This window comes from Miscanthus floridulus, chromosome 5 (genome assembly GCF_019320115.1).
Source record: "Miscanthus floridulus cultivar M001 chromosome 5, ASM1932011v1, whole genome shotgun sequence".
In the NCBI taxonomy this organism is placed as follows: Eukaryota; Viridiplantae; Streptophyta; class Magnoliopsida; order Poales; family Poaceae; genus Miscanthus; species Miscanthus floridulus.
This window is the reverse complement of record NC_089584.1, coordinates 91,325,397-91,396,709: the sequence shown is the minus strand read 5'-3', so window position 1 is coordinate 91,396,709 and position 71,313 is coordinate 91,325,397. Positions and strand designations below refer to the sequence as shown.

Here is a 71,313-nt window from a genome sequence, read left to right as displayed (position 1 = left end):
TGCAACATACCATGACCGGAAGAAATATGCTAGCATCGAGGTCTGATTGCATCGATGCCACGAGGTAAATTTTGTTTTGGTATGTCTCCTCTCTGTAGCACTCACATACTATGCCTTGAAGGATTTTAAAAAAAAACTCGATTCGCGATGGCTAGACAGCCCCTGGGTAATCTTCTCATGTAGATCGAGAAAATCTCTGAACTTCTGCCCCACTTATACACAGCGGCGCTGCATCTCTGTGAGATGAGCTGACCACAGACCTGTGCTTTGGATGTGAGACAGACGAGGGAGCTTTTTTACCTCGTTCAGGGAAAATCTCCGAAAACAACACGCTGGTGCGCCACACCTAGAGCTTGAACCCGCACTGCGAGGGTGCTACTGAGAGCGCTAAACCAGACGGCCTGGCTAGCGTCCGTTCGCGCCTTGAAGGATTTCTTTTTTTTACCTTTTTTTATTCTTATATCTTATATTCTTATGGCGCACTTTGTCGATCGATGCCTGGATTGCCTAAGCTGCAGCCTGCATGGCTTAAAATCCAACGTGACTGGTGACCTGTGAGGTTCGTTTCTCTTCTAACCCAGTGCCTTTGCCTGTGCTGCGGCTGCTCTTAGAACATCTTCAAAAAAACTTCTTAAATTTACGTTTAAAACCTCATTTAAAGAGCCATTTAAATAGAAGTAGTTATTTATATCTTTCCACACTTCAACAATTTCTTTATATATTATGTGTATTTTGGAGACACCTTTTCACTCTTTATTTTTTGCCAATGAGAATTCAATAATCGAGGATAGCAATATCTAGAGATATGATTGAAGAAGCGGGCCTTACTAAGGTACATCCCTTACCTCATACTCCCTCTATCCCCCTATGTGTGCCGTTCTAGGAGTAGTACTAGATGTCCAGATTCACACAATATTCAATGCACCTGTACATCTGTGTCTAGGTTTAGATACTTTTTTTTGCTACACAAGTCTAGAGCCAAAACGACTAACATATTGGGACAGAGGGAGTAGAAAGTAAGATCTCAAATAAATCTTAGCCCTTGATTTTTGAGTTGCATACATCAATTAATTAATTATAATGTTTAGAAAAAGGAAAAAATAAAAGGCAGCAAACTAAACAATTGTAAATAAGATATCTACTATCCGAGAATAGTTTGTTCGTTGCCATATAAACCGATGGAGTGCACCAACATGCAACAGCTACATGGAGGTGGAGCGCCCAAGGCAAAGGCCTAGCACGAGCTGTAGAGGTACATCATAAACACGAACATGTCTTGTGAATAACTGAATATATTGATGGTTTGAGCCTAATCAACTTCAAAAGCTGCACTTTGATTACTGAATACTAATGTTGAATTATAAAAATAAATAAATAATTTAAATACCAACATGTTCACGTTCCAACTTAAATAAATAAATAAAATGCACCTCTACGTTTGTCACATTATTGTAGAAAAAAATACAACTAACATCTATGTACAACTAACGTCTATGTACATCTAACGTTGAGATAAGTTACAACTCCACGTAGATTGATTAATGAAAAATGTTACATGTCACGTTGGGAATCATCCAATACAAATCCACGGTCACATGTTTGTATCTCTAATTGATATATAAGTTACCTCAAATTTGATTACTTTCCTATTTCTCAAAAATAATAAAAAACATTTCTCCTATTACCTCGTAGGAGGTAATATCTGATTATAGCCACCTAGATCGACGGTCCACAGTTATTTAGGGTACCGTAGCAAACCCATGAAAAAGCTGTCTGGGAACTTTTTATCACCAAAATCTCTATTCCTATAAATATGGAATGATATCTAAAGAAGCTCTTGGAGTTGCTCTTAGAGAAAGCTAAGTTAAAACCACTACTTTATTCCTAGGATAAATCAACTTCTAAAGTTGTTCTAAGTCAAATTATTTTAAAATTTTGACTATATTTATTAAAAAACCAATATTTATAACACCAAATTAGATTTATTTGGTTCATAGACGATGTTACTTTTCTTCTATAAAGTTGATCAAACTTATGGTAGTTTAACTAATTTTATAGAGAAGAAAGAAACTTGGTCTGCGGGGGCAAGACGACAGCATTGCACTTTGAGGCCAATCTCAATGGGGTTTCAAAGGATTTTAATAAATTTGTTGACTTGACAGCTTATTTATGAAGAGAGATAGAGAGAGTTCTCCACTGAGATGGGCCTAAAGGTAGAAAGACCGCTCACGCAGGCCAAGGGTGCTACTAGTAGTCTAGTATGTCTCGACCAGCCGGTCTAGGCAAGGTTCGCAAATAAATAAATACGCTATAAAGTTAACTTTTTATGATAATATTACTAATCGGACATCTTAAATATTTATGCTCTTTCACGGTAAATTAGGTCTAACTTAATGTACTTTGACTTTAGGACAACTTTATAAGCTATTTTGTTGTAAAAAAAAACTTTATAAGCTATTTTTTGAATGAGGGGGGGGGGGGGGGGGGGGGGGGGGGGGATGATGTATTAAAAAAGCATTTCACTATGGTGCGAAGTCCATGTATTAAGGTTGCCTTGCGTTCTAAGTAGCCCGAATTAAACATGGCAACGCACGGACGCGATTACCACTTGTATTGGCTGGCGCGGACATGATCACTAGTACTGTATATATAGTACAGTGCTGGTAACTGTTCAACGTCAAAACCGTGGGTAGGTAAACCCACCGGTAGTAGCCCGGCCGGAGATGCAGACCACACCACACGCGACATTAGTATGGCTCGAATGCTCGATGGCTTCCGTGCGTGCAGGTGCAGCATGGCTACGGCATCTTTCCGTCACTCTGACGATTCTGATGGGGTGGTACGAGGATCCAATCATAACAATATTTTTCTTTCAAAATAAATCAAAGTCAGCCGAGTTATCGGTCCAGAAAACAACGAACAGCAAACGACTCGTGGTGCCATCGTAAAACTCGGACGCAGTCGCCATGCCCTCGCTCTCGCTGCTGCCCGTACTGCTACGTACTCTGCAGCTAGCTGCATGCCTCCCTCCGTCCCTCAAGCCTGTACTATTCCTGTAACGTCAAATCGACACGTACTATGAACCCTACCAAGGACCAGCTGGCGTTGTAGAACGGCGAGAAGAATGGAAGATCGCCATGTCCAGTCCACTGGAAACTTAGGGCAACTTTAAACGTAGTACTCCCTCTATCAAAAAAATTAAATCAACTCTCAGTTTTTGAGAAAATAAAACAATTTTAAATTTAACTAAATCGACATAAAAATACTAGTATCTATGGTACCAAATAAATATTATTAGATTAATTATAGAATATATTTTCACGGTAAACCTATTGGAAAACATAAATGTTGATACTGTTTTCTATAAATTTGATCAAACTTAACAAAGTTTAGAATTGTATTTTTTGGGGATGGAGGGTGTATAATTTAAGTAGGGCTAGCTATATATTCTGCCACATCAAGGTGTGCTAAGTGCTAACTTATCACATTTTGCTCTAGTGTTTAGTACAGTCTAGCATCCTTGAAAATCAAAAGATGAAATTTGTCTAGTTTTGACAGTTGAAGAGTGTCCGTTACCTGGGTTCAAAGTTGAGGCTTGAAAATTGGACTCGCGTGTAACTTGGGTGTTGAAAAATGTACTTTACCCTTGTTCCGTCTACCTAACTTTCCACCACACCCTATTATGTTTGCGGGCAGGTTTGCAAGTGCAAAGAAATTAAAACAAAAAAATAGCCTTAGTGGGTGCTAACTTCTTTTTTTTTAGGAAGAGTAGGTGCTAGCTTTAGCCACCGGCGCAACAGATATTAGCTTGACACCATCACTCTAACTCCAATGTTTACCTAAGGTACGATCGTCTTCTTTCTTCTTCAAGCACCTTCTTATAGAGAAACATTAAAGCTGCTCTTACATCGTCGACTTTTAGGTGGTGTTTATTTAAGGGATGTCACGTCGGGTGTCACATCAGGTGTCACATGAGAGTGTTCGGATAGTAATAATAAAACAAATTACAAAAGTCATCGGTAATCCGCGAGACGAATTTATGAAGCGGTTTAAGCCTAATCAATCCGTCATTAGCACATGTTACTGTAGCACCACATTGTCACCGTGGACTAGTTAGGCTTAAGAGATTTGTTTCGCAAATTAGTCGCAATCTGTGCAATTAGTTATTTTTTAGTCTATATTTAATACTTCACGCATGTGTCAAACATCTAATGTGATAGAAAATAAATTTTATGGGGAGAAACTAAACAAGGCATTAATCTGCTGCATATGACTGAAGCTTGCTGATCTACCAATGGTAAGCGGGAGACTGAAATCCCGTAGCGGTCCCCAAGAGCACCCTAAAAACCCACTTCTACATCAAGATTCAAGAACGACATATGGGCCTTCACGCGCCGCGTTGCTCCTTCCGTTTTGCCCGTATCTGATGCGCCGGTGTGGGGCGACGCTGGCTGGCTGGACGCCCGCAGGCTGGCTGCCCGATCCCATCAAGACCTTCCCGTCACGCATTCCTCGGCGGGAAAACCTCGTGGGCGCAGCGTGGGGACGACGGCTGGGAATTGAAGGAGGGGGGAGCGAATATCCCGGCCCGCGGGGCATGGCATGGATCCTACAGTACCAGTACGTGCCCCCGCGCGCACGCAGGTTGTCACCTCAGCTGGATCGCGCCGCGCCCGACGCACCGGCACCGGCCGGGCCTGCCGCGCGCGTGACCTCACCTCAGGCATGACACGCCCACGCCGCTAGCCGCGTGGCCCTGCATGCCGCACGCTAGCCGCAGTGCTGCTCCTTGCATGCTGCTGCTGCTGCTGTGCTGCGCCTGCGCGCGTGGGCCAGCGGGCACAGGCCTGGGCGCCTGGCCTGGCCGGTGGAGATGACCGGAGGGCGGAGGCTGACGCCACGCCTTTTCCACCCCCTGCGGCCTGCCGCCTGCCGGCCTGCGGACCTGCGGCTCCGATCCGGCCGTCGCGCTGGCGAGCTTTGCGTGCGGCCCCGCCGTATGCCTGGCTGGCTCCACTCCACTGGCCGTCCGTCCCGTCCCAGCGGACGGTGAATGATTGAGGCCTGATTTAGTTTCCAAAAAATTTCACCCTAAACTATCCCATCGAATCTTGCGGCACACGCATAAAGTATTAAATATAAACAAAAAAAACTAATTGCACAGTTTGATTGAAAATCACGAGACGAATGTTTTAAGACTAATTAGTCCATGATTAACCATAAGTGCTACAGTAACTAACCTGCGCTGATGATGATTCATTAGGCTTAATAAAATAATGGATTAATTAGGCTTAATAAATTTGGCTCGCAGTTTAGATGTGACGTCGGCCTGAGATGATGATACGAGGTACTTGATCTTTTTTCTGCCTCTTTATTAATCGTCGTCCTTTCCTTTGCCAGCGCAGCGGCGATGCAGAAGCAGCCCTACTTTACCTGGCAAGTCCTGCAGTAATGACCGGAAGGTTTTCGAGATCATGGTACCTTCCGCTCCCTTCCATTCTTCCCCACGACGGAGCCAGCAAAAAATTATAGGCCGGGCGAATTTCAAAGAGAAAATAAATAAAAAAGGCTTTATTTTCACGACGCACCACATTCACATGCTACAATTAGGGATGAAAACGGTCGGAAACGGTCAGAAAACCTCTCAACCGTTTTCTACTTCTACATTTGAATACGAAAACGAAAACAAAAGCGGCAAAGCCGGACACGAAAACGAACACGAACTTACGGAATATCAAAAATTTCGAAAACGAACTAATTCGAGCGAAATTATGTCGAACACGGTCGGTATACGAAGAATCAATACGGAATATTGACCCGTAGGACCAAGTGCATAACAATTAATAAGTACATAATAATTAACAAGTCCTATAACTTTTTTAAAAAGTATCTCCATTCGACACGATGTAAGGAAGATATGATTTTTTAAGGCAACAAGCGGTTGTACGCGATTAATATATCGCTGACTTTGTTTAATTTTTTTGAACATCTTCAAGACATCAAATGAAAAAACTAAGAACTAAAAAGTTGTAGATCTCGTCGAGAGCTACAATTTTCATATAAAAATCATCTTCATCCGAGATTGTATGAAAAAGATATGATTTTTCTAAGGTTGGACTCGTAGTGGGCCAAATTTGGTTCAAACCGAATTTCGAAACCGAATTTCGAATTCGGGATATTCCGAATTAAAAGTAGAAAAGTAGAAAACGGCCGAAAAAATGTCTAAACCGTTTTCGTTTCGATTTCGAATTTGATGTTCCGAATTTCGAACCGAATTTGAATTTGTCCGAAAATACGAATTCGATCGGATTAAATGTAGAAAACGATACGGTTCGGTACGGAATATTTCCGTACCGTTTTCATCCTTAGCTACAATCACACAAATCAGGACAAAAACGCTACAATCACACTTTATGACGAAAAGTAGACAAGAAACACAATATGTTACCTCAGATTTGAAGAATAAATTATAGTTTATCCATACATTGTAAAATACATATAACTAAAAGAATGGATGAACGTGTAGATTGGATGAATATCAATTAACGGCCGGACCCAGCACCATGAACTTCCTGTACCTCACGCCACTCCTCTCCTCCTCCCTCCATCGCCAGACGCCAGCTGACTAGCTCATGCTCCTCGACAGGCGCACCTAGGCTCCTAGCGGCAGCCGACGGGCGGATAGGCGCCGAGCGGTGGCTGGCCGGCGGCCGCTACCGCCGGGGGGCGGGCGGCAGATGGGGTAGCGTCGTGGCGCAGTGGCAGGCGGTGGCCGGCGCAGCGGCGTCGAGCGGCGGAATCACGGATGCGCTCGAGCTCGATGCGGAGTTGCGGACATGGACAGCGGCCGGATGCGGGATGCGTTCGATTGGGGAATTGGAAATCAAATTGGGCCCTTACTGGGCTAAACTAAACTGACAAAAAAGACCCAGCAACAACCATGGACTAATGCTGTTGACGCTCGTTTGTCGCCAGAGCACTCTGCTTGGCACCTCGACGACCTCGCGTCCTCGGCAGCCGGGGATAGGGAAGAAGATGGGATCTAGGGTTATGAGGCTACGCCACCGGTAGCTAGGGCGGCCGCCCCACCACGCCTCCAGGGCAGCTCCGTCCCCATAGGCTCAAACTCCCATATTCCCTCTGTTCTGAATATAAGATGTCCTATAAAATATTAGGACGGGTTCCAGGATAAAGCAAATGACATACTCCCTCGATTCCAAATTATAGGACATTTTGAATTTTTAGATACATAATTTTGATATACACTTAAATATACACTATGTCTAGATCTATAGTAAAGTCAATAAGTTAAAACGTCTTATAATTTGAAACAGAGAAATGATGTAACTCTCATATAATTAGAATGCTTGCTTACTATATTGGGTTTTTCGGATTGGTTTCATTATAATTCTGAAAATTTTGACAAATATCATTACTACTCACCTATTTTGAATCTTACCGTTACAATTCTTTGATTTCTTAAAATGCGCCATGATGTACGTTTGGAAAGGACTTAGGCCCACAGGTGTACACGGCCACCTTCCGCTTCGCCCTAGCCTACAAGTCACTCGTCTGGTCGACAAGAAAAAATTGAGACTTCGATTCAACTTCTCTGGTCATGTGTTCGGTGTCAAAGTATTTCTGCTTCGTGTTTTTGTAGTTCATTGTATTTTTATCGTCTTGTTAGCAGTTTAGTTATTTTTCTTTTCTTGTTTTACTTCCGGATTTGGACCTGACACTAATGCCTCTTGACTAAAAAAAGTTTAAGCTTGTACTTTATCTAACATTCCCACAATATCATGTATAAGCACCTTCAAACATAATAATACATGCCCGAGGAAAACGAAAGTATCACCGATTCATAATTTCAAATGATCGTTAGTTCTATATGTTAGTAAAACAAAAACCTTACATGCTTACATACTACCTCCGTCATTGAAAGAATGTTATTAAGAGTCAATAAATCTCAAATTTGACTAAATATATATAAAAAGTACTAATATTTCTAAGGTGTAATAAATATCATCGGGTAAGTTATGAAATATATTTTCATAATTAATCTATTTAGAGATATAAATGCCGATGATATTTTCTATATATCTAGTCCGACTTAAGAAAATTTGACTTAGTCCAAACCTAAAATGACACCCTTTCAAAGACGGAGGTAGTGTGTTTATCTCGTGAAAAGTCAACTTCATCAGTCGAGCTTAGCTAGAATTTTAAATGTAGTTTGGTTCATTTTTTTTTCCTTTTTTGTACTATAACATTTTGCAGCAATAGCAGGGCACATTGCTTCATGTTTGGTTTGGCTTTGATGTAATCGATGGTCTAGGGAACTGATACGCCCGCATGCAAAGTGAGTATCGACCACCTCTCGACGGTATCAGGGCACTCCCAATGCAGAAACCACTATAGTTTCTATGGACATTAATTATACTGCCACCTAAGCGTTTTGCTGATGTGGCAAGGTAATTATTGAAGAGAGAGAGCAAAAATCATAGAAACCAGGTCTAAGTTAGAAACCATGTCTACACGAGAACCAAGACATTAAGGGATGTGATTGGTAGAGAATGGAGAGAGAATGTATGTGATTGGATAAAAAATTGTTCTGTAGAAACTATCCATTGGTACCATGATTTCTATACGTAGTGTCTATGGTAATTAATAGGTATAGAAACTATATGTAGTTTCTAGCATTGGGACTGCCCTCAGTTAGCCCAGTCGTACACAACAATCAAATAAATAGGGCTTTTCCTTTAAATCGTATTCTCTCCGTCTCTGAATAAATTAGTTTCTAGAGTTGTTTTAAGTCAAACTACTTTCTTATTTGATCAACTTCATAGAAAATAGCACAAATATTTCTGACATCAAATGAGCATATTATGAAAATATATTTACTATGGTGCATCTAATGATATACTTTGGTATCGTAAATCTTGGCACTTTTTATATATAAATCTGATCAAACAAAAAGAATATTTGACTTAAGAGTTAAGAGAACTATAGAACTTGATTTATTCAGGACGAAGAGAGTAATAGATGGTACCGACAAATTTATCCCATTACTGTACTCTTTTGACTGAACCAAAAAATAGTCTAATGTGATGACAAATGAGGGCATCATCCTCTCTGGATAAGAGTCTAGATAAAGCCTCGCCAAAAGAATCCGTAGGGGAGGCTCGGGCCAACGCCCACATGTCTCTTTGTTGTTGTCATGGATAGATCACAACACCTACGGCGGCCGGCGTTGCTTTGCTCCATCGTGGTGGCTTTTGTCCCCATAACATGCCGTTACTTGGTTGTAGTTGTAGTCCTACTACATATGTAAAGTCCATCACTTGGAGACGGCCAAATTGCATACGTATTTGGGGATTCCCCTGTCACTACCGCCTGGACCACCGACGGATGCCTAAGTGCCAGGCTATAGAGCACAAAGCAGAGGATTATTCCATCGCAAGTTTGCCGAGAGCAGAGACCAGTTTACTTCAGGTGGACGTTGTTCGCGAAAGCAACGTTAATTGCCACGTGTCAGGATGCCTAGAACATAATGTTTGCATGGTGCACTACAATAAATACCCTTATACACGACGATTTACTTTGGTCATAGACAAGCGAAAATGCGTCACGGTTAACTTACCATGATGATCGGAAAGAACGTCATGTATCTCGCGTCATACATTTGCTGCTCCGAGATAAGCCATCACAGATTGGCATTTGTGTTCGTCATAGAATCCCTGGAAGCCCATTTAGCCCAGGCTAAGCCCGGTAGCTTGTGACAAAATAGACCGTCATAACCATCTGCCACACAGGATGCCATGTAGGGTGTTTCTCCGTCAATGATTTGAGTTACCATGTAAGTGCCATGTGTTCACAAAATTGACCATCACATATTATATAATGAAAATCACAAAGCCCAATTATTTGGTTAACTCAAATTTGCAGTACATTAACACAACATGTTCTGATCATCATAAAACCTAAGGAAACACAAAAACAGGTCATTGTCATCCTTCACATCTATTACAATAGCATTCTGGACAGCCTGCATAAGCTTGAATTTTTTTTGCCGTATAGTGGCACTCCTTCAAAAATCCATTGCACCAGGTTCTTGGTCTTTGTACTTGTCTCCCTGAAAATACACATGTGCACAGATTAACTCAAATGTAGGCAAAGTAAACCGTAGGCAAGGAACAAGGCGTCAAGTCATGTACAATAATAGAGAAGGTACATACATTGGGACATCTACACAAACATAATAGTGGTCCTATTGTGACCTTTAAGGAACTGAGAGGAGACAAGATCTCTCTTAGCAAGTGTGGCGAACTGACTTATAAAATCTTAGTGGAAACATGTAATGGACAGTCTTAGCTTGAGGACCAAATGCATGAGGCAGGTGTATGTGCTTTCAGTTTTTGGGCAGCATCATGTACATAGTTGGAACTATTTTTAACAATATTAGGAACAAAGAAAATACTGCTCACAACTTCAAAGAAATAGTGGTAATTTGGTAACTGATCTACAAATAGTTAAATGATCAGGCATTCAGTTTATGCAGATGATGGTAAAATTGACTGAAAGTAAATTCACTTGTAAAGTAGAGGCCTGCCAATTAACCATATACCAAAAACTACCACATTAGCAAATTGGTGTAAATCAGAGGCAAGAAGCATTCATGTTACGTGCCCTTTATTACCTTCTGATTCTTGTTCTGCTCAATTCAGTAGCTCAATTCACAGTTAATAGGTTGACTATGGTGATAGACTATGATTCACCGATGCCACTGATCATTGGTTCAGTCCCTCAACTCATCCCTTTGTCGCTGCTGCTGCAGTTGCAGATATGCAGTTACATGTTCTTGCAATCGAGACCTGCACAATGGAACCTAAAAAACTTAGCATAAAACTTAGCTTAATGTTGAACTGATATTAACAATACAAAGATCTTTATGCTGAACTGATATTAACAATACAAAGATCTTTATACTGAACTGATATTAGCAGAGAAAGCACATAAAGATTGACAAACCTGATAAAGAAATATGAGAAAGATGATGACAGAGGAATCACAAGATCCAGCGTGTCACCTATTATGCATATGACGGGGAAGAACACAGCAGGCGCCGCCTGCATTGCTGGTGATGTTGGTGAAGAGCACGGGGAAAGAGAAACCACGACTGCCCGTGGGGAAGGAGCAGGCGCCGCCGGAGGGGGCGCTGCCATCGGAGGCGCTCCGTCGCCTGAGGGGGCTGCCGCCAGAGGGGGCACTGCCACTAGAGGCGCTCCATCGCCTGAGGGGGCTGTTGCCGGAGGGGGGGCTACCGCTAGAGGGGGCGCTACCACCGGAGGCACTCTGTCGCCTGAGGGGGCCGCAGCCAGAAGGGGCCGCCGTCTGAGGGGGCCAATCTGGGATGATGGAGGGGACGGCGATGGTGGTGGAGGGAACCTGATCTGCTTTAGAGAGAGACGAGAGAAAGATGATTGGTGGTGGGAGATGCTCGATCAAGAAACCCTAAGTCCGTTATATAGTCGATACTTGTAAATGGGCCGGCTGTGGGAGTCCAAATGAACCCATTCCTGATCCATGATGTTTTTGGAATACGTCACATGTAAACCGTCATGTACCATGGAATTTCTTGTAGTGGTGCAACCTCTCTAATAGTGTTTGCTTTTATCAATAGCTCGTAGTATGACAACATTAATTGATATGTGTCAGGCATCTGTAATAATAAGAATCAGATACTAGCCTAAGCCAACATATCAAATAGTGTTAGCTTTTAGCAATAGTTTGTAGTATGATTAAACCCACATGACACTCTCACATGTTCTTAGAATGTGTGTATGAGCCTAACTTTTGATTAAGAGCTAACTTTTCTCTCTATTTTATTAAATATTGAAAAAAATGCTTAGAGCTAGCTTAGGCTAGTCTTAGTGGAAGTTTCATCCGCATTTAATAAGCTGCCACGTATGCATTTTTGATGATGTGGCACCATATTTCAGAAGAGAGAGAAGAAATAAGTTTCATGAGGATGAAACACTCCTGCCACACTTACCAACTAACAATGAGTCATGGAATTAAATGTTTATGAAAGTATAGATTGAAACTATGCATTAAGAGTGGTTGTTTCATTTAAGTTTCATTGTATTTTATTTGATGTGGTATTCTTGGAAACAATGCTATGAAACTCTCCATTGAGACTGGCGTTATGAAGGTGTCCTGAGATACTATAGTACTACTAGCACGTTGATGGTACCAGTGGCATCGTGATTAATCTGTCGGGCAGCCTGAGTTTATCCCTGTTGGATGATAGTTCACACTTGACAGCTCCTTTCACTGGGAAACCATAACCTCTACTGGGACCTAGCTAGTAGTAATTCATATGGTGATCCACACATATACTATCTGTCAAACTAGTGCATGCATGGTATGGTCCATCCAGCCCTTAAGCGTGGACGGCTGGACGAGCCTCAAAAGTTGTGTGTATAGGCATGCTTCCTTTGTCCACGACTTCATTTGCTTTTATAGATGCATGGTGATGGTGTGAGGCCATTAGATAATGCTGAGGTGGTGGTGTTGGTTGGGTCTTTCTTCCATGATTCTATCTGTGGCAATTGGCGCCATTCGAGGACCAGGCTATGGGCTACCGCCTCGAGAGTCTGGGCCAGCGTTACTGCTACTCTACGTGTCAGCCTACGAATTCAAGAGCCTTCACCCTTATCCTTTGACTCATCGGACGCTGCATCACTCGTCGTTAGGCAAGACTAAGGAGGTGTTTGGATCAGGAAGCTAATAATTAGCACATGTTTTGGATACCAATTAGAAAGCCTTGATGTGAGCTAATTCTAGGCTATTAAGAGCTAATGAGATCCAATTGGTGGTTAGCTAGAGTCCATTAGCCCATGATTAGCTCATATTTAATCTATTTTCACAACGTGTGGTTAGCTAGAGTCCATTAGCCTATGATTAGCTCATATTTAATCTATTTTCACAACATGGGCTAATTTTCAACCCTCAGATCCAAACAGGCCCTTAGTATAATAGACCATTTGTTCAGAGGCTGTGAGTGTGTCACCACTGCAGTTGACGTGAGAGGCTGCCTCTTTGTCAGCTCTGAGTTCTCGATAAATCAGATTACTCGCATGTACACCGAATGTGGTGGGGTGCGTCAACTACCTCTTGGCAACAATTATTCAGGTGCGACTTAGTAGATCATAAATCTCTATTTTGTTTGTGTGCATAACATTTATATCTCGAAATGCAGTAACATTTGCTACTTTGTAATGTAATTATAACAGCCATCGAGGCTGGTGACCAACCCTGTCCTCCTCCACCCCCAAGCTCCTCCGACCATGACCACGACATAGGCAACATCCTACATATCATTGAATGATTTGAATATTAAGAATGTTGCTCTACTCATCAAATGGTTGTTCAAGCTACTAACGATAGAAGGAACATGGCAATAAATTCTACGCAATACTCCCTCCGTCCTAATATATATGGTGTAACCACTTTTTATTCATGTCCCACGATATGGCATGATCTCTCTAGAGGCACGTTCATCGATACAGCAGTACTAGTGTTGAGAGAGAGAATTAAATGTGTTTCTTGATCTTTGAACTAGAGGTGGCCTTATATACTAGGACGGAGGGAGTAAATATCTTGGAGCTTAACCGCTTTCACAGGTCTATTGAAAAAATGTGGACCAATCTCACGAAGGTTAAAGAAGATTTTCTTTACTTTGGATCTTCATAATCAAAGATGGCCCACAAATTAGATTTTGAGAGGACAAATGGTTTAACAATACGACACCACATGAACAATATCCCTGTTTGTACAACATAGTTCTGAACAAACTGGCCATCATAGTAGATGTTTTGAGTTCCTCACCTCCCTATTTTTTTGGGTGCGGGGATCTGATATGACCTAATTTAGCAGCATGGAACAATTTGTTACCACACATTGGTAATATTACGTTGACACAAGAACAAGATAAGTTTCATTGGAATCTACATCCAAATGGATAGTTCTCATTAAAATCCCTCTATATGGAGCTAATCCAATTAGATGTCCTCAATAGTAACAAGAGAATGTGGAAATTAAAGCCCCTTTAAACGTTAGGATCTTCCTTTGGTACTTAAGAAGGGGAGTGATACTGACGAAAGATAATCTAGCTAGGCACAATTGGCAAGGAGGAGAGGACTGTTGTTTTTGTCACAAGAATGAGACAGTTAAGCATCTTTTTTGAGTGTCGATTCGCGTGTGCAGTTTGGGTTTTTGTTGTGCATGCAGCTATAGGCCTAGTGTATCCAACATATTTGGAAGTTGGTTATGGCATTTAAGTAAGGCCTTCAAGTCGTTAGTCTCATTGGGAGCAGCTGACATTTGTTGGTCGCCTTGGTTATATAGGAATGATGTAATTTTTGAAAGAAAATATGTTTCTTCTTCCTTACATGTTATCCTCTCAACTATCCATTGGCTTCATACATGAACTATACTACATAGGTCGGCTTCCTAAGATTGAGATGGGGTGATTTGTGTACAATTGGAGCAGATGGCCAATGAATACTTTCCCTAGGCACATGGGTGGTCATCTATTCCTTGGATTGATTAATACTCACTCCATTCCAAATTATAAGAGGCTTTGACTTTTTTTAGATGTATAGCTTTTGCTACACACTTAAACTTATGCTATGTCTAGAAGATACAAAGTAAAAGCAGTGTATCTTGAAAATCCAAAACTTCTTATAATTTAGAATGGATGGCGTACTATACTAGTGGTGTATGTATTTTCTTTAAACTTTGTAAGCTATGTGCATCCTGATATGTAGAGGTCAGGAGTGTTCTCAAGATGATTATACCAACTCAATTAAAACTTAATAAAAGTTTACCGAAAACCCTATAATTCTAATTAATATGATGCTTTATTTTCATCGTACATTACTAATTTAAAAAATAACCCTCATAAATAATCTTGGAGGTATGTCCGCTTGTTAGAACATGGATAATCTTGGATGTATATGGTGGATAACACATTGGAAATTTATTACCGGTGGCTACTATTACAAGCCTGTATGGATGACTTCATCTTCATGTACGGAGTACACTGTTTTCCAATGAGCGTATATTGTTTCGAGGCGGCATAGATGAGTGTTTGTTGTATTATTTTTATTATTAGCTAGATGCTGTGAGAAGACGATCTGGTTGTGCAGCACCGCGTAGAACCCTCTCAGTCTCCATTGCAAATGCAAGCATGAGACAAAAACCAGTGACCGCCAACTGTAGGCTCGCTCGAGCTTCAAATTTGTCCCAAATAAATTGGAGAATAGCTGTTTTGGTAACTGAACTATCACTGGAGGCTAAGTTTCGTCCCTCAACTTTCAAAACATCTATTTTAATTCTTAAACTCTACTTTTAGGCTGAATTTCATCCTATAACTATAAAGATGGTCATTTCACTCCTCAAACTTTGCATTTTGGACTCAATTTCATCCAAAGTGTATTTCGGTCTTTAAACTTTTATTTTTAACTCAACTTTGTATATCGTCCTAAGTGGAACGCTGCACTGTTACACCTGGTCACCTCCAACACCACCAACACCACCAACAAATGGAGATAGAAAAATAATATTCATCCAAAAACTCTTTAGTAGCCATTAATAATTTCAAGCTATTATTGTTAATGTAAAGTTTGAGGAAAAACAATATTCATCCAAAAACTCTTTAGTAGTCACCTATTATATATTGAAACAATAGAGATCTAGGCCCAAATAATAACCATTTATGTATAAAATAATATTGTTATCCATAGGCTAAAAATAATTCATATTTAAGAATATTTAGGTCTATATCTATATCCATCTTAGGATATGAATATAAACATTGAAAGTGTGCTATCCGATTCGGTAGATGGGACGACACTAGGAACAATAATACCTAATGATAACTGTCCATCTCAAATCATGGATGGTGCTGGACAAGGACGAAGTTGAGCCAATATGCATTTTGATAATTCATGGATGAAATTATGCCTAAAATATAAAGTTTTCTTTTTTGATAGACAAAGTTGAGTCAAAATAAAAGTTTAAAGAACGAAATGCACTCTGATAGCCTATGGATGAAATTGAGCCCAAATGCAAAATTTGAGGATTGAAACGGTCATCTTTATAGTTCCGGGATGAAATTGAGCCTAAAAATAGAATTTGAGAACCAAAACGGTCGTTTTTTCTCAAACACGCAAAAGACTTGCGCGCCTTTATATTAAGGAAGAGAGTTTTTTTTACGGTACGCCTTGGCGGCGACTTAGGCGTGGCCACAATGATATGAACTAAGCTCAAACCCTCCCTGAACATGTCGACTCCAGCCTATTACTCTGGACATCAGACAACCGAGGTTCTTGGCACCGGCGTGTACCTATTGGTCCACCACATGTTTTATGACGGTCGTTTTGAAAATTTACGAATGAAACTGAACCTCGAATAATAGCTTAAGGACCGACGTGGCTATTCTGCCTCCCAAATTCGTATCGTATACTGCTCCAGTACACAACAACATCAACTCAAACCTAGCTACGGACGTGCTTGGCAAACTGGCAACGGTAATCTTGAGCGCATTAAACCACCTACTACTAGTAACACGAGATGCATGGGTATGCCCTGGGTTACGGGGATCAATGGACCAGGCTACGCGGTAATGTAACCGTAGGGAGCTGAGGCACGTACGTACTCTCTATATGCGCCGAGGCCCGAGCCGGGAAGCGAGCGTGACGGATCCCGGAGGACCACGCCCAGTAGTCCACTTGCTTGAGAGCGTGATTAGGACGACTCTCGGGGCCCACGGTGCAGTGGGCCGGCAGCAGAGAATCATCGTCATCATCATCAATGATTGAGCGAACAAACTACGCGGGGCCACGCCCACGAACGCATGCACTGGAGCCACCCCACCGCCGCCGCCGCCGCCGGCCGCATGCGGCATGCCCGAGACCCGGGGGAACTTGTTGCCAAGGCGCTACCCACGCGGCGCGACCTAGTGGAGCCACCCTTCGTTCCTCTCTAGCGCTAGCCTGCCTTCAAGCTCTAGTCGTGGGGGGCCATGCATGCATGGCCGATGATCAAGCTGAGCGCTAGCTTATTAAATTCGCGTTGCATGCTCGGGCGAGTGGCTTGTCTCCTTCCGGTCCTGCTGCCATGCATGCCGCATTCCTCGGCATGCTCAGCTCGGCCGCTACCGCTCTACTAGTATCTAGGTTGGCCGGAGGAGAACGTACGGTAGACTAGCTAGCTAGCTTTTTGGCCATGTTCCTTCCTTCCTTCTTTTTTTTCTCCGGCCAGCCGGCCGGTGATTTTTTTTTTAAAGAACCCGGCCGGCGAAAATCTACCATAAACCTTATTCCTATATGCCAAACGCGCCCACTCGCGAGGCCACATCGCCCTTTACTGTGCCAGCCGATTTTTCCCCTATCCCTCTCCCACTGGTCATTGCCCAGCCAAATAAAAAAAACGCCCCTCCAGGCTCGACTCGGCTTCTCCCGTCCTCATCGCCATTGCGACGCGGCCTCTCCCAAACCCTAGACACCTCCGCCGCGCCGGTCTCCACCGCTGCCTCTGCGCCGCTCGCGTCGCTGTCCTCTAAGCACACCATCCGAGCCAGACGCGTAATATTAAAATTTACTTGTTGCTAGTGACTCGAAACACCGACAGGTAGACTATACATTATGTCCACATATTGCGTGCCGTATGCATTAGTTGGAAGCCTATGTCTAACCTTTTGTTATTATGGACAAAAATTTGCTCCTTTATATTTTTGCAATTTTCTCATACCTCTGCATATTTTTGGTTCTCGGGCTATGAAACTAGAATTATTTCTTCTAATACAGTATGTCGTTGTCCTGGCGAGCCAACATGGGCAAACGACGATAAGTACGTACACGCTCCCCACTCTAGCAGCTCTCTTTCTCTCTATCTATGTAGGTCTGTTGTCTACAACTAACTTAACTTTCCTTTAATTTTTAACCAAGATTCATCTTTACTGTTGCATCTTTCTCCATTTCAATGAAATTATATGGCTTACTACCGCTATGATTTACCATACCTTTTGCTCTATCTAATTAGGATATTCTAAGGTACATCTTTTGTATATATGGGCTCGTTCGCTTCGCTAAAAAAACAAGCCGAAACACTGTTCCGGCTGATTTGTTGTGAGGGAAAAATATTGTTTCGGCTGAAAAAACAAGTTGAAAAATACGGATTATAAAACAAGCGAACACGGCCATGATGCATTTGTATTTGCATGCTTAGTTTGTTTTCATAATCTACAGAACCTACATTTAAATTAATTTTAGATACCTACATATCTACGCTGCAGTGCTTCGAAGGTAGCTTCTAAATTTGCTTATTTGGATAACAGGGACAAGATATCTCAAGTTAGCGTAATGGGATGTGAGGAATCGTTATTGTTGTGTGGTCCTGTACAACTAAGTGGGGAAAAGCTTCACACACAGGATGAAGCATGGAACTTAAATGTATGTGCGCTATACTACCCTTTGTGTGTACAATTCTAAAAATCCATTGAGGTGTTAACAGTTAGCTTCTTTTGATGATTATTACGAATATATGATCTAAATTACCTGACTATTACCATTACAATGGTTCACATGGCACTCCTTAACACTTTCATGAAATTAGGCTCCTTCACAGCCAAAATAAGGACAAGATTTACGTTTGCTAATTTGGCCTATGGGTCTAGAAATATGCTACTCTGATGCAAACATTTATCTCACAAATTTCATTCCTATGCTGCTATGCACTACAGATTTGCTGCAGATTTGAGTGTCATGTCAATTACCTAGGCATTACTTAGGTTCTACACTTGTAATAACCATTAGTTTAATAGTGTGTTATTAGCATCAAATGCCATTACAGACTAGGCCCCGCGCAACCGCGTGGGGATTTCGTACCACTTTCATCATAGTTCTTTGTCAATTTAGAATTGCATCTGTTAGTTAGCGTTTTCAGCTTCATCGGTGTCCATTTGAGGACCTAAAAGCCATTGGTTACAATCATAAGGGTTTTGTCAAACTCATCACGAAAACAAGGTTAGTGTGCCTGCTTATTTATGTAGTTACTGACACTTACAGTTAATGGTCATTTTGAGTTCGTCCTTCGTCAGTCAATGCTATGATTGTCCATTTATAAATTGTATCACTTTGTGATTAAAATTGTATCGCGTTTTCACTGTCTTCAGAATTGAAATGCATCTTCGCTCTCAGCTACTGACTGCTCACTGATTTCCTGTGGTGCTAGATTTGTGCCGATAGTTGTTATGCTGGCCAACACTATGGCCTGCTTTCTCCTTATCCAATGGGGACAACCGGACAACGGTACGTTCTGTTAGTTTTGGGACAGCCATATATGAAATTTGTTTGGTTGATTTTGTTGTTGTAGTAATATACTAATGTATCACAAAACCAACATACATATATACAAAGAACTCATTTCCAATGGTCAATTCCACATTTTCAGTGATTTATGTGGTAGTTCTTTTCAGTTTTACCTTTTCTTTTCTCAAACTGTTTTTAATGTTGTGTGTATTGTATTGTTTACTAGGCACGAAATTCACCTGTGACTCAAATGTACAGTAGACTTACGCTTTAGTGCATACCTATATTTCATAAATAAATAAAAGTGATTGGTTAATATGGTATTCTAACATGCGAAAAAATGAAACCCATAGATAAAATGTATTGTAGTTGGATGAGCAGGTGTAGTAGCTATAATCTGGTGACATTTTCTACGTAGTTTTTTGTCCTTGGCACGCAGCATTAGTCTATCCTAAGTGCAATTTAGTTTCCACAAATCTGGGTTTCCAATGCCCGCGGCAAGATTGCCATCAGATTTTTGACTAATCATCTCACGTCATTGTGTTATCTAACTATGCCGATTCTCTCGACTAATTCGGGGTTTCTGCAGAGAAAATGAGTCACAACCTGATGGCCGGTGTTAATGCCTTTGCTGACCGCCTGAAGATCACCAGGACAGAGGTCAGCAGGAAGATGACTACTGGAATAATCTCCATGAGTTTCAAGATAAAAGAGTTTTGCTTATGACATCCTCTATTTCTTTTCTTTTGCTGCCCATCCAGGTAAGGACTCATGAAGTGTTTAATCAATATGGAATTTGTTTGACTACGTACCACTCATTCAATTATTCTTATATGAGCTTCTGTAAGTTTTTAAGTTTACTTGTCTATCCATCTAAACGATTGAAGACCTATGCAGCTATCAGCGGGAATTGACAACCAGTTCGGCCAGGGGAATGTGCACGGATGCGTGGTTGCGTATATTCTGATTGGTGTTTGGATTCTGAGGTCCACTTCGATTACTTTGCCATATCTGAGATTACAGTGATTTCCTATACCTTTCGACTTTGGTGTGTGCAATTCATATTTTTTGGTGATCCAAATATTCTTTCCACCGTGTGTAAATTACTATCCCCCCTATATGGTCCTTTACTGAAACTGGGTTACGTGATGGAAATAGAATATAATACTTCTTGATAAAAATAGAATTGTAATGCTTCTTTCATACGTCGGTTTAGCCCTGTATGATTAGGGGTACATTTCATTCTCTGTAATTACACACCTCTTATCTACATACTGTGTACTACATTGTGTCCTGCAAACTAATAGAATCCTGATATCCATTCTATAATAGGGCCTTGTTTAGATGCCACCAAAATTCCAAGTTTTTTCACTCTCTCTCCATCACATCAATTTTTAGCCGCTTGCATGGAGTATTAAATGTAGGTAAAAAAATAACTAATTACACAGTTTAGTTGGAAATCACGAGATGAATCTTTTGAGCCTAGTTGGTCCACGATTGGATAATATTTGTCAAATAAGACGAAAGTAGTACTATTCATCGGTTTGAAATTTTTTCAGCATCTAAATGAGGCCTAGATCGATTTGAAATGATTTATGGATCCTCTACTCAGAGATACCATTTCTTTCTACGGTTTCTGCAGGTCATTAATAATTGTTCTAGCTCCGGCTATGCCAGAGACCATGTCAACTACCACTCCAGATCAACACATTTGAATCCACTTTCCTCGAATGATTCATATTATTGAATCATGACTACGACCACTCGCCCGCTGCAACGCGTGGGGAACTGACTAGTTTAGTCTAGGCCTTGTTTAGATTGCCTCAAAATTCCAAGTTTTTTCATTCTCTCTCCATCACATCAATTTTTGGACGTATGCATGGAGCATTAAATATAGGTAAAAAAATAATTAATTGCACAGTTTGGTTGTAAATCACGAGACGAATCTTTTGAGCCTAGTTAGTCCATGATCGGACAAAGTTTGTCAAATACAAACGAAACGTGCTACAGTGTCCAGATTGTAAAAATTTGCAATCCAAACAAGGCCCTAAACAAGGCCCTACTACTAACGTCGACCTCGATGTTGGCACATTGCCTGATCGTCAGATTCTTCAAATCTTGATCGGATGGCCTGCCGCTGCTGCGCCTGCGAGGTGGAAGGCGTGGCATATGCATGCGGTACTGCTCTCAGCCATGCATGCTTGCCAATAAATGCTCGCATCAAAGCCCTCGCTGTAGCTTCTTGTACGTGACTGGCCTGCCTCTCGGACGGATGCAAGCATGGAGTACGATAGCTCAAGCTCAACGCCTCAACCTCAGGGCTCACGCACGGCCCATCATTTTGATCTCCATGCATCAGACTCTCCCAGTTGACTTGTACCCGTCAATCAAACAAACGTATTCGCAGATTGCGAGCTCTCACTGCTCGACCAACCGACCTAGGGCAACCATTGATTCCTGGCTCAGAGCTGCTGCCTGCTGAACACTGTACGCCTAGAACCTCGCGAGACGCAACAGATCGGTAGGAGTACTGTAAGCTCAAGGCTCACGGTCCGTGCTGCTGGAACTAGAATAACCATCGTCCGTTCATCTAGCTTATAAGCCGTACTTTTTTAATCAACGAATAGTATTTTTTTTCTAAAACAAATCAGGTGATAATACTTTCAGCCATGCTCAGCCAAACAAACAGGGCAAGGGTTCGCCCGGCCCCAGCCCTCTCTGCATGCACCGCTGGGTCCTGGGTGGCTGGCTGGCTAGCTGGTTGGCCGTTCCATTTCCATTTACTCTAGGCTGACCACCGATTTCTCCTGTAGAACCCCGCACCACCGGCTTGGTTTTTGTTTTGGAGCAGCGAAATTCCAAGGAGTTTCACATGTGGTAGAACACTTCTTCTGACCACAAATAGTAAGCACAATTAATTCAATTTAGGATTACGTACTGTTCCCACCCATGGCCACTGGCCTTCATTCTGGCAAACAGCAGCAAAGCTAGCATTCAGCAGTTCATTGTTTATAAAAAGAAATTCAAAGGGACCGAGATGTTGCAGTACGAAATGGATGTAGCCGCGCCAAACACATGGAGGAGAAGTGGAGGACGATATTATGTGGGAGTAGACAGGGTTAGTGTATTAATTGGATGGGGATATGGACCAAATCTGGCTTGTCGAATTAAATAAAGTTGATTAAATAAAATTCACTTATTCTATGATATTGGCATGTATCTTGATTGTACTCTCTCCCCTTAAATAAAGTAGACATTATGAACATCATCATGGTCTTTAGAATATAGATTTGCGTTATAATAGTTCTTGTATATGAGCTTAGTAAATGACCAATAAAAAGAGCCTCCACTCAAGGAACAGGATTTACTACATTAATCGGAGAAAATAAATTCAAAGTGGCCATAGTCATTTGATAAAAACTTACAGACCACTGTCATTATAAAAAAAAAACTTAGCCCAAATACTCCCGCACATGTTCCACTATTACCCATCCATACCATTATTAAGAAAACTATATGAGGCCGATAAAAATGAAAGAAGCCAACCATGTACTTATGTCATACTTAATGCATATACATTTAAGGTTACAATTGAAATGATATAATATAGAGAAATACATATCAATTTTGAGAAAAAAAACATGGTAAACAAATCAAATGAGATAAACTCCAATGCAACAGAACAACAACAATAATCTATCTATATTGCGGAAAAATACAAGAATTCATGTTTGTTTGTTTACCTACCACCTAAAGCTATTGTCCCCTACAAAAGAGGAAGACGATAATCCCTCAATGTGAGGTAAAAATTTATTGACGGTTGACGCATAGGATGCTATAAAGCGTAGTCATGTCAAGTGGTAGTCGACATTAGACTGTGCATTCTCGCATATAACAAGATGGATTCAATAAAACAATGACATAAACATTTACTCATATTACGATCGACATTGGCAAAACTAGAATCAAACCGAAGGAAACAAGCGTTTCATTTCCACACTAGTCCTGAGCCCATAGCTATATCATTATTTGGGCAAAAAAAAGGGAAGTAATCCACATAACCATAGCATCTGGCAACGGCTAGAAAAAATCCAATGAAACCATAAAAAGTGACCTTGACATGAAATTGAGTGGCACCATCTCCAGATATCAAGATCATAGTGTCTGCCAAATATAAGGGCAAGTATAGCTTGCAAATCGAGGCGATTGTGAAACACCGGCCTACTTCAATAAAACACTAATAAAGGCATAGATTTGATAGAATATAGAACGACACGCGAGTGGAACGGATGTGAAGAGTAGTTAAGTTATACTAGCTAGGGATGAATAACATCATAAGAGCATCTCCAAGAGTTTGCCAAAATTGACTTGGTAAATCTTGTGATTTGGCAAGTGCCTAAAACATATGGCAAGTGAAAAAAGATAGTATCTCCAATAGTTTGCCATTTGGGCTTGGCAAAATTAAAAAAAGTAGGCCCACTTGCAAACTGGATCAACTGTTTTTCACCGTGACTCCTCGCCTGGCCACGCGCCGCGACTCCTCGCCTGGCCGCGCGACCTACTCCGCACGGGCGTGAAGGGCGCCGCCTCCACGGACTGACATCTCTTCCTCCTCCGCGCTGCGTCATCGCTGGTGGCCATCATCGATCTCCTACATCGAGCTAGGCACCCAACATCGCTGCATCATCCACCAAGCTAGGTGCCCATCTCCTCCAAGACCTCAAGGTGATCTTCCCCATCGGTTCAGCAGCTCATAGTTTTGCCGAAGTCTCTTTCTGTTTCTCGATATTGTAGTGGTGGCCATCATCGATATTCATATCTTCAGATTCAGTTTTTCGATGTTGTATTGCAACACCTATATGCTTCTGTTTCTTGCAATGTAGTGAGGAAAGGTCCCATCCGCCTCCAGGTGATCTAAGTTATTCATATTCCAGAACATTTGTCGGTCAAGAACCATGCCTAGGAAGAGATCCCTTCTTCGAAGACAGTTGGATGATTCATCATCCGATGATGATGATTTTGAGATATTAGCGGTTGTTGTAACTGTGGACACCTTTGCCAATGCGAAAAAAAAACACGGTGGCTCTGTCCCAGCTCACAGAGTTCTTTACCGTGATAGAGAAGGCGGCCACAAGAGGATGTTTCAAGATTATTTGGCCGTAAATCCAACATACGGCCCTGAAATATTCCGTCGAAGGTTACTGTTCTTTCACTTCGGATTGACTTGTTGTCTGTGTTTAAATATTAGTCGAGTTGTTAAACTTTAGTTTTATTTTGTTCAGGTACAGGATGTCTAGGGAGCTTTTCTTACGCATAATGAAAGCTGTTGAAGGACATGATGATTACTTTGTGCAGAAAAGGAACGCGGCCAATGTACTTGGTTTGAGTTGCTTCCAAAAAATCACTGCCGCAATGCGTATGCTCAGCTATGGGGTTCCCGCGGATGCGACAGATGAGTACGTTCGCATTGGCGAAAGTACTGCACTTGAGAGCCTACGGAGGTTTGTTGATGCAGTTGATGAACTGTTTGGAGAAGAGTACCTCAGATATCCCAATGAGGCGGACACAACACGCTTACTTGCAATCGGTGAGCAAAAAGGCTTTCCAGGAATGTTAGGGTCCATAGATTGTATGCATTGGGCGTGGAAGAACTGTCCATACGAAAAACAGGGTCAGTACAAGGGGCACGTGGAGAAGCCCACTATCATTTTGGAGGCTGTTGCCTCGAACGACCTTTGGATATGGCATGCCTTCTTTGGAATGCCCGGGTCTCACAATGACATCAATGTTCTTCATAGGTCTCCTTTGTTTGATAACTTGGCAGAAGGTAGAGCTCCAGAAGTGAACTTTTCGGTTAATGGCCATGATTACACAATGGGCTATTATCTTGCAGATGGCATATACCCCACATGGGCTACTTTAGTCAAGTCGATCACTCTTCCTATGGGGAACAAGAGCCAATATTTTGCCAGAGCACAGGAAGCAGCGAGAAAGATGGTCGAGAGAGCTTTTGGGGTTCTTCAATCTAGGTTTGCCATTGTTCGAGGGCCAGCTCGCATTTGGGACATACAGACATTATCAAAGATCATGAGGGCTTGTGTGATCATGCACAACATGATTGTGGAAGATGAAGGATTTGTGGTTGACCCTAACGAGCGTTTTGATTACGGTGGTGAAAATGTAGAACCTGCTCATGGCCAACCTACTCGTACACTTGATGAATACATTGATGCGCACAGAAGGATCAGAGACAAGGAAACTCATTTGCAGTTGAAAGAAGACCTCATCGAGCACCTGTGGAACCATCATCCTGATTTATATTAGCTTATATTCAGATGTAATCTTTTTTTACTTAAATATTCAGCAAATCTTTTGATTCAGTGCATGGACAGCGACAGATTCTGCCGTGAGCAACAGCGCCTGCATGTACTGACGAGCACAACACAGGAGCGAGCACAACACAGCTAGCACGCCATGTACTAATTTAATTCATACTTGAACTGCAACTTAAATAATGATTCTGCTCAACAACTCAACAACTCATATAACTGATATAACAAGACCTTGAACTAAAGGTTTCATCAGTGAACAACTCATATAACAAGACCTTGAACTAAAGGTTTCATAACTAAACTTATATAAGAACTAAACTTAATTTTCACGCTGCCTCTCGACAATCTTCTTCTGCATCGTCTCAAGCCATTCACGCTGGATCGGGTTGAGGGAGGACATGTCCGCTAACATAATTTCTTTTTCCTCTTTGAGTAGCTTCGCTTCTGCTTTTTTTTCTTCATTTGCCACCCTCTTCTTCTCTAGCTCTAGTGCAGCCTTCTCTAGCTCTAGTGTAGCCATGAACCTCTCCTCTTTGGCCTTCTCCTTTTCCATGTCCAAGACCTCCTTCTTTGCCATCATCTTGTCCAAAGCTTCCATGCAAGCCTCGCCACCTCCACGCCTCAAATTTTCTTTTGCCTTCTTTATCCCTTCTAGCCTTTTCCTTGGTACAGTTTCTTCAGCATCAACTTCTACGACTTGATCATTATTAGTGGCTTCTTCCTCCCTCGGCCTGGACACCTTCTGTTTTTTCTTGATTGCTTGTTTCTCTTTCTCCAGCTCAGCAAGTTCTATCATCTTCGCTTTCCACTTGTCTTCCTCCTTCAATATGGTCCAACAATGTAGAAGACCAAAAGTTTTTTTGTCCTTGTCTAATTCCACATACAACTTTTTTGCTTCGTTAATCTGTACAGGGAAATTGTCAGTTTATATATCATTTACAAATAATCAAAGTTAAAGTAAAAACAACACATGTTACATACCTTGTCTTCGATAGTTAACCCACTTTGATTCCTACGTAGAATGGCCTCATAGGCTGAACAAAACTTGTTCACTTGAAACTGAATTGTCAGCCACCTATGCATAATGGAACTCTCTGTCCTCTCAGCTGTAGTTTTCTTGTGCTTCTCAAAGTAAGCATGAACTCTTCCCCAAAAAGTTGAACGAGATTGATTGGCACCGTTAATGGGATCTTTGCTAACATTCAACCAGCCCGAGCATACAACTTCGTCTTCCTTCCAATGAAAATTCTTTGTCCTCTTGGCTCCCTTTGTATTGCGGCTACCTTGCACTTCGTCATGAGTATGAGTGTCTTGAGTGAATCCAAAGTTCATGTCGTCCAAACCAGCAACAGTACCATCTTCTCCATTGAGAAGAATGTCCGACAAGAAATTTCCATCTTCTCCATCCATCTTGACTAGTCTAAAAAAAATTGATGACCCACATGGTTAATGAAATAATAAACACAGTAATTTCACAATGACAAACATGGTGATTTGTTTTTAACACTATGGCAATAAAATAGTGCATAGGTACATCTGTTGATTGAAAACTGTGTACAAATGAAAATAACGCTACTAGTACTTCACATGACACTATGACAGGTAGCTGTGCAAGTTCACAGAAACACAATGCCTTGATCATCAAAAGTTGTGATATGACAGGTAGCTGTGCAAGTTCACAGAAACACTATAGTTGATGGCATAGTACAGAAACAATATAATATGAACCCTACCTTGACTCTCAGATCAAGGGCACTGGCTCTAGCTATCACCACCAAATAATAACCCTAGGTCGAGGAAGAACATACCTACACCACGCAGCAGCTGTCGAAGCTTCTTTGCCAGGCCGGCGCGCGGCGACTGCGTGGCTCCTCGTCTGGGCGCAACTCCTCGTCTGATCGCTGGGAGTCCAGGGGCGCGCGGGGATTTATCGCCGCTACGAGTCCTGGGTCGCGCGGGAACGAGCACATGAAGTGTCCTGGCGCGCGCGGGAGAGGAGGCGGCGGAGGCCGAAATCGTGATGGCAAGTGACTTGGCCGCGCGCAAATATGCGCGTGCGGTGCTGCTCGATGCCAAGTTGCCAAAAGATGCCAAGTCATTTGCCAAACTGTTGGAGGGTCAATTTTATATATAGTTTTGCAAAAAAAAAGAAGGATAGCAAATGGATTTGGCAAACTCTTGGAGATGCTCTAAGTGCACGGTGAGGGCCACCTTGCTAGTTACTATAATATATCCACCGCCATATCTTTTTTTATATATAATAGAAGATTTAAAGTTTTCAAGGAACATATATCGAGGTGACACAAATTCTTGAAACTAGTTTCAGACCTCTACTCAAGACAAGAGCACACAACTTTAGTACTAAAAAAGACCCGACATATTTTAGTGACTATCAATCATAATACTAGACCACCACCCATGTGTCCATTAAACTATCAATCTAGTGATTATCAATTCTAAGACTAGATTGCCACCTATGTGCCTTGGAAAAAAAAGGCATTGATTGTCCGCACTAATTACATGAAGTTGTCATACTAACTCCTGACTCCTGACTAGTGACCTTGTACCGAGCTAATGGATAATTGTGTAAACAACCTGCAAGGGATGTTTTTCTTTGAAATACCACATCATTTATGTTTAACCATAGTGACCAATAAGAAATGGAAACTCCTAGCAGCACTAGCGGATTTATTTCTTTAGGAATACCCATAATAAAAATCTCAAACATTTGAGGTACACTACAAGGTTTAGATAAACCGAGCGCCACTTGGGTTGTGAGCCAACCGCGTGGGAAAAACAACATTTGAAGGACAAGTGCCTAGTTGTCTTATTTTCGTGACAATAAAAGCAGTGTATTTTGTTTCCTTGCCATTTGTGTTTAGCTAGTCTATCTTTTTCGTTAAAACTACACCCCCGCGTAGGCTTAATAGAAAATTCTTAATTTTTATTAGTGGGGCCTTTAGATTCCATATCTTTTTTTTATATTGGGATATCCATTTGTATTAGCGGTTGATAAAGAGATTTCATCGAGGTTATCCATTCATGTGAGATTCTAATGAAACTCATCTTGATCAGACAGTTAAATCTTAGCATTGTGTGGTAATAATCCATTCCATGGTATTCCCTTTATTCCAAAATAAACCAACTCCTAGAATCACCCTAAGTCAAACTTTCTTGAGTTAGGGCAATTTTATAGTGAAGAATAATAATATTCATGACACCAAATAAGTAGATAATGAAAATATGTTTCACGGTGTATCTAGTGATACTAATTTGATGACATAAATATTGATATTCTTTTTTTATAAATTTGGTTAAACATAAAATACAGACTTAGAACAATTGTAAAAGTTGATTTATTTTTAAGACGGAGTGATACTAACTTCGGTCACGTCAGATCCCAATGCCATATCAAATAATTTGTATTATATTTTGATATAAATGTACCCATACCATTACAAATGTTCAATGTTGCTGCACACTAGCTAGTCTCTATGACTAGTGAACTAACAATTAGTTTCTATCTGTTTAGATTTTTAAGGACTAGTATTAGCCAACCAGTTCTTTGTTTTTATGGCGGATCTAAACAGGGGCTAAGTAATTGACAGCCAAAGTTTGGATATTTTGACTCATGCGCACAACCTCAAACGTACGTCATTCTTAGCTAGCCTCATGAATCAAATACACTACTGTTTCCTGTCATTTGTATACTAGTACCGCCTTTTCTCCAAAAGGAATATCACACCATCTCTTGTGTTTAAACAAGAATAACATCATGCATCTTTGGACCATTTAGCCACTAACCAACACTTGAAATACAGGCGGCTAGAGGGTACGATGCTCCCACTCTCCCACACCCGCAACCACTCCTACCTTCGAATCACGCAAGCGAAAACCGAATGGGAAACTTAACAATGATCTTGACACATGCACGCGAGAGTGACAAGTGCTATTCCAAATTTGCAGACGCGCAGAGGGACGAAGGGCCTAGTAACACCCACCCACCTACACAGTGAGTGACTAGCTATAGCCTAGCGTGGAGGACCATGCCTCACCACGAGGCACCAGCATTGGAACATACACTCGCTCATCTTTCGTTTTCCAAACCGAGAACCCATGAACGCGCGTCACACGCCTCCATTCCACTAGCAAATACGTATTGAAAAAGGGTGTGTCTCCACGGCAGTTGCATGAGATATTGCATAATATAAGCTTCAGTCATCTTCAACCTCTTGCTTCGCCGAGTGCCCCGAGCTAGCCAGCCCTTGGTGGCGTCCTGCCTCGTCGTGTAAGTGTGCAACTGCAGCCGCAAAAGCATCGCTTGACCTGGCTATACCTACCTGCCTGTGCGCCCTGGACTGCACCGCACAGGAACCCCCGATGTGCAAGCGCCCCTGAGCTATCTAGCGGCGTTAGTGGACCGGCACGCGGTGCCTGGCTGGCTAGGAGAGATCGTCGGCCGGCCGGTGCCTGACTGGCACAGCGTAGTCAATCGTTCATCTTCTTATGAGCCCGTCGACTCACGGATAAGCAGATTATTAGGCAACTGTGCTAGAGTATTTCTCGTTGGAAAAACACACTCCGTCCCACTAGTACTAGTACTAGTACCACTACTACGAGCTAGCACAACAACGAGTGGAGCAGGCCGGAGAGCACTGCGCGCGCGCTGCAAAGTCCGCGAGGCGAAGAAGCGTAGCGCAGTACTCCTATCCTACTACGTACGTGCTCTACTACTCCCAAACCCCTATAAAACCCCATCCACAGTAAAACCCCGAGCACTTGTCATCGCACGGTAAAAAAAAAACGCAGCCGCGCGCGCGCGCGCGCACACACACACACCCGTCCGGCGTCGTCCGGCCAGCAGACTCGCTCCAACTCCAAGCAAGGGCGGCGTGCGCGCGCGATGGACATGGACGACGACATGGCGCGGCAGCAAGAAGGACAACAAGGCCGCGTGCGCGCGGCGTGGGTCCCCGGCGCGGTCATCGTCGGCGCGGGCCCGTCGGGTCTGGCAGCGGCCGCGTGCCTGGCGGCGCGCGGCGTGCCGGCCACGGTGCTGGAGATGTCGGACTCGCTGGCGTCCACGTGGCGCCACCGCACCTACGACCGGCTGACGCTCCACCTCCCGAAGCGCTTCTGCGAGCTGCCGCTGCTCCCGTTCCCGCGCGGGTACCCGGCGTACCCGTCCAAGGACCAGTTCGTGGCGTACCTGGAGTCGTACGCCGCGGCGGCGGGCGTGGCCCCGCGGTTCGGATGCCGCGTCGAGGAGGCCGCGTTCGACGCGGGCGCGGGGGCGTGGGCGGTGCGCCTGGCGGGGAGCGGGGAGCTGCTCCTGGCGCGGTGGCTGGTGGTGGCCACGGGGGAGAACGCGGTGCCGCGCGTGCCGGACCTGCCCGGCGCGCCGCGGTTCGCCGGGCGCGTCCTGCACACGTGCGACTACAAGTCCGGGGAGGAGTTCGCGGGCAAGAAGGTGCTGGTGGTGGGCTGCGGCAACTCCGGCATGGAGGTCAGCCTGGATTTGCGCCGGCATGGCGCCACACCCTCGCTGGTGGTGCGCAACACGGTAAGTAACTAACTAATGATCCGCCCCGCCGCGCACACTTACATTTTTGGCCGTGCTTACTTACTCCTACTAGAGCGGCGGACTTATTACCACTCATTGCTAGGGACCCGTCCTTTTCTACTCTCCGTTGTCTTGCTTTGGACAGCCAAAGTACAAGTGCTGCTGCGAGTTTTGTGCCATCCTGCTTTCCCCTTGGATGATTGTTGTTTTTATTGTGCGCGTCGCGCTTGGTTTTGGGGCATGCTAGCTGCTTCAAGCTTCATCGTGCATGGTCATATTTGGCGACGCTAAGCATAATTAGACCTACTAACATGTACGGTGTTTGGGATGTCTCTGTCTTGTCGTCCCATGTCGTTGTCAGCACCCACCCATAACACAGTACTGGCTGCTTGCTCTGTTTCTTCTTCCATGGAGTACTTCTATGACGATGGATACTTGTGCTCGCGCATTGCAGGTTCATGTGCTACCGAGGGAGATGCTGGGTCTCTCCACGTTCGGCATCGCCATGGCGCTGCTGAAGCTGCTCCCCGTGCAGGTGGTGGACCGGATCCTCCTGGCGGCGGCGCGGCTGGCGCTGGGCGACACGGGCAAGCTCGGGCTGAGGCGTCCCAAGACGGGCCCCATCGAGCTGAAGAACCTCACGGGCAGAACCCCAGTGCTGGACGTCGGGACGCTAGGCCACATCAAAACCGGCAAAATTAAGGTTAGTAGTGCCAGCCAGCCTGCTTTCACCAAAGAGGAGAGCAAGCAGCAGCGCAGTTGTAGAAAATTACACATGATGATGACCAGTCAAACACCGTGGGAATTTGAGCCCCCGGGCCGGGGACGCCGTGGGCCAGTGCCTCCTCATCTGGCAATGGCAGCCCGGAGTTAAGGCTCACTCACGCACACATTTCTGAGTTTTATTTCCACCCTGAAAAAAAAATGCAAATGCTTCGTCCTGGCTGATGCGAAACACATGATGGATGGATGGCCAGGTAGTGGGAGCAGTGAAGGAGGTGACCCAGCGCGGGGTCAGGTTCGCGGACGGCAAGGAGGAGCAGTTCGACGCAATTATACAGGCCACGGGATACAGGAGCAACGTGCCGTCCTGGCTCAAGGTAAAATCCCCTCCATCTCTTCACCTTCCTTCCTAGTACTGCCGCCTGCAACGACACGCAGTCTGTTTGGGAGGCCGTAAACGATCGTGGATTATTTACTGCTGGCTGGTTTGGTGTGAGAGAAAAACACTGTTCCGGCTGGAAATTTACGATCGTTTACGAGCAAGCGAACAGACTGACGAGAGAGGAGCAGGGCTCAGTCGGCTGCCCTGGCGCCGGCCGGCGTCCCTAGCTCACGAGGGTGGCGACGACGGGTATACGGACTCGAGACTACCCTTCACTTCACTTTGGGTCCAGCGGACATACTTGTCGATACTTTGATCAAGGGGAACGATCGATTTTCCCTGGTCTTACGGAGGTGACGTGTTCATACTTTGCAGGATGGAGATGACGTGTTCACGATAGAAGGGATGCCCAGAATCCCCTTCCCGAACGGCTGGAAAGGGAAGAACGGGCTCTACACCGTCGGGTTCTCGCAGAGGGGGCTGCTCGGCGCCTCGGCGGACGCCCTCAACATCGCCAGGGACATACATTCTCAGTGGAACGACATGATGAGCAGACCCGGTAATAATATTGTTGTGCTTCAATGTAACAACAATGCTGTTTGACTGATCGATGGACCCCCGATCGTGTAAATGTACAGAACCCAGGTGGTTATACTGATGCCTCCAAAAGGTAGCATTGTGGATGTACATGATGACGACAACAACATGATTTTTGTTTGCCCAAGTGGTGGCCAACTTGAAAGCCTTTAGACAGAGAATCAATGGATCTAAATATGGCTTTCTAGACGTGCCTAGTTCTAGCATCGATACGAGAGCAGCTTCCTTACGGGAGACGGGGAGAGCAGGGGGGCAACGTGAGGGAAGCCAAAGTGGCAAATGGGTGTTGTTGACAGCTCCATTGGTGGACTTGGGGGGGGGGGGGGGGGGGGGGGGGGGGGGGGGTATCTTAAGGTTCCTGGGCCATGACTAGAATCGCGGCCCTAGTAGTCCTAGGCTTAAGCCCGCTCCTGTCCCTAGATCCACCATCCCAGTTTGGTGTGAGTCTTGTGACCCATAAACAGGTCTTGCATGAGTGTTGAGCGATAACCGCACACCACTACATGGCCTTCTCCATCTTGCATCCTCATTGTGGCCTAAGTGCACCACCGAAAGCTCATACAGACACAAGGATCTGTGTGGCTCTTCAGCTCCTTCGTTGCCCATGTGGGTCCCTAGACCCATGAGCCTTGTTGCCATAGTCTAGCACCATTTATCATGGTGATTTAACGGGTTCACTGATCGAATGACAGCGTTGGTAGACACATACAAAGGCCTAACAACATATGCGAGGATGCTGTGATGACCATGGAGCGATTCCTCGTCCTCTTGAACTGATATAGAGGTGTTTGATTTGATCTACTCCAGGGCGCACGAGCAATTGTTGGCTTTCGTGTTGAAGATGTGATCGGATGGATGGCCATGGGCAATCTATTGCTAGTAGGAAATCCCATAGGCCATCTTTGTGGGCCTAATCCTAGATGGCTATGAGTATACTCATCTTTGTGGGCCCACTCATAGCAAAGGAGTGCTTCTTAAACTTAAGTTTTTTTAAAAGCTGTTGCACTACAGTGTTTATCGAGCAGAATTTATGGAGCGGTCTCAACACTCCCTTGATCATCTTAGGCCCTGTTTGGTTACCTCTCCTAAAAGTTTTATGAGCTAAAATCTAAATAGAATTTGCCTAAAGAACCAAACACCTCCTCCTAAAAGCTCATAAAGTCCATCCTAGACCCTCACTGATGAGGACATGACACCCATGCATATGACCATGTTTGGCGCATGGGATGGAGGGGAAGGAGGCCAGCAAGGGTGTCCAAGTCAAGAAGGAGGCCTGAGGCTAATTCAGTTCGAGTCCCTGAGGTAGAGGCCCAAAGCAACTCAAGTTCAAGTCTGCCTCGGAATCCAGGACCAGTCTGCCTTAAACTGGTCACCCAGGACGCATCCGGACTCCGTTTTTGATGATCCACATATGGATGGAAAGATAATTTGATAAGGAAGCTAATCCAGGTGGTTTCACGTCAAAAGCTCTTCGGAATCAACGGAAATCGTCGAAACAAGTCAGCGTCCAGAATCTGCCAGGGTGCTGCGACACCTTCTTTTGGTCCGTTGGACCGTGTATCGTGTTTGGGCCCATTAGAGGGCGCGTCCAGGGTAGGCGACGACCCTAAGACCTTTATAATCATACGCCGCCGCCGTCATTAGGTTTTGAGTTTTGCTTAGATTAATCTGTCAAGAACAGTTTCGCCGTTCATCGGTTTGTGAGACCCCAACTTCGTGAGTTTAATCATTCATCTGTAATTTGGTTGCGTTCTTTCTTGTTCTTGCTTGTGTTCTTCGTTGCGCAGGAAAGGATTAGCCTTCTTGGCGAGGTCAACCTGGTCCGTGACTCGGTTGATAACCAGAGGAGCTGTGGTGCTAAGATTGCAGGGTTCGATCTTTCGATCTGAAGCCGGATCGGTGTGTCATTCTCCACCACAACGATAGTTACCATCACCTGACGGAAGATCGGGATCCCCGTCTCCATTAAGTGGTAATCAGAGCTTCAGATATTACTGTCAGGTTTATCATTACCCTAGTTTTGTTTTGTCTTTGTCCTATAAATCCAGAAAATTGCCCCACGAAAATATTTGTGTTAGGCCTTGTTTAGTTCCCTTCAAAATTCCAAGTTTTTTCACTCTCTCTCCATCATATCAATTTTTAGCTGCTTGCATGGAGTATTAAATGTAGGTAAAAAAAATAACTAATTACACAGTTTAGTTGAAAATCACGAGATGAATCTTTTGAGCCTAGTTGGTCCACGATTGAACAATATTTGTCAAATAAGACGAAAATGGTACTATTCATCAGATTGAAAAAACTTTCAATCTAAACGTGGCCTTAATCTTTGTTTTCTCCCTATCGTATCACCCGTTGTGCCGTTGCAATATTTTTAATTTCAGTTTGCTTTATTAAACGGTCGTCCCTTGTTATGTCGTTGTGTTCGTCATTTTAGGTTTTGTTCTAGATCTTTAGTTCTTTACTACTCAGTCCTATTTTTTGTGTTGAAGAAAAAGAAAACGTGTTGCTGTTGTTTTCGGTGAGAAAAAAAAGAGGCTGTCAGGTTTACCATCCATATATGTGAGAACGTGTGATCATTAGAAGGAAAAGAAATAGGAAATAGGCAGTAGCACGTGGAGGAGAAGAGAAAGAATAGGAACCTTGCATTCAATTTGGATTCTTCCTTGGCATACACGTTTGGGTTTTGGATAGTTACTTTTGGAAGATTGGACATCGTGCTACCTTTGATCCTTAGGATTTGAGTCTTGCGTCTCATTAGTTTGTATACTGCAAGATATATTTGAAGCTTGTACCTTGCGGCACTCCTGGTAAAAGAGAATAAAGAAAGAAATAAAAAAGCAAAAGGCAATACGTGTAAGAAAAAAAAAGCCACACAAAAAAGGCAAAGAGGTGAAAAAAAGAGCCGCACCTAATAAAAAAGAAGGGGAAAAGGAAGGTGAAAAAAAATTCAGAAGTGCTTGCATCCTATTTAGTCCTTGTGCTGAGATATTGTTGCTTGTTGAACTAGGTCCAGGATGAGTCTAGGCTGGCGACATAGACTAGCTTGGGACTACTTTTCAATCTTGCAATTTCTGAATTAAATTATTGCTATTCCTTGCTACCATATTTTAAGCCTCCCAAGCTCCACATATATACTTCAGATCAGTACAGAAAAAGGGCTTTGCAATCTCGGTACCACTGCCTCACAGGTATCACGAACCAGCCGCCGGTTGTACCGCCACTGCTTGTGTTGGTAAGAACTTTGTAAGAGCTTGATAAGACGCTTCCACTTGCTGTGAAAAGTGACACCACTGCAACCATGTAGTTATTTGGTAGGGATAACTTTCACTGTTTGTTCCTTGTTTTTGTGTTTACAATGACAGGTTGTTCGTATCCACCGACTTATGATGGTATAGGTGCTGATAAGTACATAGAGTGGGAAATTGCCATCGATAACATATTTGCTACTCGCTTTATGTGTCCAAGGAGGAAGGTAAAAAATGCAGCTAGTGTTTTACGATATTCTGCTTTATCTTGGTGGGAGTCTTTAGATCCTTCTGTTAAACCTCAAACTTGGAATGATATGAAACTTCTTATGCGAGAAACCTTTGTTAATCCACCTCCTGTTTTGACTTCGTATGCTGAGGTGCACCATTTAGAGAAAGAGTCTGTTGTTATTCCTCTTGCTATGACTAACCTTCTGCAGAATAATGTACATAAGCGAGAGGATGACGTGGAAGAAAATGAGGAGCTCACAACCTTATATGCAAATTCAGAACCATCACTTCACCATGCACCTATTACTCCTACTAAGAACACAGGTAATGCTCATGATCCTACACTCACGGAAGGTGAAAATTGTCTTAATGTACTAAATTTTTCCACAAACCATGTTGTCATAGAGCAATTGTTAGTGAAACCCTCTCTTGATTTATCTTTGTCCCATGATAATTTGCTTGATGTTCCTTGTGACAAAGATGAATTGGTTGAAGATGCTTCAGTTTTACATGTTTTGGAACCAGTGACTTGTGCTGAAAATAAACATGTTATTCATATTACTTCTAAAATTGATGAGTTCAAACTGTTGTCTTCTTTACATACTTTGGGTTACATTGGATTTGATGTTTTGTGTAACCTAGATTGTTTGGAAGAGAGCCTTTTTAAATATGCTGATTTGCCTTGGTTTTCTAAACACACATATCATGTTATTGGCAGATATAACAACAAGGGACAATATATGATACATTGAGTATACATTCGTAATAATATGAATTCTCCTTTTGTTGTACAAGATTATGATCGTTTAGAGGGCAGCCATAATAATACAAACATTTTCTCATGTTCCTTAAAGAAACAAGTTCACTTCTAAGAAGGGGAGCATTGTTGGTTGCTACCTATGTCTGCTCGACCATCTATTCCTGCATTGTCTTTGGTTAGTTTTAATCTTTTGGTAGGATAGTGTTGACATACATCGTGTGCATTCGGATCATGGAGTCTACATGCTTGCTGAAATATTTATGCGAGATGACATGCTAGAAACTTGGAAACATGGTCATGTTTCTTCTCACAATTATTTCAGTTTTCTTTGTTCTCGCAACCCTGTTCTCCTTTATGTTGTGCAGGATCAGTTTCAAGCACAATCGACGTCGAGGACGACTTTTCATCAAGAAGGAGAGGATGATGAGGACATGACACCCATGCATATGACCATGTTTGGTGCATGGGATGGAGGGGAAGGAGGCCAGCAAGGGTGTCTAAGTCAAGAAGGAGGCCCGAGGATAATTCGGTTCGAGTCCCCGAGGTAGAGGCCCAAAGCAACTCAAGTTCGAGTCTGTCTCGGAATCCAGGACCAGTCTGCCTTAAATTGGTCACCCAGGACGCATCCGGACTCCGTTTTCGATGATCCACATATGGATGGAAAGATAATTTGATAAGGAAGCTAATTCAAGTGGTTTCACGTTAAAAGCTCTTCGGAATCAATGGGAATCGTTGAAACAAGTTAGCGTTAGAATCTGCCAGGGTGCTGCGACACCTTCTTTTGGTCCGTTGGACCGTGTATCGTGTTTGGGCCCATTAGGGGGCGCGTCCAGGGTAGGTGATGACCCTAAGACCTTTATAATCATACGCCGCCACCGTCATTAGGTTTTGGGTTTTGTTTAGTTCTTGATTTCCTCGTGAAACAGACGTCGTTTTGCTGCAACTGTCGCCGCCAAGGCCGCTTGCTGTGAACCAGGGCCCAGTTCTTGATCTTGTTCGCCTATGGCGATTAGTCATATCGAATAAAGACTTGAACTCCTTCTCATTATCTTAAGCCTCATATTTATTTGCAATTTCAGATTGCGTTCATCCCGTTCTTGCTTGTGTTCTCGATTCGCTTGCAGGAAAGCCTTCTCGGCGAGGTCAATTGCGTTCGCGTGGTTGATAACCAATGGAGCAGTGGTGTAACGGTTGCGGGGTCCGAATCAGTCATGGTTCGAAGCCTAGATCATGAACGTCGAGTCTCCACCAATCGACGCTATCATACCTTTCGGAAGATCGGGCCTAGTCTACATCACTCACTACCCCTCCTTTATTGCCCTGCCCCCCCCTCTCTCTCCCACCCGCGCCTCCCTCTTGTGGCCCCTACCCTCCACTGACGGATCCCCGCCGGATCTGTCTCCCGCGCCTCGCCCGCCCACGCCTCTGGCCTCACCTCGCCAGATCCACCGGCCCCAAACCGGTCCGCCGCTCCTTCGCGTTGGACCTAGAGATGGCGGCGGCGTTGCTCGCCTCTGAAGGGACCGTGACGTCTAAGAGGGGGGGGTGAATTAGGCAACTTAAAATTCTAACTCTAAACTATGGCCTCTTTTTCTAACCCTAGCAAAACCTATGCAATAAATAACCTATCTAAATGTGCAACTATGGTTTTGCTAGTGTGTTGCTATCTCTACCGCAAAAGGAGCAATACAATGAATGTAAATGCGGAAGCTAAAGAGCAAGGTAGAGATATACAAACTCCCGTCGATGACTTCGGTATTTTTACCGAGGTATCGAGAAGCGCGCAAGCTTCCCCCTAGTCCTCGTTGGAGCTCCTCGCAAGGAATCCCTCGCAAGGGCCAAGCTCCCGGTCGGGTAACTCCGTGGATAGCCTCGGGCCTTCCCCACGCGCAAGTGGGTCTCCAACGTGTCATTCGGCAAGCCTCTCCCCGATGCTCCCCGTCGTCTTCACTATCAAGCTTCCAACCAAAACGTCGCGGGCCTTGTTCCCTCCGGTACACGGTGGTGGCCACACCACAAACGCGGTTGGTGTGATCTCGCAAGACTACAAGCCCCTCCGATGTACAACAATGGTGCTCGCAAGCACCGGGTAGCAAGAGGTATGCAAACCTCACTAAACACTAGGCCTAAACCTAGAGCAAGTGCATGAGCGATGGTCTAATCAACCTAAGCACTTCGCAAAGCACCTACGCTAATCACCTGATGAATCACTAAGCTCTATGCAAGTGGAGATCACTAAAATGGTGTATCAACACCCTTGGTATGTTTCTTCAGCTCCACACCTCTCAAATGGCCGGTTGAGGGTTGTATTTATAAGCCCCACTGAGAAAGTAGCCGTTGGGGTCGAATTCCCGCGAAACTGCTACTGACCGGACACTGAATCGTCCTGACCGGACGCGTCCGGTCGTCCCGACTGTTGAGCCGGCAATACACTGATCGGACGCTGGCCAGCGTCCGGTCGCCTGCCACCGGACGCGTCCGGTCGTAGATATGCCGCTCTGGAACCTTTCTGTACTCGATCGAACGCTGCGTTCCTGTGTCCGGTCGGTTGCTGCCAGCGTCCGGTCCTCGCGTCCGGTCGCCTGTCTGCCGAGCCACCGGTCCAGCGTCCGGTCGCGCTTCCAGCGTCCGGTCGCATCTACGAGCTCGTTTCTTCGCGATCTTGCATACGGCTTGGTTCCTATCTTCATGCTTGGACTTTGCTTGATATCTTGGGTCTTTTCTTGTGCTCCTAAGGTCTTGCTTAAGGTGTTGATCATCGGATCATCACGTCGCCTTCGTCCAAGTCACGTCTTGCACCCTATTGGACTACAAAAACAAACACTTGCAAATCATTAGTCCAATTTGGTTGTGTTGGTCATCAAACATCAAAATCCAAAGTAAATGGGCCTATGGTCTATTTTCCTTACAATCTCCCCCTTTTTTGTGATTGATGACAACACAACCAAAGCAAGCAAATAATAGAAATTTTGAAAATTTAAAAAACTACCTACTTGCTAGGATGCAATGCAAAGGGCAAGTTTATTTGATACTTAAAGATACCAATTGAAATCATATATGATATTAAGGGATACCAATTGAAATCAATTGTAAGATACCAATTAAAACTAAATGAAAGGTTATCTTGCCCTTGCAAAAATCCCCATGTGGCATTATGGATTCCTACAAATTTTACTACTACTTAGACTAATCCATAATCCACTTTCCTCCCTTTCTCGGACCATTACCACTTGTAGAGATCAACTTGATGCTTGGCTTTGGTCCTCCAAATTCTCCCCATTTGGCATCAAACACCGAAAATGAAGACATTAGTAGCACAAGGGAGGGTCAAATTTCGTGATCCTTTGTGTATAGAGTGAAATGGATCACAAAATTTGACTCTCACATTATATAGACTAAGCTCCCCCTAAATGTATGCATACATATGGTAGAAAGCAAAGCATATGCATAATTAGCAATTTATTGCACAAGAGAGTTTAATCGATATAATGCATGGAGAAAGCATATAAATATGAAATGAAATCAACATGATTATGCCAATTGAAGAATGATGCTTAACTCCGGGGACTCCAATTTCCTTGCAATGAGACTATTACACACATGATAAACTTGAAAAAGGTGTTAGTCTCAAAGCATCCAACTTGTAGAATAACCTCCCCCTAAATTTGTGCATACAAGTGTGGAATACTTGTAGAAATTATGCACATTGATTTGAGAATCAAAATACCACTTGAAGGATGGCATCACATGAATGTGAGAATCATTTTCAAGGATGATATTTGGGAGAGATTATCTACAATTTGGACTTTGGCACATATTAGATGAACTATTGTAAGACGAGCTATGTGCCATGCTCCTAAACAATTTTAAACCATGTAGGTTTGCTCCAAGGGTTAAGAAAGAAACCGAGCAAGCCTACCATAAGATATACCTAGTGTATGCATGTCAAAAGATATAATCATGCAAATGCAAACCTAGGCATGAAGAGTAACTAGATGCTTAAAGATACCAATGTAGGAAAATCTAATTGCAAGATGTACCAATTAAAAAGTAATAACATCTAGTTACCTAACATGGGGAGGGGAATTTGGATCCATAGTATTCACTAACCCACTTGGCAATTATTTTGTCCATCATGATGCACCCTACGAAATGCACCCATACATTGCCAAGTCTCCAAATTCCCCGTAGTCCGACGGACTTCTCACTTCCCTTTCGGGATCCAAACCTTCTTGGTGCTCTTCATGTTTGAAATGATTTCCTTTGGCACCCAAAAGCGTTTGACCCCATTGTTGGCTTGCTTGTTCACCTTGATGGCCACCACCTTGTCATTTTTCTTCTTCTTCAAGAGATAAGGTGTGGAGGCCTTCTTGTCCACCTTATTGGTGTAGGTGTTGGAGAGCTTGCTTGTTTGCCTTTTCTCTTTCTTCTTTGCTCCTCCCACATTCTTCACCTTGCACTCATAGGACTTGTGGCCTTCCTTGTGGCACACGTAGCAAACCACGGGTTGTCCTTCATCAAGCTTCTGCACTCCCTTGACGGTGTTATCTTGATGAAGTTGGGCTTGCTTCGCCTTGCCTTTCACTTGAGTCAAGTCCTTGGTGAGGCGAGCTACTTCTTGCTTGAGTTGCTCATTTTCCTTTGCAACCTCTTATGTGCATGTATCTACAATCACTTTCTCAACACAAGCTTGGTTGCACAAATGTGAGTCTAAACATAAATCATTGCAAGAAGTAAAGACATCCTTTTTAGATATAGAATTATTTCTTTTAGGTGCCTTGGTGAGGGTTATATTAATGGCCTCAAGATTAGCAACTTTATTTGTTAGCTTATCACAATGTTTGCACATGGTTTCCATTTTAGCAAGCAAACTTTGATAATCATTTTATGAGCTAGCTAACTTTTCTTTTAATTTTTCATTTTTCTTTTCAAGTTGCTTATCATTAATTGTGCATGCATTTGTTGTTGCACTAGCCTCTAATTTCTCAATTTTAGTAGATAGTTCACTATTGAGATTAGAAAATGTCTCACATTGTTCAAGCAAGGTTTTATAAGCATCTTATGAACCATCTAGCTTTTCTCTTAAATCTTTGAGCTTCTTTTGTTGACTAGTGCAAACTTTAGCATATTTAAGATTTTGTTGCACAATTTCATGATAAGAAGGCATATCATCATCACCATCACTCTCACTAGAGGATAAGCTTTCATTACCTCATGCCATAAGGCACTTACGTGCAAGCCTCTTGTGATGGTGTTCTTCTTCACTTGAAGAATCATCCCATGACCTTATTGATGTGAGGGCTTTGTTCTTGCACGTCTTATTCTTTGTCTTGGGTGTGGGCTTGTTTGGACAAACTTCCACAAAGTGCCCTAACTCACCGCATCCATAGCATCCTCTCTTTCTTTGCTCATTTCTTTGATTTGTGAAAATGAAATCTTGGATTTGGATGGGCACACCCTTGACATTTAGCCTTTGGATCATCTTCTCCACCTTGTTGATAAGTTTGATTGATTCTTCATCAAGGTCGGAGGTGGAGGAGGAAGATTGATCATCATCACTTGAATCTTCATCATCATCATCGTCGTCGTCATCTTCTTCTTCATCTTCACTTGAGGAGCTTGAGCTTGAGCTTGTCTCAACTTGCTTGCCCTTCATCTTCTTTTTCTCGCTACATGCGAGAGCCTTGCCTTTGCTTGATGAAGAGGCTTCTTCTTGACCCATCTTACATGACATTTCAAATGCCACTAACTTGCCAATGACTATGCCTGGGGTCATGTTGCTCAAGTCCTCCATGTTGTGAAGGATGGTGATGATGCTTGCATATTTCTTTTGTGGTAGTACGGAGATGATCTTCCTCACGATGTCCGCATCATCTAGCTTTAATAATCCTATAGAATGGAGCTCATTGATAATTAGATTCAAACAAGAATACATATCACGAACAAGCTCATCATCATTCATAGTAAAGGAATCATAGTTTTGCTTTGCTAGATAATGTTTTTGCTCACGGACATTGCTTGTGCCGTCATGGAGCTCTTGGAGTTTTAACCAAATTTCATGTGCCGTATTTAAAGTGAATACTTGGTTAAAAACATCCATACTAAGTGATTCAAACAAGCAATTTTTAGCTCTAGCATTGAAGTGCATTTCTTTTTCATCACTCTTTGTGGGTTTTTTGGGATTCTTGATGGGTTTCATCCCGTCATGAGTGACTCTCCATACACCCAAATCAACCGCCTCAAGGTGGAAAGCCATTCTAGCTTTATAGTATGGGAAGTTAGTGCGGTCAAAGTGCGGAGGCCTAGCGGTATCCATCCCAACCACTCTAAACAACGTCGGCTCAACGACGGTTAAGCCAAAGGTCCAAAATGAGCCAACCGGCTCTGATACCAATTAAAGGGACCGTGACGCCTAAGAGGGGGGGGTGAATTAGGCAACTTAAAATTCTAACTCTAAACTATGGCCTCTTTTTCTAACCCTAGCAAAACCTATGCAATAAATAACATATCTAAATGTGCAACTATGGTTTTGCTAGTGTGTTGCTATCTCTACCGCAAAAGGAGTAATACAATGAATGTAAATGCGGAAGCTAAAGATCAAGGTAGAGATATGCAAACTCCCGTCGACGACTTCGGTATTTTTACTGAGGTATCGAGAAGCGTGCAAGCTTCCACATAGTCCTCGTTGGAGCCCCTCGCAAGGAATCCCTCGCGAGGGCCAAGCTCCTGGTCGGGTAACTCCGTGGATAGCCTCAGGCCTTCCCCACGCGCAAGTGGGTCTCTGACGTGCCACTCGGCAAGCCTCTCCCGGATGCTCCCCACCGTCTTCACTATCAAGCTTCCGGCCGAAACGCCACGGGCCTTGTTCCCTCCGGTACACGGTGGTGGCCACACCACAAATGCGGTTGGTGTGATCTCGCAAGACTACAAGCCCCTTCGATGTACAATAATGGTGCTCGCAAGCACCGGGTAGCAAGAGGTATGCAAACCTCACTAAACACTAGGCCTAAACCTAGAGCAAGCGCATGAGCGATGGTCTAATCAACCTAAGCACTTCGCAAAGCATCTACGCTAATCACCTGATGAATCACTAAGCTCTATGCAAGTGAAGATCACTAAAATGGTGTATCAACACCCTTGGTATGTTTCCTCAGCTCCACACCTCTCAAATGGCTGGTTGGAGGTTGTATTTATAAGCCCCACTGAGAAAGTAGCCGTTGGGGTTGAATTCCCGCGAAACTGCTACTGACCGGACGCTGAATCGTCCTGATCAGACGCGTCTGGTCATCCCGACCGTTGAGCCGGCAATACACTGATCGGACGCTAGCCAGCGTCCGGTCGCCTGCCACCGGACGCGTCCGGTCGCAGATATGCCGCTCTGGAACCTTTCTGTACTCGATCGGACGCTGCGTTCCTGCGTCCGGTCGGTTGCTGCCAGCGTCCGGTCCTCGCGTCCGGTCGCCTATCTGCCGAGCCACCGGTCCAGCGTCCGGTCCTTGCGTCCGGTCGCATCTGCGAGCTCGTTTCTTCGCGATCTTGCGTACGGCTTGGTTCCTATCTTCATGCTTGGACTTTGCTTGATATCTTGGGTCTTTTATTGTGCTCCTAAGGTCTTGCTTAAGGTGTTGATCATCGGATCATCACGTCGCCTTCGTCCAAGTCACGTCTTGCACCCTATTGGACTACAAAAACAAACACTTGCAAATCATTAGTCCAATTTGGTTGTGTTGGTCATCAAACACCAAAATCCAAAGTAAATGGGCCTAGGGTCTATTTTCCTTACAGCCTCCATGTACCCTCTGTCTTCCCCGCCGCCATGTGGCCTGAGTCGGCGCCGCCCCTCTGACCTCCTCCCGCCATTCCCCGTCCTCGACCCTCGCGCCGCCGGATCCGCCGGCCCCCACCGCCACCCTGCTCCGCCGCCCGTGCTCCCTGACGGGCACGGGGAAGGCCGCGACCAAGACGAGGCGGCGGCACATGGTGGAGTTGCTCACGCTCCCGTCCGTCGAGATGGCCACCTCCGCGGAGACGGCGAGGAGGAGGAGAGCGAGGGCCACGACGGGAGCAGAGAAGGAGCAGGGGTAAAGAGGAGGGTTGCATGGTCTATTTGCTAGTGGATTTATTGCTTTTAGTCAGTTTTAGGAGATAAAACCAAACACTCTTTTAAGAATGTTTTGGCAGCCTCATAAAAAGCTCTAAAAAATTTTAGCTCCTAAAAATTTTAGGAGCTTAGAACCAAACAGGGCCTTAGCCACCCCATGATGGGCAATGGACAAAAAAAAATCAAGCATGCGAGGCGAGATGCATCCGGATACTACCACGTGGAGGTGGCCGCCTCATCGGCGTCGAGGTATCGGGCTTTCCAAGTCCGCTGTCCGCAGGACATGGTATCCCTGTCGGACGCAGATTCAGTAACGTAGCTTCTTCAAGTTAGGACGTAACTTTAGCTGTTGGTATCCACCGTAGACACCGTCGACTTTCCATCCAACGGCTGACCAAGTGCCAAAGACTTAGTGCCCCATGTTCGCTTGACTGATAAGACATGACTGAAAGTACTATTGACTGATTTATTGTGAGAGTAAAATATTATTCGTTGGCTAAAAAAATACGGCTTATAAGCCAAACGAACAAGTCGTTAGCCAATTTTTCAGCGGCGAAGACACGCAGAGCAGACTACGCAGTACTGAAACAAGAGTAGAAAGTGATTAAAAAAAAGGAACGTGTGTATGTAGCAAGAACAAAGACCTCTTTAAAATTCACCAAAAAAACCTCTTTAAATCGGTTAGAGCTAGTTATTAGCTCTTGATACTTTTTATTTTATATAATAAATGTTGTAATTTTTTATGAGATCTACAACTTTATAGTTTTCAATTTCATAAGTTTCAACAATATATTAATCGCGTACCACATGGAAATCACCGTGCAGCGTGGCCGATCTTACCACGCAAACACATATGGTGTGATAGTGTAATGTAATTTTGCCGCGCTTGCCTGGCGTGACCAAAAGGGTTAGAAATAAAAGTAAAAATAAGTGGAGTTATTTTTAAAATAAGATAATTTTATTATTTTTAATCTTTTTAAAAATCTTATTTCAAAAATAACCTTATCTATTTTTATTTTATTTTTATTTTTATTTTTATTTCTAACTCTTTTGGCCACACCAACACGTTTGGTGCCAAAAAAATCACGCTGCCGCCCACACACGTTGAAGCGGTAAAATCTATCACGTGAGACGACGATTTCCATGCGGTACATGAGTAATATGATAGTGAAAAATTATATTATATTTTTGAGCGTCTTAACGATATCAAATGAAGGGTGGGCCTGATGCAAGCGGTAGAGTCTTACCGCCTGTGACCGGAAGGTCCCGGGTTTGAGTCGCGGTCTTCTCGCATTGCATAGGCAAGGGTAAGGTTTGCCACTGACACTCTTCTCCAGACCCCGCACAGAGCGGGAGCTCTCTGCACTAAGTACGCCCTTTTAACGATATCAAATGAAAAAGGTAAAACAAAAACATTGTAGATCTCATTGAGAGCTAGAATTTTTATATATAAAAGTATCTTTGTTTGATACCATACAAGAAATATATGATTTTTGTGAGGTAGGAAGCTCAAGTACACGATTAATATATGGTTGAAACTATATGTTATTTTTAGTGCATCCTAGCGATCTCAAATAACAAAACCTAAGGCTATAAAATTGTAGATCTCATAAAAAACTAAAACTTTTTATATAAAAAGTAGGTCTCACCTGGCTTCACTGCTGAAAAAATGGCTAATAACTAGCTCTAACTAATTTAAATAGATCTTTGTTCTTGCTACATAGTACACACGTTCCTATTTTTAATCACTTGCTACTTTTGTTCAGTACTGCACATTCTGCTCCCGCCTGGCTTCACTGCTGAAAAAAGTCACTGAATCTGCGTCCATCCCGCGTCGCCCACGCGCTTCAACTTTCACTGCTCACGTTAACGCCAATGTTTTTTCGAAAACCACGTTAACGCCAACGTGGCTAAAGAAACTGGCACGTTAACGCTTGGCACTGAAACGCCATTTGGTAAGCCCATTTCCTACATGCTTGGAAAGTTGGCAGCCCATGGCCCATGGCCAACACCGAACTGCTCGGGATGCACAATGAAATCTTCAAAACATCACATGGCGAGCCTCAAATCGCATGGCGACCTTGTTGCAGATTGAGATGACACTCAAGTACTTCGAGGGCCGTGGCCCATGGCCCATGACCACAGCGGACATGCTATCGCCATAGCCTGCCTGTCGCATTCACGGTTTTGTGGCCTTTTGTAAAGAGAGAAGATACGGATATTTTCACAATATATACTCCTAAGACTTTTTATATCTTTTATAATTTACAGAAATATAGATTTTGGTGAAAAAACCCTCCAACAGCATATAAAAAAGTCAGAGAATACAAAGATATGGGATATGAAAAACAATTTTTACTCAAATGATTCTCTAAATAATGATTTAGAGAATAGATTTTGAGTTTTACTCAAATGCAGTTGCCTGTTTTGTTTTCTTGTCAGTTACATTTTACAGAACATCACGTGTATACTGCCGGAATATCACAAAATGCATCACATAATATTTTAAAATATATCACAGAACATCACATGTATTTTAGCAGCTGCCTAAGAATATCACAGAACGTTAAAATACATCACCTAACACAACGGAACATCATATGTGCATCACTTGAATATCGACATGTATAATACGTGAACATTACGACATTATAGAACAACATGTACTATCTGAACATTACATATATATTACGTAAACATCATAAAATATATTACAGAACACCAGCCTATTCGGTTGGCTGGTGAATCTCGTAAACGATCGTAAATTTTCAGCTGAAACAGTATTTTTCTCTCACACCAAACCAACCGACAGTAATAATCCACGATCCAGCCACGATCCTCCAGCCCAGCCTTGCCACGATCCTCCAGCCCAGCCGAACATGCTGCATGACTGATGGTTAAACACACCATCAGTTACCTGCTACACAGACACGCCCATAGATGTTTGGAAGACTACGGAGATGCTCTTACAGTATATTCTTTTCATCTAAAATATCTATTTTGTATAGTGATTTAAGCATCTTCGTCGCCTCCAGCTTTGTTCCCGGTTTGCCGCCGGCCAGAGCCCCAACGGCCGACTAGTGCTCGGTAGTCCACGTCCCTGAGGCGCAGCAGCAGGTACAAAACAATCCCGGAGATGAACCCCAGCGCGGCGCTCGAGCCCGTGAGCGAGACGCCGGCGCAGATAAGCATGACGAAGGACTCCTCCTTGGTACCCATGTCGCGCGACGCCATGGCGAGCTCGATCCCGGAGAAGAGCAGCATGACGCCCAGTATCCCGATCGGGAACTGGCCGAGGATCGTCACGAACGAGTTCCCGAACACGAGCCCCAGCGCCAGCTTGCCGATGGCCAGGAACACCACGGACGCGCCGCTCCGGCCGCCGAACCGGTACTGCCCCGCCAGCCCGCCCGCGCCGTGGCAGCACGGCATGGCGCCGAACCAGCAGCCGACGAAGTTCATGAGGCCGACGCTCACCGACACCCGCGCCGGGGAGAGCTCGGCCCGTTCGGGGAACAAATCCGACGAGAGCTTGCACACCGCGATCACCGAGTTGAGCACGGACAGCGGGAGCTGCGGCACGGCACCTTCCCAGAACCCGACCTTGAAATCGTCCCAGGTGATCCTGACAAGCCGCAGAGGCGCCGGCCCGAAGCGAAGGCCTTGCAGAATCGACGGGTCACGCACGAAGCAGAGCACGAGCCCGAGCGCGAACACGATGAGCGCCGCCGGGACGCGGCTGCAGGAGCGGCGGCGGCGACGGACCACCGTGCCGTCGCTGGCGACGGCGTCCTCCTCGTCGTCGCCGGAGCCGGTGGCGAGGATGATGAAGAGCAGCGCGGCGAGCGCGAGGACGAGGCCGTCGAGGCCGAGGAGCGGGCGCGCCGCGGCGGTGGAGGCGGAGGAGGAGCGCGAGAAGTCCTGGACGTAGCGGACGTACTTGACGGCGGTGAAGGCGAAGGAGAGCCCCTGCGAGAGCTGGACGCCGCGCACGACGGGGAGCGGGAGGAGGCGGTAGATGCACGTCATGAGCCCCGTGGCGCCCAGGAACAGCAGGACGGCGGCGACCGCGAGCCCCGCGGCCATGATCTGCGGGACGGTGAGGTGCGCGGAGGAGAGCGCGACGGCGGCGATCGACTTCATGGGCTGCACCGGCATCGGGATGCCGAAGAGCAGGCCCGTGGCGAAGTTGTAGAGCGCCGTGAAGATGAGCGTCGTGCCGAGGTCCAGGTGGGACGCCAGCGACAGCGCCAGCACGATCGGGATGTAGGTGCCCAGGTCGCCCACCGCGCCGCCCAGCTCGGACCAGACGGAAGTCTTGAGGCGGATGCTTGAGGGCAGGAACCCGAGGAGGCGGCCGCTGCCCTCGCCGGGGAGGAGCGGGTCTGCGGCGGCGGACGCCATGGGTCGTTGCAACGACTTCCTTTCCTTGGGGATATTTCCCCTGCACGTCTCTGACCGGTGGTGGATGGTTGCGCTTTGCGCTACGGCTGAGCTCTACTCCTATAAAATACTGCGCCAGGGGCGGAGCTACAGGGTATGCTGTATATGCTCCAGCATACCCTGTGTTTCCGGCGTGAAGTGGAGTACATATACGTATTTATCAAAAAAAAATCCATCATTTACGAGACCAAGGAATCAGCGAGGCACGAGCAGGCAGGCAGGCAGGCCGACTCGCGAGTGCAAGCAAGCGTCCGTCAGGCCCACGCGGACACGGCCCATGCGGCCAGCTACGCCAAATCAGACGGTGGACCGTGGACGGATCGAGGCAGCGGCGCAGCGAACGGTTGGACTTCGATCGCCTCGAGTCTTCGCGAGTTCGGCGTGCCCTACGCCAATCGCCGAGACTGACGCCGACGCCAATACTCCGTCCGTCAGTCGCCAGCCACCAGCCGCCAGCCGCCCGTCCTTGTGTCTTCTCGTCCGATTGAAAGCAAAGGCACAGGCACACAGACTGACAGACGAGAAGCATCGGCATCAGAATTGTCCAGCCGTTCAGGTGACATTTTTTGTTCTTTGTTTTTTTTAAAAAAAATCATGTGTACTTTAATTGCTAATTGCTTAGCGCTAAAATTATAGGATCATCTATCACACAGCAAGGTGGAGGATTTTTCCCAACATCGGAGTTGACCTAGATTGATTTTTTGTTCAGTACTCGTATCATGTGAGTGATCCATAATCACATATGTCAGTCCAATCATGCAAGCACAATTTATTTAATTATTTGGCATTGTGTTCTTTGTAATATTTTTGCAATCAACAGTTATGAAGAGAAACGGGGACATTGCATCTCTTTTTAAGAAGCATGAAGCAAAGAGGAAGGCAGCGGCAGCTGGTGCTACTTCTAATCGCTCTCCTGATCCGGTTGTACCTATGGTGGAAGAACAGACTGATGAGAGAGTAGTTGAGGAAATTGAAAATCGTATGCTACGGCCACCACCGCCACCACCGCCACCGCCACCAGCACAGCCATCTTCACTGCCACCAGTTTATGATATCAATCGCCTTCCACATGATCCAGGTGAAAGACGTCCCATTCTTAGTTATCCTGTTAATGATCAAGATGCAATTCGAAGAGCATATATTACTAAAGGTCCATTCAAACCTTTTGCACATGATTTTCCGAAAACAAAGATTTCAGGACAAAATCGCCAATTCAGTTTTTGTTGGATGTACAATCATGAATGGATTGAGTATAGTATTAAGAAGGATGCTGTATTTTGCTTTATATGCTACTTGTTTAAGAAGGGCACGGGGTCAGAGGCATTTACTGTTGATGGCTGGAATAATTGGAATATAGGAGAGAATGCACTTCTAAAACATTTGGGTTCCAAGGCACATATTGCAGCTCAAGAGAGATACATTGCCTTTATAAATCCCAAGGTAGGAATTGATTATAATATTCAGAAGTGGAGTGATGAGGATCTTCGACTTTATAAGAAAAGGTTGACTTATTCACTTAGGTGTATCAAGTTTCTTTTGCATCAAGGGTTGGCATTTCGTGGACATGATGAAAGTGAAGAATCTAGCAACAGAGGGAACTTCATTGAACTTTTGAAATTTCTTGCCGGAAATAGTGAAGAAGTAAACAAGTATATTTTGGACAATGCTCCAGGTAACTGTACATTAACTAGCCCAGACATACAAAAGCAAATTATTCACTGTTGTGCCCTAGAAACTAGAAAGAAAATAATTGGAGAACTTGGTGATGAGCCCTTTGCAATTTTAGCAGATGAGTCTAGTGATATATCACATAAAGAACAACTAGCTCTTTGCTTGCGTTATGTTGATAAACTGGGAAGGCCATGTGAGCATTTTATTGGAGTTGTTCATGTAGATGATACTACTTCTTTATCACTAAAGAATGCAATTGAAGCTTTACTTGTTAGTCATGGCTTGAGTTTGACTCAAATCCGTGGTCAAGGATATGATGGGGCTAGCAACATGAAAGGAGATATTAAAGGGTTGAAAACACTGATCATGCAAGAATCACCTTCTGCTTATTATATTCATTGTTTTGCTCATCAACTCCAATTGGTTCTTGTTGCTGTTGCTAAGGGAAATACTGATTGCAGTTCATTTTTTGATCAAGTATCTATCTTGTTGAATATTGTTGGAGTTTCTTGTAAGCGTCATGACATGCTTAGAAATGCTCGGCTTGAGAATGTGAAGAAAGCACTTGACTGTGGTGAAATTGTATCTGGAACTGGATTACATCAAGAGATGGGTTTACCTAGGCCTGGAGATACTCGATGGGGATCTCATTACAAAACTATATGCAGCATCATTACTATGTATGAATCAATCCATGATGTACTGGTTAATCTTGGGGATGATCCGACATATAAGGATGATTGGACCAAAATACATTTTGTGACTGGAGCATTTGAGACCTTTGAGTTTATTTTCTTTGCACACTTAATGTATATTATTCTTGGATACACAAATGAGTTATCTGAGTGTTTGTAAAGAAGGGAGCAAGATATTCTTAATGCAATATCACTTGTTAACGTGGCAAAGAAAAAAATGCAAGAATTGAGGTCTGATGGTTGGGATAATTTTCTTGAGAGGGTCACTTCATTTTGTGATAAACATGGTGTTGATGTTCCTGCTATGGATGGTGATTATGTTCCTTACGGCAAATCAACAAGGAAAGCTCGTGCTCGAAAGCAAACCAATGATGATCACTTCAGAAGAGAAGTATATATTGGTGTCATTGATCAAATAAGTCAAGAACTTGATAATCGGTTTGATGAGATTAATATGGAGTTGTTGTCTTGTATGGCAACCTTCAATCCTTCTAATTCATTTGAGTATTTTGATGCAAAGAAGCTACGCAGACTAGCTGAGTTCTACCCAAAGGATTTCTCAAATAATAATTTGCTCAGACTTGAATTGCAGCTAGATAATTATATTGATGACATGAGGCAGGATGATAGATTCAAAGGTCTAGAAAATATTGTTGATCTCTCAGTTAAGCTTGTTCAAACAAGGAGGCATAAAGTGTATGATATGGTTTATGAGCTTCTCAAATTGGTATTGCTTCTATCCGTGGCAACGGCAAGTGTTGAAAGGGTATTTTCTGCAATGGTTTTAGTGAAAACAAAGTTACGAAATAAGATGGGAGATAGTCTTTTGGATGATTGTCTAGTCACTTTCATTGAGCGAGACATTTTCTTTGAAGTTGATGAAGATGATATAATTGAGACATTTATGTCCCTTCGAAAGCGTCGAATAAAAACATCAGCAAAATAACATAGTAAGTCTTTGGTACTCTATTATGCATATATTTCAATTATCGGTATGGCTTTTGAAACTATTTATATTGTATTTAGTGGATATGGTGTCTACTTAATTCATGAATTTAAGCCTTATTACCGAATTGCTAAATGGATTTACCGAATTGTGTATGAATTTTTTGGGGAAGCATACCCTCACCTAAAATCCTAGATTCGCCACTGCAGCGAGCTAGGCTCACACAAGACGGAATGGAGCTCGTTTCTGGGGAGTTGGCTGAGGGAGCTCTTTTGCATCTCCCTGTGACACAGGTTCATGCCTTTGTACAGGATTAAGGATGTCTTGTACCGTGCCTGTTGAACGACACAACATATAGTTAGGCCTCTCTTTGGCAGGATTTCAACTTCAAGAGTGATGAAATGGCTCCGACTTCTTTGTTGTTTATTTGGCTCTAACTTGACGAGCTGTTTTTCGGTGTGCACGTTCAACGTATGGCGATATGGTGTGCCGTCTATATAGGCAAACTTAGGACATGTTTGAATGCCATAGGCTAATTGCTAGTTAGTTATTTTTAGTTTAAATTAACTCTAGTGCATCTAAATCGGAGAGCTAATAGGTAAAGCTAATTTTTTAGCTTAATCTTCTAACTTATTGTTATCCAACAACCTAGCTAATCATACCTAATTTAATCTAACTTTTAGCATCGACTAGTAACTGAGTACATGTATTAAGGGTTTGTCTAAACTTTAGAGCTCTAAAAAGCACTTTAGTTGAGTTTTAAGATCTAATGCTCTAATATGAGGTGGGCTGAAGTTTAGAGCTAACTTTAGACCATCTGTTTGGAACTTTCAGCCTGTTCGGCTAGGGCTGAAATGATCGTATACGATCGTGGATTATTACTGCTGGCTGATTTGGTGTGAGAGAAAAATACTGTTCTGGCTAGAAATTTACAATCGTTTATGACCAAACGAACAGGCTGTTTATGTAATACCCTGGAAATTTTGCATTTTTCCAAAATAGATAAAATGATTTATTAAGCATTCTTGTGAGCATTGAACCTAGAGAAATAATAATTTTTATGAAATTAAAATTAAACATAAGGTTAGAAACTTCTTGATGATACATGCTGCTGCATATTTATTTTTTATGATTGTCTAGTCACTTTCATTGAGCGAGACATTTTCTTTGAAGTTGATGAAGATGATATAATTGAGACATTTATGTCCCTTCGAAAGCGTCGAATAAAAACATCAGCAAAATAACATAGTAAGTCTTTGGTACTCTATTATGCATATATTTCAATTATCGGTATGGCTTTTGAAACTATTTATATTGTATTTAGTGGATATGGTGTCTACTTAATTCATGAATTTAAGCCTTATTACCGAATTGCTAAATGGATTTACCGAATTGTGTATGAATTTTTTGGGGAAGCATACCCTCACCTAAAATCCTAGATTCGCCACTGTACTGCACGGCAGGTGTTTTCAAGAATTTAACACAAAGATGCGATCTTGATGCTCTTTCTTTAAAAAAATACGATGATGGTGATATAGTTGATCAGCACGTAGGAGTATGATGAAATTGGTGGACTTTTTGCGAGCTGAAATTGGTGATTTTAAATTGTAACAATGGCAAGTGAAGTGATACATATCAGAGCAGGTGGCGGTGGGCTGGTGGCGGTGCAGCCGTGAACTTTGAAGCGTCGTTCACTCTCCATGGGACTCGGAAACAATTTAGGAGTTTTTTCGCGATCGCGCCATGGCACGTTTTTATTAAACAGAAGTAGAATTTATTACAACATAAGCTAACCAGCGACCAAACACCCGTAGCTGTGATTTACATACTAGTATTTTGTGACACACCAGCTGAGCACAAGACCTAAATATCATCGGCGTCAAACCCGACCGGGTTCATGGCTACCGGATCGAATTTGCCCCCAAACAACAGCTGTAGGGCCTCTTGCTTGGTCGACAAAGGGGACGCAAAGGCCGCCCTAAACTTTTCAACGATCTCGGCGTCCGCAGCATTGGAGTCGACGGCGATACCAAGCTTCTGCTTCAGAACATTCTGCACCTGTAGCGTGGAGTTGGCCGCGCGGGGTTTCCTAGCGATGCGTTCGTTGCGCCTCAACGTGAAACCCGACCTCGACGTCTTGGACCTCCTGGCCTTGGGGCAAGCACGGATGATGGGGGTCTGTAGAGGGATGCATATCCGCGACTCGATCTCTTCTTGAATCGAACTCGACTGCGCCGGTCTGGGAGGGGTGCAAAGCGCATTTCGCGTGCTGCCGTCCTCGTTGTCGGCTGGACGTCGCCAGGAGGGTTGTCGACCATGTCAGTCATCGTCACCGCAACATGGCCTGGTTCCGAAGCGGAGCAACGGTCGAGGGACGGACCTTGGATTGTCGCCTCAACCATCATTGGATCCATCGTCGTGTCTACTGCCGTTGTCAGCTGCCTCGGCCAACTCCACAGCATGAGGTCTGCCTTGCCCTCAAGTCCAACTCTATCGCACGACGAGCTAGAGTGACATCCTGCTGACACTCGCGTGCAAGGGGGGCCCCGAGCCAAGCACAAACCCTAGTCGCGCCCTCAGACACATGGAACTTCGAGGAAAGGTGTGCCTGAAACTCCGCCGGTGAGACGATAGGATGATTCCCACCAATGAGTGTGACTAGAACAAGGGAGAGGTCCGCTCCAGACGCGACGTCCACGTTCCTCTGGACGACGAAGACCTCGACCTTGGGACGGCTATCAACGTCACCTCGAGGTGGTGATAGCGATAGGCTGCTGCTGTGGTGCTGCTGTGGCGACGATGATGGTGTGATCGACTGCTGCACACGACGAGGCGAGGACGGTGTCGGCGTCTGGCGTGACATCCCGACGACGAGCTAGGTCACCTTGGACCAGCGAGGCAACTTACCTTAATGGCACCCCAGCCAGGGCGACGCGCTGCCGAGGACAAAGGCTTGCACGCAGGTGAAGGCCCTCGCTTGCACGCCGGCGAACGAGCACGCTTGCACGCTCTGGCCCGATGGCCGGTACACCGATAGCAGAGGCAGCGGAACGAGGAGCGACACTGAGCGGCGATGTGGTAGTGCACGAGGCAGTTGAAGCAGAGACCCACAAGCTCTGACGGGATGGGGCGGTGGCATTTGGGTGTCGTTCTCCCTGGATAGCGCCGGTGACGACAACTCTCGACAATCTGAAATCCATCGGCATCGACGTTCGGGCCTTGATGGGGCTGCCGGGGCGTGTCAGGTACGGACGCCTTACGCCGTGGGCCGAGGCACTAGTGCACTAGGACTCTCGCCGCTGACTGCGAACTAAGGCGACACTGCACTGGCACTCGCGCGTCGTTCAACGGTTGAGTCCCTAGGCCATTGGGCGCACTGGTCCTGCGTCGATGACGCTGCTTCCCCCTTGTAGGCACCGGATGGGAACCCCCACGGCGGTTGCGCCCTGCGTCACGTCCGGAGCCCCTGCCCGGCGGTGGAGGTGTGGCCGGGAGAGCCCTGCGAGCGGCGTCCAAGTACGACGGGTGCCTGGCGGAAGAAGCGAGTTCGTCGTTAGAGCTGCCCGCACGTGGGTCTTCCTCCCAACGCCGGAACTTACTCCTGCCAGCTGACTGACGGGCGGGGAAGAAGGGAGGGGCATACGTGGAGAGGGGGGACGGCGAGGAACTGCCCGAACGTGCGGCATCCTCCTCCTTGTCCTCATCTTCCAGGACGTCCTCGACGATGACCGGCGTCTCGTCCACCATCCTTCCATCCGTGGAAGGCACCGGTAGGTCGGTGACGGATTTGGGCCCGGTAGGGGTGGCGCACGGCGGCGGTGGCGTCGCTGGCGTTGAGGGAGCCCACAGCGGCGCCCCAATGCCGGATCCCACACCAACAGAGGAGGCTCGGGGAGGTTGGGTGGCCACTGGTGCCGGGGTGGTGACCGGCGGGCTAGGAGGGGAGCGGGCGAGGTGGGGGGAGCGGAGACGTTCCGAGGTGGCGGCGCAACCCGAGGAGGCGAGGTCTACTGGGGTGGACGCAGAGGGAGTTGGAGGAGAGTCGGACTTCGTGGGGGAAGCCGGATCTGCGGACGCAGAGGTTGCCGGGGAGGAAAGAGAGGTGGAGGAAGGGGCCACAGGCGGCGAGCTGGCAGCTGCCGGCGGCGGTAGCGTGGGGTGGGGGAGCTGCCCGGGGCTGGCCACGGACGACCCTCGTGACCTGGGTTGCGGGAACCTAGAGCTCCGAGGTTTGGGCAGGAGTAGGGGTCTTGGACCCATCGGTGGAGAGCCTGGACGATGGGGTGCCAGATCTGGGCTCAAAAGTGGCGGGGCTAGGGTGGATGGAGCGGATCTAGGAGAAGGATTGGAGTTGGGAGGAGGAGGCTCAGGGGGGTGACGAAGGGGAGGAGCGGGTCTCCCATCGTACAGCTAAAAATGTGAGCAAACTGTTCGGCTGATGTTTTTTTCAGCTGACAAGTAGGGTGCCTTCGGTTGATGTTTTTTTTTTTTTGCAGCTAATAAGTAGGATGAATAGGGCGGAGATCTTTATGAATGACTTTTTGGGATGGTGTAGGGTCGGGGCAAACTTTCTTCTGTTCCTTTCGGACCCATGCTGTACCTACGATTTGATGCTGTGCGCCAATTGTACCCTGTGGCATGGAGACTGCTTCATCATCGTTTCGTTTGGATCCGAGGACACCAATGGGCAATGGCTGAAACGTGGACGTGTCAAGCGGCTTTTCAAGCCGCCAGGGGCGCAAGTTAACGCTGCGTGGTCACTTAGGTGCTTATGTCACTGCTTATGTCACGTGTTGAGTGCGTGATAGCATGAGTTGCGTGGTCACCGCATATTGCATACACCATTTGGAATCGACTTATCGACGTCGACTTGGTGGCACTAAAACCTCCAGGAGCCGTAGCAGGTTGGTGTATCCTTCTTCTCTTGGTCTTGGTCTCTTCTCCGCGGTACCTTTCTATCGTGTCGATATCATTGTCGCATATGCAGTGATCGTGATGGAATTTACTCGCCGGCTGTACCATTTGGATTGGTCCCCCACTGGATGTTCATACTTGTGGCAGTGTTTCCTCCGTTCATAAACACTTTATAAGTGTCTATAGGACATCAAGACAGATTAAGGAGAGGATAAATATACAATCGTCTCTTAACTAGTACTCTTTCCGTCCCAAAATAAATGGTGTTTTAGGTTTATCTTAAATTAAATCTTTTGAAGTTTGACCAAAATTATACAAAAAAAAGTTACTATATTTATTACTTAGCTATTACTTAGACGAAATAGATGTTTAGAACAGATAAAGACCAATTAAACGGAAGCAACCGTTTAGGTGAATAGGGCTCTTAACCAAGCATCAAGATTACATTACATAAACACAATAATGCTTGCCTATTTAGGTCAATTCCAATAGATAGCTTTTATAGCATTAATTAGGATGCTAAGTAGATAAAATGTTGATGTGACATTAGAATCTATATCTCTTATAAAGCTAAACTCACTATAATTTTTATCTCAACATGCGAGACATCTATATCATTTTCCATTATCTATCCACATCACCTCCCACTAATAGCCATGTCATCCCACTACTTTTCAATCTCTTAATGCAAGCTGTTCACACCATCTCCACTAAGCGCAATTTATTTTCAATATATAATAAATATAGAGGGCATTCATATATTGCCATTTGTTTTGCCATTCCATCGTCTTATAATTCGATCTAATTCTGTTAGTTTTTTTATTGGATTCTTTCATTGCCTTGTCTAATTTTAGTAAGAATAGATGTAAGAACATATAGGTTTAATTCATATATACAATAATTTTATTTCTAAGAAAGTTTCGCAGCAACACGCGGGGAATCCTTCTAGTTAAGGAGAAGAGAGAAGGAAATAATTTCTTATATAAAAAACTATGACTTAATTTGGGTTTGGATAAATTGAGAGTGGGTAACTTGCGGTCAACGGTATGGTGACCCGCCCTCCCTCTAGTCTCTAGTATCATCTTATCATTTGATTAACGTCTTTCATTTGCGGCATCAATGATCTAAGGGTGGTTTTGATCATAAACTATAAGGCAATTTTCATACTTGTCATACAATACATGGAAACTATATTAAATGGATATTTTTTTCAAATTATTATTTGTTTTTATAAAATCATCTATCTTCTCTCCTATCACAACGTATGACAACTATTTCTATCTTTGTCAATGTGTAGACCAGATCTTCTTGCTAGAATATTTTGTTTGAGTGCTGCGTGAAAGTAAGAAGCCTGCTGCTGCCACGCTGTTATCCATTCGGCAATACGGTAAATGCTAAGAATTAAGAGAACAAATTATCTATGCATAATATTATTTCTCTAAAATTTAGTAAAGAGTTATATTTACTTATTTGTATCCTGAAGGATAAAGACTGGTATTCTTTAAAATTCAGTAAAGAGTTTTATTTACTTATTATAGTATCCTGAAGGATAAAGACTAGTACCCAGATATCGTTAGCGTGTCCCGTCACTTCTGTAAAGTTCAGCAAGGTGTTATATTTGCTGATTAGTATCGTGATTCGTGAAGGACCAGAACAAATATTCAAACATTGTTAGTATCTCAGGCCTCTTTATAGTTACTCTCTTTTTCTTTTCTTTTCTTTTTTTTTTGCGACAGCCTCTTTATAATTACTCGTATCACATAATTTGTCTCGCATGAGCTCAAGTTGGATTAGACTCATTTTGTTTGGTTTCTTGTATTTGAACATCCTGACCGAGTAGATACATTGTTTGGTTATTCGAATAAGAATATGTTGTACTCCTATATGAGATATAATACAAAAGTAGTTATTATATTTATTATATATAAGTATGGTTTAGTAGTCTTTTTTTCTTTTCTTTTCAAGCCTTACTTAGCTCTTAAATGCACTAACATCTCTTAATATATACTAATGTATCGTTAGCTAGGAGCGATCTCACATCCAGCGAGCTAGGCTCACACAAGACGGAATGGAGCTCGTTTCTGGGGAGTTGGCTGAGGGAGCTCTTTTGCATCTCCCTGTGACACAGGTTCATGCCTTTGTACAGGATTAAGGATGTCTTGTACCGTGCCTGTTGAACGACACAACATATAGTTAGGCCTCTCTTTGGCAGGATTTCAACTTCAAAAGTGATGAAATGGCTCCGACTTCTTTGTTGTTTATTTGGCTCTAGCTTGACGAGCTGTTTTTCCGTGTGCACGTTCAACGTATGGTGATATGGTGTCACTACGCCAGATTCGCACAGTAGGAACGGGGGCATTTTTATTATAGGGGTGGCTGGGGTTGGGGGCGCTTCTAAAGTGGGCGTCCTCGGGCCCCAGCAGCCCAGCCGCCCCTACAGATGGCATTGTAGGGGCGGCTGGTAACCTGAGCCGCCCCTACAGTTAGGGCTGATCTGTAGGGGCGGCTCAATCACCAGCCGCCCCTTAGTGCCCATTTGTAGGGGCAGCTGCCACCAGCCGCCCCTGCTGTTCAACTGTAGGGGCGACAGAATCACCAGCTGCATCTACTAATGGCGCACGAATAAATAGCAGCCACTCCTTCTTCCATCTCGGGACACACTCTTCTAAAAAAAAGTTGAGAGGCCTTGGGCTCCTCCTAAAAATTGCTCTACTAAGGGGGAGGTTTTGATCTCAAATTCTTTGGTGGAGGCTCTAAAAGGTAAGGAAATGCTTCTCCAACTCTTTATTTTAAATTTAATTCGTTGGTTAATGAGTAATTTGATTTTTGGTTTTCTCTCTCTTCCATGAAGCTTGAGCTAGTTATGAGTAAAATTGGACCCTAATTTTCATTGTACTAGGGTAAATTAGGTAGGGAAGTAAGATTGCACCCTTTGTTACTACATCTTTGTTGATTTGTTGATTTTAGTGTAGTATTAGTGAAGTTTGATGCATGTGTCATGAAACCCTATATCTAGATCTAGATCTAGGATTTTGTTTTTTTTTCTTTTTTAATTTTTTCTTTATGTGACTAGGGTTTGCATGTAGGTGAATGTGTAAGATTTTAATTGTTGCTAATGTGTAAAATATCATCTATCATGGCTACTAATTATCATTTAATATTTATTTTGATTCATTTCTATAATGTGTGTTTTTAATTAGTTATGGATAAATAGGCCATTAATTAATTATCCTCTACCATAAAATTGGAATGGAGTTTGTATGAAAGGTAGTGGATGAAATATTAAATGTTGCTAATTGTTTTCTTTGAAATTGTTTATTTGAACCAATTAATTTATATTTTAAAATATTTATGCATTAATAGTCAATTAATTAACTATCATCTACTGCCATGGTGCGTGTCTCAGGTATATATAATTATTCTCGAGTAATATTCTTTCTTTCTTTGTTTTGTTTCTATAAGATGGACTAGAGGAACTCTTGGATGTATGGTTCGTTAAGACACGACGCTCTTTTCCGTGATGAGGTGGACAAATTCATCAAAGCCGTAGAGAAGCATGCAACGACGTTGAAAGAGAATAGTGACACGATTATTTATCCCTACAAAGATTGCAAGAACCTTATTGCATTTCGAAATGTGAGTACCATCAAAGAATATCTTATTAGGAGAGTATTTGTTCTGGACTACACAGTGTGGATTCATCATGGTGAAACAGTGGTTGTTGATGACAGCGACGATGATCTAGCTGATGAAGCTGAAACCCAAGCATACTTGTTCCGATTCACAGACAATCTTCAGCAACAAATGGATCGTGACTATGGCAATGAACAAGGTGGTGGCTTTGGCAATCAACAAGGTAGTGGCTTTGGCAATGAACAAGGTGGTGATGATGCTGGTGGTGCCAGCAATGATGGCAAAGCACGTGAGGGGGATGCAGATGACGGTGACAACTTGGACGAAATGCTTGGGGCCTTTGGACCAGAAATATTAGAAAAGAGCAAGAGAGGTCTAGAAAATATTGAGAGGGCGACAAAAGCATCAAAGAAGACTGTGTATGATGCTGAGAAGAGTTGTCCGACATACTTCACACTGCTATGTTTTGTGCTTTAGCTACTCATCCTGAAGGCTAAGTACGGCTGGTCAGACTGCAGTTTCGATGATCTGTTGTGCCTCATGTCATGATTGCTCCCACGACCGAACATAGTTCCCGCCAACACATACCAAGCGAAGAAGGTTATAAGTCCACTCATATTGGGGGTTGAAAAAATTCATACATGCCCCAACCACTGTATCCTTTTTCGGCGTGGCACATCGTTCGAGACTTTAGATACATGTCATAGGTGTGGGGCTAGTCGGTATAAGAACAATGACCTTCAAAGTGGGGTGGAAGCCTCCACAAGAAAGAGGAAGAAGGTGGTGCAAGAATCTCAGCCCCCAGAGGAAACTCCATTAGGCAACGATGCAAATAAGAGAAGAATTCCTACCCTGGTTATGTGGTACTTGCCAGTGACCGACCGCTTGAGGCGTATGTTCCTAAACTCTAAGGAAGCCGCACTGATGATATGGTGGGATGATGAGCGCAAGGTGGATGATGATACGATTGCACACCTGGCTGATTGTAGCCAGTGGCAAGCGTTCGATGCCAAGTACAAAGTAGAATTCAGTGATGACCCATGGAATGTACGGTTTGGCTTGAGCACCGATGGAATGAATCCCTTTAATGAGAGGATGACCGACCACAACACATGGCCAGTTATCTTGACCATGTACAACCTCCCAATGTATTTGTGTCAGAAGTGGAAGTACCTTCTCCTCACCATTCTTATCTCCGGCCCCAAACAACCAGGCATTGATATAGACGTGTTCTTGAAGCGTCTGATGCAAGAAATGGAGAGGCTATAGAGGTATGGGGAGCCGATGTACGATGCATTCCGACGGGAGGACTTCATATGCAAAGCAATAATATTTGTTACCACCAATGATTACCCCACGCTGTTTGCCCTGTCTGGATAGTTCAAAGGCAAGAATGGATGCTTAGTCTGTTTGGATGGTACTAAATGGGTGTTCCTAGTTGGATCCAGGAAGATAGTTTACATAAGAAACCGACGCTTCTTAAAGACAGGTCACAAGTACCATGGCAAATTGTACCTAAGATACTATGGCAACATCCTGGAGGATAAACCCCCTCTAGAGAGACATCGTAATGGAGAACATGTGTTTAGAATGGTCCAAAACATACACGTCGTCTATGGAAAGAAGAATCCAGATGGAACGATCAGAGATAGAAGCACACCTCCCATCGAAGACGTACCATTCAAGAAGCAATCGATCTTCTTTTAGTACCTGCCTTATTGGCCAGACTTGGAGGTCCCCCATGCCATTGATGCGATGCACGTGTAGAAGAATGTCTTTGAGAGTCTCATGGCTACCTTGATGGACATGGGCAAGTCAAAGGATGGTCTCAGATCATGGAAATACATGGTGCGGCTGAACATGATGCGGAAGCTTTGGCCGGTACAGCAAGATAATGGTAAGTACAGTCTTCCTGTGGCTAGCTTCAACCTAACCCTAGAGGAGAGGAGAGCTATATGCAATTTCCTTAGGGGGGGTAGAGTGCCGACTGGGTTTTCGGTGAACCCAAAGAAGCTAGTGTCGATGAAGGACCTATCATTAACATACTACAAGGCTCACGATTGTCATATGATGCTGACAATGTTCCTACCAATTGCAATCAGGGCTATAAAGCCAGAGTTCCTAAAGATGGCCATCACCCGCATGTGCTACTTCTTTTCAAAGATCTCATAGAAGACAATTCGCAGGCAAGAGCTGAGTGACCTACATGAATTCATGGTGGAGACCTAGAACCAGCTAGAGATGTGTTTACCTCCCGCTTTTTTGATGTAATGGTACATCTCATGATTCACCTGGTTCATCAGATCGAGGCACTGGGCCCTAGCTTCTTGCATAAAATGTGGTCCTACAAGCGGTTCATGCCGGTTCTAAGCCGATACGTGCATAACCGAACACACCCAGAGAGCTCCATGATAGAGGGTTACAATTCCGAAGAAGTCGTCGAGTGCTGCCAAGAGTGGCTAAAAGTATAGAGAGGGATTGATAATCCCGATTCTCGTCACAAGGGAAGGCTAGCTAGGAAGGGCACAAGTGGTAGGAAAGTGTTCCTCGACAATGATTACAGAGAGATGAGTCGGGCGCATTACAGTGTCTTGCAGAGTATGACAGTGATGCAACCGTACATTGATGAACACATGGCTATCATTATGGCTGAGAGGAATGGTGTAACACCCCAGTGTTACGCAAGCATTTAGGCACTGCAAATCATGAACATAATACATCATCAAGCATCATAATCATACATGCATAATCATGTTAAATAATAACTGAAACAATGCTTTGAAACATATGAAACATGCTCGTGAAACATGTATGTTGCATTACTGTTTAAATGAACCTGGGTCGTGTTTGTGCTTGTAATGATGTTTAACATGATTGTTTGGGAGTACAAATGACTTAGAAATATTTCACATGCATTTTGGAGCAGGGTTGGTATTCAAATTTTCCTAAATTTTGCTTTTAAAAATATTATTAAAAAATGGTCAAAATACCCTTTATTTAGCTTTTAACTTCCATCTCAAAATATGTTTGGATTTAGACTTTGCACCTTTTGACAAAGTTGTAGAGTTTAAATTTCTAAACAACTTTTATTTTTACCCCAAATCCTAAAAACCGTTTTTGGTTGCTCAAATTTGTGATTCAAATCAGTTGGGAAAAAAGGAGAAAGGCTCTCCTCACCTTGTTGGGCCGGCGCCTCGTTTCCGGCCCACAGCTGCATCCGGCCCGGCCCCACCGCTTCGGCCGCAGCCGCTCCCGCGCGCTCCCCACTCACGTGCGTCGCGCGTGACGCGCTTGCGCTCTGACCGCGCCAGGACACGCGAGCCGTGTGGCGGCCATGCGCCGGCAAGCTCGCCGCGCGGCACCGCCGGCCTGCCCCGTTCCGACCGGCCCCGCCCCGCCTTCAAGACCCCCTGTCCAAGCCTCCCTCTCCATTCTTGCTCTCTCTCCCTCTCGTTCTCCTTTTCAAAATCTCGGGTGGGCGCCCGAGCTGCCGAGCTCGCTGACGCGCTCCGCCGGCGTCAAGCTCCCTCACTGCCACCCCATTTCCCGATTCCTGCAGCCAGCAGCTCCTCCTTGGACCCCTACCTCACTTGCGCTCACTCGCGGCTGTTGTCGTCAAGGTGAGGGCCGAGCGTGGCCGCCCCCTTTCTCTCCAGCGAGAACACTGTCGCGGTCGCGTGGGCCACCATGCCACTGGGCCATCCCACCCTTCCCGTCGGTGTGGCTCAGCATGGTGAACACACTAGCACCACCTGCACCACCGGGGGGGGCTCGCCGCCGGTGAGCACCGGTCAGCGGAGCTCCTCCCCTGCTTTCGGGTCCCTGACCCGCGGGCCGTAGGGCCCAGCCACAGTGGCTGGTGGCAACTCCGGGTGCACAGCACCGGGTGCGCCCAGCGTTTGCGACCGGCTGGATTTTCGTTTTAAAAGAAAAAGATTTCTAGAAAATGCTTTTAAAGGATTCTAAAATACATAGTTGCTGCTGTGGTGCCCCAATTTTGGTGAAACATATTTCTATATGCTTCTTATTCTTAGATCTACAGTAGAAAAATATTGCATGTGGTTTTTGTGATACTTTTGTATAGGGTTTTATTTAATTCTTGTATTTGCTGTTATCTTAGAAAATGTCTAGTAAATAGAATAATTATCCAAAAAATATAGTTCTAGTTTTGTTAATCTCCTTTAGTGACGTACTTTGTAGGAAAAATATATGTCATGCATGTTCTATAGAGAAATATTGATCTGTAGTTTAAGTGCCTTTAATTGATGATTTTTTTGTTATTTTGATAGGGAGCAAAAATTGTATAAAACATGCATATGATAATTTTTGTGCAGTGATTGTTTACTGTGTAGAACATAGGAAAAATATTAAATCTGTTGTTTGATACTTTTCATAATATAAAGTATTTTCATGCTCATATTTATGTCATAGCTTGTCATTTTTGTGTAGGCTATTTTACTTATCCAAATGCCATGAAAATTTTATGGCAGTCTACTTAGAGTAGTACTATACTACTATAATTTTCTTAGATTTTTCTGTGCTACCAAAATAGGTGTTGCTGTTCAAACCTAGTTTCAATTAGGGTTTAATTAACCTTTCTAATGTATGTTTAGTTAATAATGTTTGCTTTGGTGTATCTTTGAAGCATCTTAGCTCGCTGTGGTGACTTGGCATGTTAGTATAGTGGTTGTAGTAGTAGTAGTATTGTAGTACATGTTCTTGGATGATGTTGGCTACCTTGTAGAAGAGCTTTACTTCTACTATGTCCAATAAAGTTAAACATGTTCATCTACATTTCATGCATCATGATCATTATATGTCATCTCTCCGATGCACCTATGCATGAGCACTTATACATCTGCATCATACAGGATCGTAGGAGGAGTTGCTAGTAGCAGTTCAGGAAGAGCAGACTAGGACAGATCCACAAAAAATTCAGGCACAGGAGGTGCCAGAGGAAGAGGAGCAAGGAGAGGACTTGCCCGAGTGCGTGGATCATCAATCTAGTTCGCTCGAACGAGGCAAGCCCTGGAGCATTCTAAGTCTCCTACTTTATAAAAGCAATTCTTTCTATATATGAGTTTATATATTGTTGCATTAAGTTGTAGGAGTTGATTGAAACCATTGATGCATTTATTACTATCCTTGCCTACATTATTACCTTTTTACCCTGTTAGGTCGGGATCGAATAACTGCTTAGCCTTGCTTAGACCGGTAGCGATCCGTGATTTTCGGTCACCTATATTTATAGGTGGCTACTGGAAGAATTTAGCTATGGAAATAATGATATCCTGGAATTAACCATGTGTGATGGATAATTGGAGACCGGACGGAAAAGTTGGAGGCAACCAGACAGGGTTCTAGGGTGCTGTTAGTTTTCCGTCTGTGTCGATTAAGGAACGATCGTTGCTCGTCCCTCTTGTCATGTTGAACGTATGCCTCACATTTAGCTGGCCGAATAAAGTACCTTTCGACCACGAAGCTAGTGATATTATTCGAGCCAGGATAAACTCGGATTGGCAGACTGGTGCTGAAGGGGGTATGATGGGGACACGAAGAGTGAGCCCAAGGTGCGTCCTGGCTGTCGGGCGGTCCCTAGGTAGTGCGGTCCATGACTGTTATCCCACGGCTACTTGGAAAGTGTCATTAGTGATCTGTAGCTCACTTGATCGGTGAGTGTGGTTTGTGTGAGGAATAAATCACCAGCTGGTTAGGAATCGATTCGAATCGCCATCGCTCCTAGATAGTGAGCACTTGACTCGAGCTACACCATCGTAGTAAATATGATGGAACACTGATGGTTATCTGGATGGTATGGGATATGCTAAATCTAAGTTGGTAAATGGATGTTATTGGTTAATCAAGTGATTGCTATAGTATAGGTGCTTACCTAGATGGATAGGTCATAATAAAGATGATGCAAAGTACTTAAAATGGTTTCTTCATGATAGCTTATGATTTTCACAAACGAGTCAGCTAGCCTACTAAAGAAAGCCTTGCATAATCCTTGGTGTCGCTTTATTTTGGTTTAAGACGGGTAAGTCTAACTGAGTACCTTCTCGTACTCAGGGCGTTGTTCCCATTGTTGTTGCAGATGATCAAATGTACTATGGTTATTGCATTAACTGCCTGTACCCGGCAACGGGTGACAACTAGGACCAAGGGCAATGGTCACTCCGTATCTCTCATCTGATGCTTTTGTTGGAGATGACTACCTACTGGCACTGTATCTGAACCAAAAGTGTGTGTGTGGTTTTAAAATTATTTGCTTCTGCTATTTCAGTTTGAACTTGGGTTGTAATAACTTTATGTTCTAACTCCGATGTATCCAACTATCATTGTGAACTTTATGTAACATGTGACGGTGATTGCTAAACTTGTACGACCTTGGTTTGTATGTTGATTGGTTTGAAATCCTTCGTGGTTTCACGGACTACCGGGTTATACGGGCTTAAGTTTGCTAAATTATCTGCTTTGACGGAAGATTTCCTTACTTAATCTCGTATAATTGGTCGGTTCTGTTATAGCTGGTATCAGAGCAGGTTTAGCAGGTTACTGTTCCCATGAGTATTTAAAACCAAAATTGTGTTTAAAACTGAGTTTTAAAACTTAATAGTGTGCCAGTGGTCATATCCTGTATGCCCAGTTAAGGACTCTAGGTGGCTTATTTAAGTACTGACTTGGGGGTCTTTGCATCATATTTCTATTTCATTGCTCATATGGCGTGCTATTGTATGAGTGCCATTCACTTGAGTGGTAATGTATAGATCCATTGCCTCTACGCCTCGATAAGTGAGAGTTGTGAGAGCATGATCAGATACACTGTCGATCTAGGGAAGTGCTTATATGATGTCGGATTATTTACATGCCATATGCGTGTTTGTATGAAGGTATCCAATGTGTGGGGAATTCTGTCCTGTGGTGACAATGCCGTCGATAGGACGATGGTTTGGGTAGTTGCTACCGTTGTACGCGTATCTAGGGATGCGTGTAGAGCGAGTAGATTACTTTACTGCTTTCGTGCATATTTTTCATACTGTTAGGGTTTGGGCTGAAGTGGATCTTTTGCAGATACATAACAGCGCTATCGTGTAGTACATATTAGCTACGTTTATGAGAGACCGTTGTATGCCACCGTCTATGCTGCTAGCAATTGTTATTTTTCCTAAGTTTGTGAGAACGTACGGAACGTGCATGCATCATGTTGTTACATATCATTCATGGCATTGTTCCTTCCCTTATAAGTTGATTATCTCATTTTAATAAAAATGACAACTTAACCTTGTTCTCATGTGGGTAAAAAAATTGCTACAGATGGCACGCACAAAGCAGACTGCTCGCAAGTCCACCGGAGGCAGAGCTCCCCGCCATCAGCTTGCTCCATGTACCCATCAGCACCACATGTTTCTTGGAGAGTTTGGGATGCTTACACTCTTGTGGAGAGTGCTCAGCTATGTAGGCTATCCTGATGAAATGGAGCCCCGCTATTTTTGGACAAATGAGCAGTTGGGGGAAGGTCTCTTGGTTACTGTGGAGGCCATTGTTCATCCCTGAGGTGACGGTTCTGAGTGGACTGGTTGGCGTTATGAGTCAACTGGCAGGACCACTGAAGAAGTAGCTGATAGGGCAGCCTTTGGGATACTGAGGGTTATCATGGATCATTTTCCTCAAGAGTTGGCAGCCGCTATAGTTGGAGTCTTTCCAAGGGGCAACCCCTCCACTAACTCATGGCAGCAAGCAAGAGGAAGATCTCTGGATATTGGTGCAGTAGAAGGACAGAACAGTGATAACCCTACTATGAGCGCCATGTTCGCAGTGATGAAGGCTTTTGATGGAGTAGAAGGTAGCCTGAGACGTGTGTCTGGTGCTCTTAGTCAGGCCTGCGATGATCGATGTCAACGTCAGAGGGATCACGACACCGAGATTGAAAGGCTCAATGCAGAGATGGCTCAGTTGACTCGTCAGAGGGATCAGGCGACCCAGAGGACTAGAGTCTATGAGGGAGACGTACGTGCACTGAGAGAGCAGGTTGAGCGTCTGACCACCACCAACAGGAATGCTGAGCGCATGTTGATCCATGTGCTCCACTAGAGGAATGAAGCCTGGTCTATAGAAGATGTTCTGAGAGCTCGATAGGTTGAGCTGGAGCAGTAGCTGGCCAATACAGAAGAGTACAACAACAACCTACATGAGGAGGTTCATCAGCTAAATAACTAGCTCCACCCTTACATTCCTCCTAGAGCAGCAGAGATGGATCTAGATGAGGACGAGGATCCCGAAGAGCCTAAGGCACCAGCTGATGATGACGACGATGATGTGGATAGTGACAATGTTGACATCTCCGACTTAGACAGCGACCACGATGAGTAGGCAAGTAGTTGTTGCGCTAGCTACTAGGGTTTCATTTGCGATGACCTTTTGCATGGTTGGCATGTCTGGCATGTAATAATGAGTAGAAAGACTAAGACCTTGATGTAATGTTGGAAAACTTGGATGTGTTTGTGGCGATATCTGAACGTCAAAAGTCCAGTGTATGTATGCTAGCAATTTGGTTGTAATGGACGCGATGTGTGCGCTTAAGTAATCTAATTAGTGATGTTGTGTTAATTGGAATGACTTATTGTGCCCCTGTTTTATTATATGAATTTATTCTCTCCTATGAATTCAGTACGGCATAATTTTTCATTCACCTGCAATTTCTACAACATCGCCTAATAATTACTGTTGCTAAAATATGCAGATGTCAAACACTTGCCGTACCATGTATGACGTTGCTAAGGCAGGTGGCAGTGCCACTAGGAATGAGAACCATGATCCACCACCACCTCCTCCTCCACCGTACACCACGGAACAGTTCTTCGCATAGTTCCTTGGAAGTCAATGCAACATGGAGGGCATGCAGCGGAACATGGAAGCTACATTGCGCCACATTGCTAACAACACCCATCGTGGGCTAAACCCAGGTGGACATGAAGCAAATCAGTATAGCAGTTTCAAGGACTTTATGGACACCAGACCACCAATTTTCAAAGAAGCGGCAGAGCCATTGGATGCAGAAGAGTGGATAAACACCATGGAAGATAAGTTTTGTGTTCTAAGGATGATAGAAGTGTTGAAGACTGACTATGCAGCTCATTAGCTACAAGGCCCTGCAGGAATGTGGTGGAAGCACCACCGCACCACTTTCCCCCCCCCCCTAATGCCCACATTACTTGGAGGGAATTCACTGAGGCTTTTCGTGGAGTTTACATTCCACCTGGTTTGATAGAAATGAAGTTTGGAGAATTTCTAGCACTGAATCAAGGCACCAAGACTGTGACACAGTATCTACATGCATTCAATAATCTAAGTCGCTATGCCTCTGACATGGTGAATACCGATATCAAAAAGATCGCTAGTTTCAAGAGAGGTCTGAATCCCAAGATGATGAAGTACGTGGGTACCAACACGAGAACTAGTTTCAATGACTTTGTTAGTGACTGCTTAAAGTAAGAAAAGAACAACAATGTATATGCTACATCCAAGACTCACAAGAGGGCTTTTGAGTAAGGTCTGTCCCAGCCAAGGGCCCCAATGGCAAATCGTTCTGCGTATCGTCCGCCTGCCCCTGGTGCAAGGTTCAGGCCACCCCAGCAGAGGAATCAGAATGCCCAGCAACCTAAAAGGAATTAGAAGCCATTCAAGATGGTGGTGCCACAAGCCAA

At 44.2% G+C, this 71,313-nt stretch overlaps 5 protein-coding genes and 1 long non-coding RNA gene across 6 annotated transcripts; 4 read left to right on the top strand and 2 right to left on the bottom strand.

The window, feature by feature from the left end:
• Positions 1–24,328: 24,328 nt before the first annotated feature.
• Positions 24,329–25,697, top strand: LOC136452602 (protein ALP1-like). Its single transcript, XM_066453207.1, has 2 exons — positions 24,329–24,570; positions 24,656–25,697. The coding sequence occupies exons 1-2, from the start codon at positions 24,329–24,331 to the stop codon at positions 25,695–25,697; spliced, it is 1,284 nt and encodes a 427-aa protein (XP_066309304.1).
• A 327-nt stretch (positions 25,698–26,024) lies between these two features.
• LOC136452601 (glutathione S-transferase T3-like) lies at positions 26,025–27,819 on the bottom strand. The gene is made up of 3 exons (XM_066453206.1): positions 27,514–27,819; positions 26,687–27,125; positions 26,025–26,609 (listed from the first exon to the last, which is right to left on the bottom strand). The coding sequence occupies exons 2-3, from the start codon at positions 27,113–27,115 to the stop codon at positions 26,025–26,027; spliced, it is 1,014 nt and encodes a 337-aa protein (XP_066309303.1). The 5' UTR covers positions 27,116–27,125; positions 27,514–27,819.
• A 2,789-nt stretch (positions 27,820–30,608) lies between these two features.
• LOC136452600 (indole-3-pyruvate monooxygenase YUCCA1-like) lies at positions 30,609–32,976 on the top strand. The gene is made up of 4 exons (XM_066453205.1): positions 30,609–31,268; positions 31,723–31,971; positions 32,246–32,368; positions 32,749–32,976. Exons 1-4 carry the CDS (start codon positions 30,609–30,611, stop codon positions 32,974–32,976), a joined length of 1,260 nt encoding a protein of 419 aa, XP_066309302.1.
• Positions 32,977–48,072: 15,096 nt separating this feature from the next.
• Positions 48,073–49,859, bottom strand: LOC136452598 (molybdate transporter 2-like). The gene has a single exon (XM_066453204.1). It carries the CDS (start codon positions 49,709–49,711, stop codon positions 48,320–48,322), a length of 1,392 nt encoding a protein of 463 aa, XP_066309301.1. The 5' UTR covers positions 49,712–49,859; the 3' UTR covers positions 48,073–48,319.
• Positions 49,860–50,120: 261 nt separating this feature from the next.
• On the top strand, positions 50,121–50,729 carry LOC136452599 (uncharacterized). The gene is made up of 3 exons (XR_010758858.1): positions 50,121–50,306; positions 50,387–50,471; positions 50,571–50,729. It is a non-coding gene; the product is annotated as an uncharacterized lncRNA (long non-coding RNA).
• A 248-nt stretch (positions 50,730–50,977) lies between these two features.
• On the top strand, positions 50,978–53,379 carry LOC136454922 (uncharacterized). The gene is made up of 3 exons (XM_066455163.1): positions 50,978–52,230; positions 52,282–52,843; positions 53,374–53,379. The coding sequence occupies exons 1-3, from the start codon at positions 50,978–50,980 to the stop codon at positions 53,377–53,379; spliced, it is 1,821 nt and encodes a 606-aa protein (XP_066311260.1).
• Positions 53,380–71,313: the final 17,934 nt, after the last annotated feature.

What these genes read in the sequence shown, in the direction of transcription:
- LOC136452602 (XM_066453207.1), top strand. Translation starts at nt 24,329, where the DNA reads ATGCCTAGGAAGAGATCCCTTCTTCGAAGACAGTTGGATGATTCATCA. An exon ending in CCTGAAATATTCCGTCGAAG is followed by an intron (nt 24,571 to 24,655) that starts GTTACTGTTCTT and finishes TATTTTGTTCAG; the next exon opens with GTACAGGATGTCTAGGGAGC.
- LOC136452601 (XM_066453206.1), bottom strand. Translation starts at nt 27,115, where the DNA reads ATGGATGGAGAAGATGGAAATTTCTTGTCGGACATTCTTCTCAATGGA. An exon ending in GGTTAACTATCGAAGACAAG is followed by an intron (nt 26,610 to 26,686) that starts GTATGTAACATG and finishes TTCCCTGTACAG; the next exon opens with ATTAACGAAGCAAAAAAGTT.
- LOC136452600 (XM_066453205.1), top strand. Translation starts at nt 30,609, where the DNA reads ATGGACATGGACGACGACATGGCGCGGCAGCAAGAAGGACAACAAGGC. An exon ending in CGCTGGTGGTGCGCAACACG is followed by an intron (nt 31,269 to 31,722) that starts GTAAGTAACTAA and finishes CGCGCATTGCAG; the next exon opens with GTTCATGTGCTACCGAGGGA. An exon ending in TCAAAACCGGCAAAATTAAG is followed by an intron (nt 31,972 to 32,245) that starts GTTAGTAGTGCC and finishes ATGGATGGCCAG; the next exon opens with GTAGTGGGAGCAGTGAAGGA.
- LOC136452598 (XM_066453204.1), bottom strand. Translation starts at nt 49,711, where the DNA reads ATGGCGTCCGCCGCCGCAGACCCGCTCCTCCCCGGCGAGGGCAGCGGC.
- LOC136454922 (XM_066455163.1), top strand. Translation starts at nt 50,978, where the DNA reads ATGTACAATCATGAATGGATTGAGTATAGTATTAAGAAGGATGCTGTA. An exon ending in ATTTTCTTTGCACACTTAAT is followed by an intron (nt 52,231 to 52,281) that starts GTATATTATTCT and finishes TTTGTAAAGAAG; the next exon opens with GGAGCAAGATATTCTTAATG.